Source organism: Chenopodium quinoa, unplaced genomic scaffold (assembly GCF_001683475.1).
Source record: "Chenopodium quinoa cultivar QQ74 unplaced genomic scaffold, ASM168347v1, whole genome shotgun sequence".
Classification (NCBI taxonomy): Eukaryota; Viridiplantae; Streptophyta; class Magnoliopsida; order Caryophyllales; family Amaranthaceae; genus Chenopodium; species Chenopodium quinoa.
The window spans coordinates 724,717-796,484 of record NW_018743697.1 but is presented as its reverse complement, the minus strand read 5'-3'; the positions used below and the strand labels follow the sequence as shown (position 1 = coordinate 796,484).

The 71,768-nt window shown below is 37.3% G+C and overlaps 5 protein-coding genes, 1 long non-coding RNA gene and 1 pseudogene across 6 annotated transcripts in view; 4 read left to right on the top strand and 3 right to left on the bottom strand.

Annotated features, from left to right (window-relative positions):
• The window catches only part of LOC110684023 (protein BONZAI 1-like), a 10,870-nt gene extending 919 nt beyond the window's left edge, over positions 1-9,951 (bottom strand). Inside the window, exons 1-14 of the mRNA XM_021860414.1 lie at positions 9,629-9,951; positions 6,162-6,209; positions 5,246-5,394; positions 5,104-5,152; positions 3,629-3,685; positions 2,998-3,186; positions 2,772-2,906; positions 2,526-2,587; positions 2,344-2,446; positions 2,143-2,257; positions 1,634-1,710; positions 1,416-1,553; positions 1,166-1,330; positions 12-125 (exon numbers count right to left, since the gene is read on the bottom strand). Coding sequence (XP_021716106.1) covers positions 12-125; positions 1,166-1,330; positions 1,416-1,553; positions 1,634-1,710; positions 2,143-2,257; positions 2,344-2,446; positions 2,526-2,587; positions 2,772-2,906; positions 2,998-3,186; positions 3,629-3,685; positions 5,104-5,152; positions 5,246-5,394; positions 6,162-6,209; positions 9,629-9,781 — 1,554 coding nt within the window. The 5' untranslated portion in view covers positions 9,782-9,951. The remainder of the gene's footprint in view (positions 1-11; positions 126-1,165; positions 1,331-1,415; positions 1,554-1,633; positions 1,711-2,142; positions 2,258-2,343; positions 2,447-2,525; positions 2,588-2,771; positions 2,907-2,997; positions 3,187-3,628; positions 3,686-5,103; positions 5,153-5,245; positions 5,395-6,161; positions 6,210-9,628) is intronic.
• Positions 9,952-10,767: 816 nt separating this feature from the next.
• On the bottom strand, positions 10,768-17,028 carry LOC110684022 (VAMP-like protein YKT61). Its single transcript, XM_021860413.1, has 7 exons — positions 16,906-17,028; positions 16,335-16,589; positions 15,313-15,410; positions 13,365-13,469; positions 13,189-13,254; positions 12,409-12,495; positions 10,768-11,123 (listed from the first exon to the last, which is right to left on the bottom strand). The coding sequence occupies exons 2-7, from the start codon at positions 16,525-16,527 to the stop codon at positions 11,073-11,075; spliced, it is 600 nt and encodes a 199-aa protein (XP_021716105.1). The 5' UTR covers positions 16,528-16,589; positions 16,906-17,028; the 3' UTR covers positions 10,768-11,072.
• Positions 17,029-27,814: 10,786 nt separating this feature from the next.
• On the top strand, positions 27,815-30,137 carry LOC110684451. Its single transcript, XM_021860909.1, has 3 exons — positions 27,815-28,612; positions 28,773-29,579; positions 30,018-30,137. The coding sequence occupies exons 1-3, from the start codon at positions 27,815-27,817 to the stop codon at positions 30,135-30,137; spliced, it is 1,725 nt and encodes a 574-aa protein (XP_021716601.1).
• Positions 30,138-39,435: 9,298 nt separating this feature from the next.
• Positions 39,436-40,476, top strand: LOC110683945. Its single transcript, XM_021860340.1, has 2 exons — positions 39,436-39,727; positions 39,882-40,476. Exons 1-2 carry the CDS (start codon positions 39,604-39,606, stop codon positions 40,115-40,117), a joined length of 360 nt encoding a protein of 119 aa, XP_021716032.1. The 5' UTR covers positions 39,436-39,603; the 3' UTR covers positions 40,118-40,476.
• Positions 40,477-41,285: 809 nt separating this feature from the next.
• Positions 41,286-48,137, bottom strand: LOC110684021. Its single transcript, XR_002503721.1, has 2 exons — positions 47,552-48,137; positions 41,286-41,935 (listed from the first exon to the last, which is right to left on the bottom strand). It is a non-coding gene; the product is annotated as an uncharacterized LOC110684021 (long non-coding RNA).
• A 110-nt stretch (positions 48,138-48,247) lies between these two features.
• Positions 48,248-50,129, top strand: LOC110684450 (annotated as a pseudogene).
• A 2,508-nt stretch (positions 50,130-52,637) lies between these two features.
• LOC110684020 lies at positions 52,638-59,374 on the top strand. Its single transcript, XM_021860412.1, has 7 exons — positions 52,638-53,086; positions 54,299-54,770; positions 54,884-55,040; positions 55,746-55,790; positions 56,852-57,014; positions 57,129-57,499; positions 58,780-59,374. The coding sequence occupies exons 1-7, from the start codon at positions 52,811-52,813 to the stop codon at positions 59,093-59,095; spliced, it is 1,800 nt and encodes a 599-aa protein (XP_021716104.1). The 5' UTR covers positions 52,638-52,810; the 3' UTR covers positions 59,096-59,374.
• Positions 59,375-71,768: the final 12,394 nt, after the last annotated feature.

Sequence of the window (71,768 nt, the reverse complement as noted above, 5' to 3'; positions counted from 1 at the left end):
CATATACGTACCTCCATCTCTTTAAAGTCGGCTCCTCCAACCCCAACAATGAGTATTGACAATGGAAGATCAGATGCCTTTACAATAGCATCTTTTGTCTCCTGAAGATCTGTAATCACTCCATCCTGAAAACAAGTCAAATCAGATCTAGAATGCATATCAATCACCCACAATTTTACTCCAATAAAGAGCATGTGAGAGAATAACAAGTTTAAAGCAGTTTTCAAAGGGGGAAACACCTTTCAAGGCAACAGAAAAGGAGAAATACAAAGTGGAGTCAGAGAAGCTTACAGGAATATAAGCAACTATTCCAACACTAGAAGTTAGCTCATTAGCCTAAGTGAGCCTATCCTGTCTACTTAGAACTACAGAATGCATCCCCATGTTAACAAATTGCATAATCTCAATCATAAAGCACTTGAATTCAATACTTTTCGTCTGATTTTTCAGAGTTATCTTTAAGTTCCTTCAGCCTGATTAATAAAATTCTAAAAATCAGAAGCATTATTGAGAGATTTCTTTCAACAAAGTAGTGCGTCATAGTCATGAGGAATTTATATTTACAGATGAAGTTGTGAGCGATGACAAAAAAAGACGACGGTAAAAAACATTTGCTATAGGAAAGTCCATACATAACATTTCATTAAAAGGAAATGAACATACATTATCACTGCATTAATTCATCACAATATCACATCAACCAAATGAGCTGTTAGGATTGAAACAGAATTTATCTAGAGAATAGAGCACTGACACTTCATGAAGGATAGCCCTCAGAAATCCACCATCTAAATTTCCTATAAATTTTCATTATCTCACTCTTGCATCTTGAGTTCTCTCTTCTCCCAACTCTCATCCATCTAAATTTCTCATATTGCTCAACAAGGCCCTGTCAATCTCGACTTCCAACCACCTAGTTTACAAGGGTTTAAGGATGTCTGACATAATTGGACCATAAAAATAAGGACAACTAGTCATACTATTGAAGGAAATATCAGTCACAGCATCAAATGGTTTGGAAAAACATTCAGAGTTTCAGTTGACAAAATGACTTGATGGCACTCGGGCATCACTGGTCAAGGAGATCAAAACGCATGACTTACAAACCATGCACGAATCCTAATACCCATTACAGAAATACATTCTGCATTTAAATATATCTTACCGTGATTATTAGCAAAACATAATATTTTTGTTGTCCTTCAGCAAGTGCCTTACTGGCAATATCAGCCGCAACAGTAACAACACGACCAAAAAGGGTTGGTCCCGCAAGTGAAACATTGTATAGAGCACTTGTATATGCTGTCATTATTCCTTGAATCCCTTCAACCTGAAAACAGTAAAACATGTGAGGTTCAACAACCAAAGAAGGGAGTGAATCAGCTCCGAATGAGAAGTATTGTTGAATACCACACCTCACAGTAGTTTTTGCTTCCATTTAAGTTGAAGCAATGAGAGACTGGGCCATCAATTGGACGTGCTCCAAATCCCCAGGCAGGAAAGCGCTTGTCTGAATCATAAAATTGCAGTAATCCCCCAATCTCCAAAATTGCCTACAAAAAATAGCTCACTGTTATCTACATTAAGTGTATTCAGATCCCAATTAATCTTAAAAAAATTACCATTTTCTTACTTTCTGGTAAGCGTTTGGGCGACCTGATGGATCAATGTAATGTAGGGAATCAGGAAGACGTGGATTCCCATTTGAAGCTGATAAAAAAGATACCTGAGTCAGAACTTACCAATGTGCTTTCCATTCATAAAAAATCACTACTAAAGTTTCAACTCTCTGCCTTTCCACAAAAGCCTACATGTGCATGTAGGGAGGAGTGGTAGATTGATAGGACACAAGTTCAAATGAGCTTCCATCCAATTACCAGTTTGCAATAAGAGTAGCCCACTAGACTTATCTAATATTCTGTTGCCTCTCTTCTTGCAATTTGCAAGAGCTCTTTCTCACACACATGAATACATGATAAACACCAATAAAATGAAAAGGAGTGAAAGAAAATTTCCATAAAATCATCTCTGAAGGGAACTAGAGAAAACAAACCATGTCCCATAGTTCGTCAGAAAATATAAAGTATAATCTCCATAAGAATTCAAAAAGAAGCCTAGATCCTGGAGTGCCTACGAACTCACCTGTAAAATCAATGGCCACCATAAAATTCAACTCACATCCACCAGCCAGGTAATCAAGGAAAGTGTATTGGACACTCTCTGAGAACTTGTCCACAAAGAGTTGACTTTTCAAAACCTGGGCCAACACTGCCAAACTCATCATACAAAATAGAGGAATGCCAATGTAAAACTATAATTTCAATTATGTCACTATGTTAAAACCTTATTGTTATAGTCATGTCCAGTTGGAGCGGGTAGATATAGATTTGCACCACTCTGACTCATATGAATATTTTCCAAGTCAACTAGTGATTTATCGATTTTCCTGAATAATATATGGAGATAAAGTCAGCAAAATAACTTTAACATATTGACTGCTAATTGAGGATATGATGTCTCATTACCCAATCAAATCATGTTTCCCATTGCTGTTAAAGTTAAAGCACTCGATAGTTAAAGGACTGTCCTGCATCACAAAAGATGAGCAGTTTCACTTAAAGAGGCCAAGAATTGTTTGAATTTATAGCTTGATCTGCAGTATAATATTTTGGCATGTTTCTGATAAAGCTTGCACCATCACAGATTCGGGAAAAATAAAATTAACAAATTAATAGAATAATGACGGAGATCAATATTTTCACTCTTCATACCTTACTTCCAACTTGCTGAATATTTAAGACCACGGGATTCCAAGCCGGATCCAAATTATCCTTGGCAACTTCCGTTTTGCAAATTGGAATAGGTATACCACCCTCTGCAATTTTAGATATCACTACGAAGGGATCCTGCAAAATAAATTTGGACAATGCATGCTTAAAAAGAATACCGTACAGCGCAGGATCGACAGTTAAAATTTGTAAATAACTAATCCCATACACTTTTAGAGAAGAGATCCTTATTTTCCAAATCTGAACACCTTAGTAGCATTTCGGTTGTGATCTTAGAGTTCATAGATTCTTCAGCATGAACTGTAAGCTTCCCATAGCTTCCTGAATGGGCTGCTTTCAAGTTTTCTTCACGATGCGCAAGGTCTAGAGTCAATAATCCATTTGATCTGGTCACTATCTGCATTCCCATAGCACAAGGATGGTAACAGCAAATTCAAGCATCAGATATGACAAGCAAGTGTACACATGCAATTGATGGTTTGTTGACTTTGTTTAGAAAAGATCATTAGTAAAAAAAGACATGAAGTTTATTTATAATCAGAAAATAATATAAGACAGATAGCATAAAATAGATATTATGAAAACTATCATTCAGTACGTAACAAAATACATCAGTCATTATTCAGCAATATTATAATTAAATTGGATGATGATGAAATTTTAGGATCTACATAAACATCTTATCATGGGGGTTACAGATTCTTTACAATCATGCCAACCCTCTCAACCACAAAAACACAAATATCTCTTAGAAGCAGGGTTAGATTTCAAAAGCAAAAATATAAGATATGACACCAAATTCTAAAGGGAAGATACTCTGTATGTGAATCCATGTATACCTCTGACAACGCACATGAAGCCTCGCCTAGAAATTGCTGCTCATCCAGTTTAAGCATCTGCGGGAGCAAAAAGGTCTTGTCATACAAAATGATGTCTTGAGTTTACAAAAGTAACCTTAGAAAAACTAGTATGGGTACTAACGTACTTCCTCCGTTTTATTATTACATGCAACACTTTGACTGGAACACTATTCATATTATTCACTTTGACTGGCTATGCTGATTTATAGTTCAGAAAAAATGTAGTCATGTGAGATCATGTTAGAAAACAGAGAAAGTAACTTTTACTATTCATGCAATATCCATCAGTACAATTGCAAAGCGTTAACAAGTTTGCATCAAAGTTCCACTAGAAATTGAGAGTGTAAGAATTAGCCATGAAAATACATCCCCAACTTCAAGATTAGGCCATGAAATTCCTATTTCCATGTGTATCCTTAGATATCAGGTGTTTATTCATACAGCATTATATCAGGTTTTCATAGGAGTCAAATTCCACATTCAGGGAATAATACTTTGTATGGTTCATAAGTGTAAGTCCCAGTAGCAATAGAATGCAAGATAAAATTAAGCTTTTTGCTACTCAGCTAGCTACTTCTCAGTCTTTCCTCACTCATCAGTCCTCAAATATGGTAGTCTTTCGTTCCAATAACTTGGAAAGAGGTCATACTCTCTCCCTATACAAAACTTTTTGCTGAAAACTTGGCCACAAATATAGGCCCCAACAATGAAATTGTTCTGTATTCATGAGAATAAAAAAAACCTACATTTTTGGAAAGATACCTGAAGGACTATATTAAACCGAATATAACAAAGACACCTGAAGGGTTCTCATAATGTTTTCGAACAAGATTATAGGAAAACGGAAAAAACAAAGAAACAAGATGACCAGAACTAATATTTTCATTCAATGAGAAGTCCTAATATTAATTTTCCACGTGTGTTCTGGGAAGCCTAAACAGACAAGGGGTGCCAAATTGGACATTGATTTTCGTCATTTTTTTAATTGTATTTCTTTTGGAAAGAAAATGATTTTATCAATTTACAAGCTCGAATAGGAATAAATAGAGTTTCCAACAAACAATTTTACCAATATAAAATTGAGTATGGAGCATTACCCATTTCAGAAATGTTGATAAGAGCAAAAATCTAAAGGCTCTAAATCTCAAATATGTATTCCTACATATAGCAAGATGTATGAAGTAAGAACCACATTCACAACTCATATAAGACAACAAGATGAAACCAGTGAAGGCTAAGTTAACATCTAATCTTTTTTTCTCAAGTAAATAAATACATATAGTATGCAATTTGCCTTCAAATCCTCATTTTTCAAGGACTATGCAAACCTTAATCATATTAAAAGTCCCTAAATGTAACCAAGAATTTCACAATAACAGCAATCATTATAAAAACAATAAAGAAATACATTGAAATTTTAAAACTGCTGAGAAGACTAGGAGCCTTCCATGTACCTGTACATCTACATTGTGGAACTGAGTATCAACGTCAAAAACACGAAACCTGAAAACATAAATTTTAGGCATCATAATCAGGCAAAACAAGTAAAATTTTAAAATACACACCAGAAGGTCAGGAGAGAACATGGGAGCTTACACTAGTGTCTGCACAATTTCAAAATGATATGTTACATTGACCTTTGTAATCCATGTAGGATCTAGTGAATTTAATACAACTTCTGTCCGTCCAAGTTCTTCAAGCCTACCATTTCTTCCTCTTATATAAATTACTGCCATTGGATCACTCTACAAGCAGAAATGAAACATAAGCAAAAAAAAAAAAAAAAAAAAAAAAAACACACACACACACAAATGCTTGGGCAACAAACAAGCTCCAGTCAAGATGGCCATATATGCAATATTCCCATAGAAATGCAAAGAGTAGTAAGAAGATACGCAGTTAGATTAGCGAATTCCATATTTGAACATTCACTCTTTTTCTACCAATCTCAAAAGTTTTACCTGCTGATTTGAGTAAGGAGCATTTTTGTATGTTCTACACCCATAATATACTAAGAGCACATTTAAAAAACAGATGCTTCATGCTTAAATGATGCATAATCATAACCAAAACTCAGACAGTCTTTCTACCAATCAAAGTGCTTTTACTTGCTAACTTGAATTCCTTGCTGAGCATACTTGTGAATTACACCTTGATAAAAGACCAAGAACAAATTTAAAAAGCAAACGTTTCATGCTTGAGTTTTGAATAATCTTTGCAATGTTGCTGATTTAACATAGAGGCATAAAAACATATACAAGTAGAAATTATATGCTCACAAAGTAATTTTAGTTTAAATACTAATGCAAAGCATGAAAAACAATGAGACTTGTACTCTATGGAATGTAAAGAGGTAAAAATTGGAAGTCTGCAACTTTGAATGGAAATAGTTTCAATCATTTTGGACAATTTAATACCAGCAGTTAACAATGTCAGATTTAAACAAAAATTAAACAGGCCAAACAATAGCAATTGCGGATTAGCATAACACATAAAATTTGGATATACAAACCTTTGAAAGCACATCCCGATCCCGTAAGCTTGAAGCTGACAGTGACAGCTGCACAATAGCACCAGAGAAAGAGTTAGCAATTACTAGCAAGACCTAATCATCAGGTACCACTATGCCTAGAACCTATACTACTGCAGGATTGGTTGTAGCCATTTTATGTGACAAAACTATAAAATGTTGCTATTCAAACATAAATTTGATGTACACCCTCTGTAATTCTCACAAAAGAGAATCTGAACAGAGGATGGACATCAGTTGGGCCCCAGGTTAAACCCAAAACTGGTTGTGGGAGGGTCATTGGATTTTGGGAGGGGGGGGGGGGGGGTGGGGTGTATCCAGCCTGTTTAGTTCTTTGGCCTAAGAAAGGCACAAGCAATGCTGAGCCACAGTGTAGGGCTCCCTTTGCGGACGAAAGACGTGAGTATAATATTAATTTTGCCACAGAAACTAACATGAAAATTACACAAGTACAATAAATCCAGGTAGCTCTGCTGGTTGGAGGAAATAAATCAACAGAATAGTCATGTTGTATACCATAATCCCCTCTTCATTACAAGCTACTGGACTGCATTTGATTTTTACAGTTACAGTTAATTTTGACCATTAATATCTATTATGCACTTGTTTTATTACATATTATAAAAAATCTTGACCGTTAATTTAATGAAAGTATTTTATGCAATTTGCTAAATTAACACGAACTTTCATAGCATCTGTACACATTGCCACCTATTAAACATCCTGAAACAAATTACAAATACCTTCACAACCATTGTCTAAAGCACGATCAGTTTTAGTCAGAATAGCTGATGCCTTATGAATCTTAGATTAGAAATACTATTTCCTCCGCCCATATTAACAGGTAAATCTACCAAACACGTGTCCCCATATAAATGATATACTACCTACATTTCTTAATGATTTAACACTTTCAGTATTCGTCCGTTACAAAAAGTTCTTATCACTTATGTTTTTGGCAAACAATTTTTACCATCTTACCCCTTAACCCACAATATTTACACCTTCCCACTCACAATGTAGTACTTTATTTATCTTTTCTTCCACTCACCCATGGTATTAAATATTGCCCACCTCACCATATCGCGACCACATTGTAAAGGATTTGAGCTTATCACAGCTGATATATTAGGTTGCAACAACAGTAGCATACCACCAGCATAGTCCGCATAAATGGTTCCATGATCGCAACCACATCCAAGATTTAAAACCATGCACCCACCCCAGCTTTATACACTCTCATTCTTCCTTTATCCACCCTTTTCTAACACACACTTATCACATTAACAATCTCTCCTACTGTATTGATTTGTGTGTATAACAAGGGCTAAGATCATTTATTAAACGGAGTTAGTAATTTTAATAAGTTTTTCTTCAATATTTTCTCTAGAATTGGGTCCATACCAAGTTACCCACCACCCATTTTCTATCTCTACTTTTCCTCTCAACTTAGAATTGTATCATTTGCTTGTGTATACAAATTAATGATGGGCGGAGTATCAAATTTCCAAAATAAGGTCCAACAACAACAAAGCCTTAGTCCCAAAATGATTTGGAGTCTGCTAACATGAATCGTCGTAAATAATCATATGATATAATAAAAAGGACAAAAAAGGGTCCAATACACAAAAAATCATTTGGAAAAGAAAAAAAGAACCCTAAAAGCCCAATTTACCTTATATAAAATGATCTGTTATGATTGTTGACTAAGAATCCCTTAAGGACTTCTTTTGGTTTGTTCACTGACATATGATTTGTACACCAAGAATCAATTTTCAGAGACTAAGGTCATTTGCTTGGATCATTTGGAATGGGTTAGGATGGAGTTAGAATCCATTCCATCTAGTTTTTTGTTTGGTTGAGGATTTTAGTAATGGAATCTCATACCCAAAGAATACTAATTCCCCCCATATCCATGGAATCACATACCCACTCCTCCCCCTAAGATTCACAATCCATTCTATTAATGAAGGATAGAGTCCATTCCAACAATAAAACCAAACTACTTTGGGCTAGTATGGGTTTTTGAATCCATACCTCTCTAGTATGAGATTCCATACCAATCCATTCCAACTTGATGAACCAAACACCCCCAAGGTAGTTAAATGATAAATAATGCCTCTAGAAACAACATTATAAACTATTTAACTTTTGGTCTCATGACTTGTACATCATAGGATCAAATCAATTCCTCTAGGAGCTCTTTGGGGTGGGGATCCCCTTATCCTCTCCCCCCCCCCCCACTTTGCCATTGATGCAAATAGGTGGCCCTTTCTTAAATTCTTCCATCCATAAAATAGTCGTCATATGCATTAGACATTCAAAGTTGGGTTGGATTGCCTTATGGGAGGAACCAATTTAGCAGGGTCATTCTCCTTACCTTAAAAGGATAAAAGAAATAAAAATGATTTTAGCATTAAATTTGTCCTGTGCTGGAAGAAAGAATATAATCAAACAGACAATGGTTGTGGTTATTGACAAATACAGACCACTGATGGCGCCTTGTGCATTGATAATGTCTCTAGAAACTACAACTGAGCAGATATGCAATGACGAATAGAAGTAGTTTCATAAATGCTGCAAACAACCTTACCACAAGTCCTACTCACAATGTTCCACTGAAATCAACCATGAGTTCTAACATTGACGCTCTCAGAGCAAAATTTATTTTTTGTCTTTTAGAGTACCACTACCAAAAATAGGCTACAAGACTTGGTTTAATGATGACCAGGTTTTCACTTACTTTGACAGTTGTACTCATCATCTTCCCTATCCATTCTACAGAAAAAACACAATCAGAAACCATTCCATCTCCTCAAACTCCTCTATATGACCGGCATTATTCCATCCAAGGTGCCTTTCTAGAATGTAACCCATAAACACTCTCATTAACTAATTGCTACTGTCCTAGCTCGTCGAGTTAGTACAAAATTGATACTCATTGACCAACAAAACAAAAGGCTATATATCCATCATAATGCAGCCAGCACCCCTGTCAGCAAACACATCTAATTTCTCTACTTATTCCAATAAAATGAAAACTCATCATTCTCCCTTTCCCTCCAAAGCACACAAGAACCGAATCTTATTCTTCGCGACAAACTCCTTAAATTGACAAGAATTTCACAAACAAACTCGCTCCAAAGAATGCAATACTTAATCACTGCTCAAATTAAACAATCCCCTTGTACCACCCAAAGCCAAGATAGTATTACAACCTCCAACAATCACATTACAAATCAAAATTAAACTTCAATTTTAGCAATTGCTGAATATCACAACAAGAACAAGATTGCACATAGAATTCCAAAACTGGAAGAATAAAGGTAAGCAACTAATCTTACTAATAATAGAAATAGTGTACAAATTACAGAATTCCCACATAAAAAAAAGTACAGTCAAACTCCAAAAACGGTTAAAAAAAACAGTCAAAGGAGAGAGAAAGAAACCTCGATCTGAGAGAATAGACCATGGTAACCATGAGACTTAAGGAAGAAACTAACGGCGTCGTTTGGACCGTCGTTGTGATGCTTATACTGACCACCGCCACCGCCAACCGCCGTTCTACCGCCGGCGTCGCCGAAGCAGCAGCCATTACCCATTATCTTTACTACCCAAGAAATTATTATTGTGGAAAAAAATAAAAAGTTGGAGAAAAAAAAAAGGGAGAAATTAGGAAGGAGACATGAAAAGACAAGGAAGATGTGTAGGCAAGGAGAGGAGAGCAATCAAAGTGGGTCCCTTTGTTAGTCTGCTCTCTGACCAACGCCTCTCTCTCTCTCCCTTCTTATGTACTTCGTATTAAATCTCTTCATCTCCAAAAGTCCAAATAACTAAGGATTAGAGATGTATCTGGACGGGAATGGGTCTCGATTTGGCGGGTAGTGGGGCGGGGATGAGACTAAAAACCATACCCATTATGGGTGATAGGGCGAGGTGAATTTTAGATTGTACCCGTCCCACCCCACTTCGTACCTGCCCCATCTCCATCCAATACCCTTATTTATATATTTTTAAAAACAAAATTATATATACTTTTATAGTATTTTATAAAAAAAAATATGTAAAATAAAATAGTAAATATAACACTTTGTAATACACTTATATTATAAACAATGATTTTTTATAATTGTAATCTATATTAATTATGTAGGATTTTGTATTTAGAAAGCGGGGATTAGGTGGAGGTGGATATCCAAGTGGGGCACGGGGCAAGGATGATTTTGGAACTGTACCACCGGGGCGAAGATGGGGATGAATTTTAAACCCATTGCGGGGATGGGGATGAAAATATTAGGTGGGGATAGGGATAGAACAGCCAACATCCGCTTTGCCCCATTAACATCTAAGGATCCTGTCAAATAATAAAAATAAATAAATAAACTAAGGACATGTTTAGGACTTGTTTGTTTCATATGGGAATGTTAGGAGACGTTTAGTATGAATATTAGAAATGGAATGGAAAGAAAATGAATAAAGAGAAAGAAAGAAATTATTTAACAGTTGCAATACCTTTTCGTTTGTTTGGTTTAAACATGGACATAAATCACCTATTTTTGTTTGAGGATAAGGGTATTGTTACCTTAGCTTTTAGAGAGGTAAGTAGTAGATCACATATTAAAATCACAACTTCTTTACAAACAAACGATAAATCCATCTGGAATGTAGAGATGCACAAGCTGACATCTTTCAACTATATGTTACAAACTACAATAGTTTAATCCCATGAAAAAATGGGAGAAAATACAAAAGTAAATTTCACGAATTCCATTCCACATGATATAATAGGTGATTTGTATGAACAGATGAAAGTCCCCATTCTTCATCGTCTCCACATTTGTATGTTGAACAGTCTAGGGCAGCACTAGTTGCATAGAATCCCTCTATAAAAACTCATAATATTGTACAGCATGAGTTGGTCTTTTTTGCTTGCTTGTAGAACATCTGTGCCAAAAACAAAAATTTGTTACCGTAAGTTATCATCATGGCATTGTAGTTGCAACGTTGTAGTTGCAACGCATAAAAGATAAAGATTTTTCGCAACACTTGAGCTACAACATCACAACCTTGATGCCCAAAAAAAAGCTAAATAAATTCTTGTTTGTCATGCATATCACAATTTCAATTTAAACAATTAAACTGATTATCATCGAAACAAGATAACAGATAAAAATTCTATAGCCAATAACATTGAACTCATACTTGTTAAAACACAAACCCCAACTCCAGTTCTCATTCTTTAATTATTTATTTCCAACGCTTCATTCTCCCATTCCTAAAGTCCAAAAGAAGGTGATTTCACATCTAGCATGGTTTAGACCCCTTTTGGTTTGATGTAAAACATTTTCAATGAAAAATTAGTTTCGTGAAAAACATATTTGCGAGGAAAACCGCAATTGCAAGTTAGTTTTCCCTTGTTTGGTTCCAACCCCCCCCCCCCCAATCTCTCCTTTTCTATCTATGTACTCCTATGTACTTCATAATTATTTTTCAGTGTTAATTTCAGATCCTTTCTGGACTTTTCCTCTTAGAGCTTGTTTTGAGTAAAATCTCTAAAGAGAAATCCAAGAGTTCTGCTTTTTGCAGGTACTTGTATGTATCTTTATTGCATCCAAATATCTAAATCTCAGTACAAATCATGAGAGCTCTGATGGAATGTACAATGCCAAAAAAAGCTGCAGACAATTATTCCGCACATCACATTCTAACACACACACACACACACATGAAATAAATAAATAAACAATCTTATCAAAATTGAGTTATTGAGTTAAAACCTTAGCTTGCACATTGACGCAAGACAAAACATTTAACCTTACTTGATAAAGAGATTAAATGATCCTAGAATAACAAAATGAACAGTTTTTCTTGGAAAATTTCCTATGTTCATCTGTGAAAAGATAAATTACAAAATTATAGGAATTTATCTTTGAGGCTTGGTGGTTATAAAAAATAACAGTTATTTTCTCCGATAAAATTGCCACCAAGGTACAATGTGGATTGGCAATGGGACACCTATGCAATAGATCAAGAGACAGTCCTCCCACATCTTGCAGTGAAAAATAAAGGCCTAAAATGTAGGACAATATAAAGAGCAGCAAATTCTCAAACACATGCATATCTGGCAGAAGTACAAGGAACAAACACCACTTGCAAGAAATATATACATACAAGCAAACACCAAACTTAAAATCAGCTAAAAAGTTATGAGCAATGATCAAATAAACACCTGTGATGCAGCACTAAGATCTGAACTCTTTTCTACCAAGCTATCCAGCCTTTCACCACGCTCTAGGACACTATCAATTGTCTTATGCTGCGGAAAATTGAAAAAAAAAAGGATTAATAAAAAAAATAACAATTTAAAATTATCAGACAATCAAATTGAAAGAAATAAAAGAGAGTACTAAGCAGACTCATTCCTGCAACAGTGCCATTACACCTACCAACAATATGCCCTTGTATGCATTTTGACCATAAAACACACTATATTTCTTATTAGGTTACCCAATCATCACATTGCAGAAAAAGGAACTGTCGGATGAGCAGTATTGCAGTTGCAAGTATATATATATATATACATATTAAAGTAATACATGTCAAAAAAAAAATATGTCAACAAAACTCTTAGCATTGGCATAGCTTTCTAGGATTACCAAATCTTTTCAGATAACTACACTCAAATGGTTCAAATTTAATATTACATAACCTAAAGCTGTAAAAGCTGCTGCTTTAATTAGTGAAAGCTGGGCAGAGACTGAAAAAGAGCTTTTGTACCTAAAAATGTATGTAACAAAACAAAAATGGCATAAATCAGAAGACAAGTACATGTAAAGGCATGTATATGTGAAGCAAGGCAAAGCAAACTTTTAAGAGTTGGTGCCAAGTAGATAATAAGGTTAATAGAATAGATTGATCGTAAGATACAAGCTGTCAAATATCAGTTTTAGCAAGCAAAGGACATATTAAAATAGGCTATGTTACTCAGATGACAGTGCAAATTTCATACAAGAATAATCTTAGTTTCATCCAGCTCCCTTTGAATCTTCAGTAGCTTATCAGCTTCAGCTGGGTCCTGTAGATTTAGTAAAAGAAACCATGATCAGTTCTGTCTCAAAAAGCATACACAATTAAAATACCTCAATCAACATAATGGTCTAATTAAAAATGCCAACACAGAAATACCTGGTACTTGGCCAAAGCCTCATTCAAATAAGGCCATGGTTGTGTGCTATCAGAAGTTACACCTTTCCATGAGTCACCAAATGCCTTTTGGTATTCATCTAACACCTATAAAGCATTAACATCAATAGCCATCCATGGATTGAAGTAATTCAATTGCTGCGGTTACTTTGTCAATTTGTTAAAAAAAGAAGGGGGGAAAAAAGCACAAAGCATGCATTAGAATATAATAGTGTCACTAACAATACCAGCTGAAAACTTGCAGATCAAATTATCTTAAACTAAAAGTAGATAACTTTAAATAGGCAATAAATAAAGTGGGATCCTTATTCCAACATCTACACGAAGGGGGAAAACTAAGGTGGGCTTTAGTTTAAACTACATTACAATGAAGAACAAGTTTTTAACTTAGTTCGTACGGCGTCTTAACTCACCAAAAGATTCGTATAAAATAAAACAAAATTATACATATTTCAAGGGGATATAATGCTACCTGATGAACCCCCACCCCCAACCCCACCCCCCATGAACCGAAAACCGAATTGCAAACCCATACCAAATCTAATACTAGTAAATTGTCTAGGAGGATACGATACTCAGAATAACAATTACAATATAGCATACAACATGAATTCTGAAAACTAGTTTACAAGAGTGATTGGGGGGTAAAGAAAGGATAAACATTATAAATGAAATGGGGAAAACAATAGAGAGCAAATAAGGAAGGAAGAAACTAGTAAGGACACACACACACACACACCCCACGCACACACACCCACACCCACACCCACCCAGACACGCACACACATACGCACGCACGCACGCACCCGCACCCGCACCCACACACACACACACACACACGCACGCAGAAGACAGTTTTGTGTGTGTGAGTGCGCGCGTGAAAAAGAAAAAAAGAAAACAGAGATTAACGTTGTGAGATAATCCAGAAGAAAGTCTCATGTGTGTGTGGGTGTGGGTGTGGGTATGCGTACGCGTGGGCATGTGTAAGCGTGTGTGTGTGTGTGTTATAGGATATACCACCAGCTAGCACTGTTGCAGATAAAGACCGACAAGTGCGGTCAGGAGACACAACCAGCTAGCACAGTTGCAGATAAAGATACTACCAGCTAGCACAGTTGCAAATAAAGACCGACAAGTGCGGTTAGGAGATACTACTAGCTACACAGTTGCAGATAAAACCGACAAGTGCGGTAAGGAATCATAAGAGAGGACAGCAGGAAACGTGAAGTAACAGTACACAGACACACACAAACATTTCAACAAAGCCTTACATTCTAAATTTTATCTCTAAAAGACAAAATAAAAGTTTTACCATTTGAACCCTTGATCTACAAATTAGTATTACTTCATAAGATTTTCAAGAATGGATGAAATTTGGTGCCACTTCTTCGTCCCTCTCTCCTCCCCCCCCCCCCCCCCCCCAAATCACTCTTCTGTCAATTGGGAAAGTATTAGAATAGTGGGCACATCACTAATTGAATATGCCTGATTCTCATGTCAACCAAGACCTATGGCCATCTTCATTTCAACAATCAAGAAACCAACAAGACCCCCAATCAAAATAGATCTTAATGCCAAAAAAAAGTCCACAAGGTTATATCCTTCCATTTCATCAATAGCTCATTCAAATTACAAGTCCAATTTATTTTCATCTTCACCTAATATAAAGCAACTGTTGGTTTGAAGACATGGTATGTGTCAACAGCCATGTTGCTACTCCAATGTTACACATGTTCCTGTGTCACCTACTCTGTTAGATCAATTTGACAGACAAAGTAGAGCCTAAAGACACAATTATCCACAATTATGTTCGAATTGTAAATTTAGCACCATTATGCACTAGTGTGAATATATATGCAGATGAGATACCAGCAGAGGCTTATAGTCTATGCCATAACAAAATCACTATACATGTGACAGGCCAAAGTACCTGAGTTAGCAGCGAAAATGCACTCCGGACTGGGTAGGGGTCATCCATAAAACCCAGTGCACAAAGGCCCCCTCTATTGTAAGCATGCACCTTGTATTCTGATCAAAAGAAGGGGGAAAGAAAACAAACAAACAAATGAGGCTCAGAACCAATATAAAAAAAAAAAAAAAAAAAAAAAAAACTCAATCTCACACACACAAAAGAAGAAAAAATTAAATAAAAGCTAATACTTAACATAAATCTGACAATCCCATTAAAGCTGAACAAGAAAAGGATGTGAATGTTCAACTATTAGCATAATCCTTCAATCACACTTTCTTTTTAGCTAAATCACTCGTCAACCAAAAACAGCAAAGTCAAGTAACGACACTTGTAGGACTCATTCATAGGACAACTGCCAACCGCTGGATTCACAAGCAAAGCGATATCAAACCCTAATAGCAATCCTGAACATAATTAAACATATACGTAGTATTTGACATTCCCATTATAGCTGAAACAAGGTAATCTCTGTATGAATGATCAATCATTCAACATATTTCATCAATCAAATTACTTTTAGCTAGAACACTAACCAACCAAAACAGCAAACACGAATTTTGGTACTCTTAAAGGTGTAACTTAGAGGGAAACATCCAATATATTTAAATCAAAACAGTTCGTAAGCAAAGCGGTATCGAACCCAAACCGCAATCCTGAACATAATCTAACACAATAATTATCAATGAGCAATTTGATTTCAGCATATCATTAGAACATTAGAGCAGATCCTAAAAAAACTAATGATCAAATAACTTTGCTGAACTAATCATTGAATTTCAATTCCAAATCCATTAGATCAAGGCACAAACATTTCAATCAACCCTAAAAATCGAATAATTCTAAACCCACCAAGCTCAACTATCCATAATTGCTCACAAAAACAGACAACCAACAAGATCAATTACAATAAAATCAATCAAAAAAACTGGATTTCAAAACTAAAATTGGAAACAATTATCATTAAAAGAAAAAATAGAAACCTTCATGTTGAACAGATTGACGTTGGCCAGGAAGGGTGCGTTTGGCAACAGTACGAGAGACGAAGACGATGAATTCACGAACGCTGGATCTTTGGAAGAATCCGAATGTACTCACATCCGATGCATTTGCTAAGATTATCGGGTTTTCTTCGCTAGACCCGCATTTCAGAACCACAATTGCCGTGATCTTCATCCTGAGTTCTTGGTTTTTTCTCCCTAGAGATAGTCGGTTTTCAGTTTTCTCTCTCTACAAAACTGAAATGATTCTTATTAGGTTGCATTTGGATACACTCAATTCATTGCAAATGAAAGATTTCAATTTCAGAATTTGAATTCTTAGAATTCAATTCCAAAATATTTGTTTGGGAAATAGTAGAATTTCAATTCCTGGATTTAAAATTCCATCTGATGTATGAAGAAGAATAAATTTTCTACAGATATGCAGAGTAATTAAACATTGAAAAAGTGAAATGATTTAATTAATCTGTGGATAATTTTTAATTGATCGAGCAAACAAAATTAAAAAAGAAAAATTAACAAACAAAATTGACTAATTTATAAATGTACTGACTTTTAGCTCTGAAATGCTTTAATATGATATTTTCCAAGTTCAATATGAAATGCTTCAGAAATAGTCACCATCAGCCAATAGGGGGGACAACACATCACAACAACAACCGGGGGGGGGGGGAAGCAATGCAGATATATAAGAGAATGATTGTCCGTGTATATTTATAAGAGAACAAACAAAGGAGGGATTTGAAGGTGCCTTTAAAATTCTGGTTTGGGTCTTATCCCAAATTTTCAGCTGCCATATATCTAAACTATGTAGCATATTGAAAGTTAGATAAGAACAGTGAATTTAAAAGTAAGAACTATTCATAATAACAAGAAGTTTTACTTATCCCGCAACTAAGTTACGCAATTGCCTATCAATAAATTAAGTTACGCAATTGACTACTAATATCTTATTGTAAAGCTACATCGTAGCTCACCACCTTCTAATGATACCTCTTAGGCAAAATAGAAAATATGCAAAAAGTGACATGTTAAATGTCAAAAGATTATATCAAAAACTAAGTTTGTTAAAAAAGCAATGCAGATATATAAGAGAATGATTGCCCGTGTATATTTATAAGAGAACAAACAAAGGAGGGATTTGAAGGTGCCTTTAAAATTCTGGTTTGGGTCTTATCCCAAATTTTCAGCTGCCATATATCTAAACTATGTAGCATATTGAAAGTTAGATAAGAACAGTGAATTTAAAAGTAAGAACTATTCATAATAACAAGAAGTTTTACTTATCCCGCAACTAAGTTACGCAATTGCCTATCAATAAATTAAGTTACGCAATTGACTACTATATATAAGAGAATGATTGTCCGTGTATATTTATAAGAGAACAAACAAAGTAGGGATTTGAAGGTGCCTTTAAAATTCTGGTTTGGGTCTTATCCCAAATTTTCAGCTGCCATATATCTAAACTATGTAGCATATTGAAAGTTAGATAAGAACAGTGAATTTAAAAGTAAGAACTATTCATAATAACAAGAAGTTTTACTTATCCCGCAACTAAGTTACGCAATTGCCTATCAATAAATTAAGTTACGCAATTGACTACTAATATCTTATTGTAAAGCTACATCGTAGCTCACCACCTTCTAATGATACCTCTTAGGCAAAATAGAAAATATGCAAAAAGTGACATGTTAAATGTCAAAAGATTATATCAAAAACTAAGTTTGTTAAAAAAGCAATGCAGATATATAAGAGAATGATTGCCCGTGTATATTTATAAGAGAACAAACAAAGGAGGGATTTGAAGGTGCCTTTAAAATTCTGGTTTGGGTCTTATCCCAAATTTTCAGCTGCCATATATCTAAACTATGTAGCATATTGAAAGTTAGATAAGAACAGTGAATTTAAAAGTAAGAACTATTCATAATAACAAGAAGTTTTACTTATCCCGCAACTAAGTTACGCAATTGCCTATCAATAAATTAAGTTACGCAATTGACTACTATATATAAGAGAATGATTGTCCGTGTATATTTATAAGAGAACAAACAAAGGAGGGATTTGAAGGTGCCTTTAAAATTCTGGTTTGGGTCTTATCCCAAATTTTCAGCTGCCATATATCTAAACTATGTAGCATATTGAAAGTTAGATAAGAACAGTGAATTTAAAAGTAAGAACTATTCATAATAACAAGAAGTTTTACTTATCCCGCAACTAAGTTACGCAATTGCCTATCAATAAATTAAGTTACGCAATTGACTACTAATATCTTATTGTAAAGCTACATCGTAGCTCACCACCTTCTAATGATACCTCTTAGGCAAAATAGAAAATATGCAAAAAGTGACATGTTAAATGTCAAAAGATTATATCAAAAACTAAGTTTGTTAAAAAAGCAATGCAGATATATAAGAGAATGATTGCCCGTGTATATTTATAAGAGAACAAACAAAGGAGGGATTTGAAGGTGCCTTTAAAATTCTGGTTTGGGTCTTATCCCAAATTTTCAGCTGCCATATATCTAAACTATGTAGCATATTGAAAGTTAGATAAGAACAGTGAATTTAAAAGTAAGAACTATTCATAATAACAAGAAGTTTTACTTATCCCGCAACTAAGTTACGCAATTGCCTATCAATAAATTAAGTTACGCAATTGACTACTATATATAAGAGAATGATTGCCCGTGTATATTTATAAGAGAACAAACAAAGGAGGGATTTGAAGGTGCCTTTAAAATTCTGGTTTGGGTCTTATCCCAAATTTTCAGCTGCCATATATCTAAACTATGTAGCATATTGAAAGTTAGATAAGAACAGTGAATTTAAAAGTAAGAACTATTCATAATAACAAGAAGTTTTACTTATCCCGCAACTAAGTTACGCAATTGCCTATCAATAAATTAAGTTACGCAATTGACTACTAATATCTTATTGTAAAGCTACATCGTAGCTCACCACCTTCTAATGATACCTCTTAGGCAAAATAGAAAATATGCAAAAAGTGACATGTTAAATGTCAAAAGATTATATCAAAAACTAAGTTTGTTAAAAAAGCAATGCAGATATATAAGAGAATGATTGCCCGTGTATATTTATAAGAGAACAAACAAAGGAGGGATTTGAAGGTGCCTTTAAAATTCTGGTTTGGGTCTTATCCCAAATTTTCAGCTGCCATATATCTAAACTATGTAGCATATTGAAAGTTAGATAAGAACAGTGAATTTAAAAGTAAGAACTATTCATAATAACAAGAAGTTTTACTTATCCCGCAACTAAGTTACGCAATTGCCTATCAATAAATTAAGTTACGCAATTGACTACTATATATAAGAGAATGATTGCCCGTGTATATTTATAAGAGAACAAACAAAGGAGGGATTTGAAGGTGCCTTTAAAATTCTGGTTTGGGTCTTATCCCAAATTTTCAGCTGCCATATATCTAAACTATGTAGCATATTGAAAGTTAGATAAGAACAGTGAATTTAAAAGTAAGAACTATTCATAATAACAAGAAGTTTTACTTATCCCGCAACTAAGTTACGCAATTGCCTATCAATAAATTAAGTTACGCAATTGACTACTAATATCTTATTGTAAAGCTACATCGTAGCTCACCACCTTCTAATGATACCTCTTAGGCAAAATAGAAAATATGCAAAAAGTGACATGTTAAATGTCAAAAGATTATATCAAAAACTAAGTTTGTTAAAAAAGCAATGCAGATATATAAGAGAATGATTGCCCGTGTATATTTATAAGAGAACAAACAAAGGAGGGATTTGAAGGTGCCTTTAAAATTCTGGTTTGGGTCTTATCCCAAATTTTCAGCTGCCATATATCTAAACTATGTAGCATATTGAAAGTTAGATAAGAACAGTGAATTTAAAAGTAAGAACTATTCATAATAACAAGAAGTTTTACTTATCCCGCAACTAAGTTACGCAATTGCCTATCAATAAATTAAGTTACGCAATTGACTACTAATATCTTATTGTAAAGCTACATCGTAGCTCACCACCTTCTAATGATACCTCTTAGGCAAAATAGAAAATATGCAAAAAGTGACATGTTAAATGTCAAAAGATTATATCAAAAACTAAGTTTGTTAAAAAAGCAATGCAGATATATAAGAGAATGATTGCCCGTGTATATTTATAAGAGAACAAACAAAGGAGGGATTTGAAGGTGCCTTTAAAATTCTGGTTGTGGTGCAGGCGTTATTTGCCAGTCCCCGGAAGGGGATAAGTTTGAATATGCACTACGGTTCAAGTTCCAGGCTTCAAATAACGAAGTAGAATATGAAGCCTTGTTAGCTGGCATGCGTATGTGTAAGGCAGCCGGGGCAAGGAAAGTTGACGCCTGCTCAGATTCTCAACTGATTGTTAGCCAATACCATGGTGACTACGAAGCCACCCATTCGGCTATGATCAAATATTTGCAGGCGGTCAGGGAAGAGGCTGCGTCACTTGATGAATTTCACTTGAGTCAAGTGCCACGGTCTGAAAATAATCAGGCGGATGCACTTTCCAAATTGGCATCATCCGCCTCCTGTGATGCGCCGAGGACGGTCTTTTGGGAAGTCATGGACAAAAGAAGCATAGAGCATGATCCCATTGGAATTTTGGACCGAAGCGCCACCTGGATGGATCCCATCCGGGCTTATCTGACAGACGACTCTTTGCCGGATGTCCCTTCAGAAGCAGCTGCGCTCAAGAAGCGAGCTCTGAGTTTTGTTATGCACCAAGGAGAACTTCTCCGGAAGGGACACTTATAGCCGTTTCTAAAGTGTGTAACCCCAGAAAGGGGAAAAGAAGTACTGGAAGATCTACATGCGGGCTTTTGTGCCTCGCATATAGGCAGCAGAGCCCTTGCTAAAAGAACCAGGCGGTAAGGATATTTTTGGCCTACTCTTGAGGCGGATGCCATGGACCTAGTAAAGAGGTGTGATAAGTGCCAATAGTTCGGTCGGTAGATTCATCGTCCGGCAACGGATCTCACAGCCATACGCAATCTGGTCCCGTTTGCAAAATGGGGGATGGATATATTGGGACCCTACACGCCTGCTTCAGGCGATCGACGCTACATCTTAGTAGCCGTAGACTACTTCACCAAATAGGTTGAAGCAGAGGCGGTCAAAGGCATAAAAACGAAGGACGTGATTTCCTTCATTTGGAGAAACATTATCACCCGGTTTGGGGTCCCCATGTCAATGGTATTCGACAATGGTCCTCAATTTGAGACGCCTGTGCTCAAGGGCTGGTTGGGGGATCAGGGCATCTCCCATTGCTTTGGGTCTGTAGGCAGACCCCAGGCAAACGGACAAGTTGAGGCCTTCAATAAGATCATCTCAGACAGTGTTAAGAAGAAAGTTGAAAAGACTGGTGGTCTATGGGCAGATGAACTGCCTCATGTTCTTTGGGCCATCTGAACAACTGATAAGGGGGCAACCGGTGAAACCCCGTTTCTTATGGCATACGGCTCTGAGGCTGTTCTCCCTATTGAGCACTATGAGCCAACTCTCCGGGTCATGTTATACGATGAGGAGGCCTATTGGGAGGCCATGCGTCTGGCCCTGGATGCTCTCCCAGAGCGCAGGGGCAACGCTGCCTTACGACAAGAGATCTACCGTCTGAGAATTACTAGAGCCTACAACAAGCGGGTACACAAGCGGCCCTTGAAAGTAGGGGACTTTGTACTCCGCAAAATGGAGGCATCTGGTAGGGAAAATGAGCAGGGCACGCTTACCCCAAATTGGGAGGGCCCCTACCGGATCTTTGAAGAGTTTAGAAATGGCACATACCGCCTGGAGACCCCAGACAGTAGAAGGTTGCCCCGAACTTGAAATGTAGACAACTTAAAAAAGTACTACTTCTAAGAGCTGTTAATCTCTTGTAATTACCGTATGATGAATGAGAATAGATTGCTTCATTACGTTTCTATATATCTCTGCCATGTCTTGTGCTTAACACAAGTCGCTTTAATCATTTAACTTTTCATATGACATGTCTTGGGTATTACCCAAGCGGCTTTTATCATTTAAATTTTCATGCGCCATGTCTTGGGCACTACCCAAGCGGCACATCCGGTGACACCCATACGGGTGAATTCACTGAAGAGAGCATCTCCCTTCTGGGTGGTAAATTGTTCTAGTGGTCAAAATTCAGGCGGATTTATTATCTGGAAACTAAGCCAATTATTTCCGCCTGAATGATCCATCGCATCAAAGAATAGCTGACTAGCACTCCCAAAAGTACAGCTGGCTTGTTCTTTGAAAAGTAAAACCGATAGAAGCTAGCCTCGAAAAAGGCAGTCGTTACTCCTAGTACATCTAATCTGCCGCCTGTCACTTCTGAAGAGGCAGGCGTAGGAAAACATGTTAATACTAACTAAATCCTAGAGTTTAGCATCAACAAAAAAAAAATGTAACCGGCAACCTAGTAGAACAAAATCTGCACGGTATTTAAAGACGCGTTCTCAGCCGGGCTGTATGTGTTTAAATTTCATCGGTCCCTAACCGGGGGCATACGGATAGCCGCCTGGCTAAGCTCAGCTCTACCAGTCAAACTATCCGGGGGGCAATATACCCAACCCCACTCCGTCTCTATTACGCACGGCAATAATACTTGGAAAAATTTCTAAGCAAATTTAAAGTGCAAGTAGGAAGAAATCATTCAATAAAGCCGGCACAGCCGGTAAGAAAATGTATATTAATATTCAAAATAAAAAACGATAGCAGAGTAAGCCGACTCATCCGGCGCGATTACAAGATAATGCATGGCACGCAGGCCGGGAGGTCGTTGCTATTCTATCTGCACGGTCACCCGGTCAGCTTGAGCCTGAGTCCCTTCCGGATGAGATGGATCGGTGGTGGGGATGGAGCTAGGAACAACTTCATCCTCGACTGCCTCCTCGTTACCAGCCGCTTCCTCCTGCATCCGCTTGAACTTCGCCTCAACCCACTGTTCATAGGGTTTAGGCCCCGACTGACCCTCTTCTTCAGCCAAAATGGCGAGATCTGCATATTTGTAGACGAGCTCCCAGATGTTGTAGTCTGTACCCAGATGGATAATGGAGAACGCCCTCTTCATCCTGTTTTCGCAGTCTTGCTCATTCTCCTCAATGAGCCGGCTCTATTCTGCTTCAAGGTTGGTCTGGAAGCTGACCTTTGCAGCAGCCGCCTATTTGATCAGGCGGTCATTCTCTTGCTGCAGACGGGTGCTGGTCTTCTCCGCCCGATCCAGCCGTTTGAGGGGCTCCTCATGCTCCTTGAGCTCCTTCTCGGCATTGTTCAGAGCCGCCTGAAGATTGTCCAATTTGGTCTTGGACTCATTGAGGGCCTTCTGGAGGGTCTTAACCTGGTCTGCTTGTCGCATGATTATAGATTTAGTTTCTAAGTCATGCATAATCATCGAATATTCAGCAACGTTATGTGCGTCATCCGCAGAACGTTTGGCTCTCCTTACTTCCTCTTGTTTGCAGATGTAGGCCTTTTTGAGCCCCTCCACGCGGAGCAGTGCCTGCAACAATACAACCGGCGTCAGTAGAAAAATGTGCATACTACAAATTAAATGCCGGGTGGGTACTCTTAAGCTTACATCAGCTAGCTCGACCATCACACGGTCGGCATTGAAGTTGTTCATTCCAGGAATCGCCTCCTTCCTGTCCAGGGGGACGGCTTTCAGCATGGCTCGGACATGCTGAAATGCATCCGGCCAGCGAGGGGAATAATCTGCACCAGAAAAAGACGATGAGAAAGCTGCATATGCTCCGCCTATAGATTGCCGGCTGATCGGAGAATCTCCCGGCTGAGACTGAGAATAAGACTTAACCCGCATGGGCAGGTGAAGCAGCGCGAGGCTGAAGGGATTTGTACCTTGTTGTTGGAAGCCTCTCTGGCCTACGGCAGAAGATGGACCGGTTGTGGTCCTTATTGGTGTGACCTCTTTAGAAGTCGTTTCAGCATTTGACCCGCCTGGGGTCTTTATTGTTTTACCGCTGGTAGTAGCCCGGGCGGTTGAAGTGGTCTTCTGCACCTTAAGTACAGGCTCCTCTATAGTCGGCCTTAGTCGAATCTGTTTTTGCAGGGAGCGAGGAGTTTTGCTCCCATCCTGAAATGAAGTCACAAACGGTCAGGTGAAGAAATAACCAAAACAATAGCACAGCAAACAAGCCAAGAAAAAGTCAGGCGGTCTAACCTTCTTAGCCGCCTGAGCGGCAAGTTTTTTCTCCAGATTCTCCTTTCGGATGTCTGAAGCCTTTCTAGCAGGCGTTTTTGTTGTTGGCAACATTTTCTTTGCTTCTTCTGGAAAACACAAATCAATTACGTCCGGTCAAGGTCAATACAAAAGCAAGCAAGCATTATAATCAAAGGAAAATAGACATTCGCTATTAAACATGCCGGATGAGGTTTAACCTACGTTTTTCTAACATGTTGCTGAGCCCGTAGGCGGACAAAAAGGCCTCGTCCTTTAAAAACTCATGTTTGGGCACCCAGTTTCTGGGCACCCTTATTACCTCTCCGGTTGAGAGGGTGGAAGGGACAAGCTCGAAAAATTGGGAGTCCAGGATTGCCTCCCTGTCCCTTTCTGGTACTGGGGGTAACCGGCATTTCTTCCCCAGAAGTTCAGGTTTCCGGTTGTATGTCCGGAACTCCCTATTTTCCTCATTGGTGGGAGCCTTGACCAAGTAGAAGCGGCTCTTCCAATCTGACCACTTAGACGGCTTGTCAAGCGTCATGAGATATTGTGGGTAGGTGGTCAGGGTGTACTAGGCTCTCCAGCCGCCTGGGCTCCTACTCAGGTAGTGCATGCGGGCAAACGCCTCCCATCCGGGGTTCAAATCCTGCATTTCGCAGGCGGCGATATACCCAAGAATATTCACCCAAGAGTTTGGGGTGAGTTGCCAGACGCCCAGGCCATACCTTCTTAGTAAGGCCTTTATTGTGTCGTGAAGGGGGAAGCGGAGCCCCGCCAATAATGCCGCCTCATAGCAGCCAAACCAGCCGTCTACATTGCGCTGGTCATCCTCCCAAGCAACCGTTCCCCCAGCAGACGGGACCACCATTCTATATCCTGTGCCTAGGGGCCGTTTGAGGACGAAGTCAGCCAGATTGTCCTGCATCATGGCCCTGTCCTTTGTGGAGACGGTGATCATCAATGGATCACCTTTGGCTTTCTAGGTGGGTCTCTCCTCCTCCTCGCTATCAATGGATGGTGTTAGATAGCTAAAGCTGCTCTCTGCAGGATCGAGAGCAGAGCCGGAGGTGGAGGAGGAGGCCTCCTGAGAGGAGTTTCTTCGTTCTACGGAGGCGGCTTCCTCACCGCCTCCCTGATCAAGACCTAGGATTCCGTCACTAGGTGTGCTGGGAGTACCTCCGGGAGACCCCACTGTTGTCTCAATAGGGGTCCTCTCATCAGGCGGCAACTCATTAGAGCCACCGCCACTGTAGTTGAGGTCCACAGCTGTCCTCTTGGTTCTGGCCATTGTGTCCTGCACAGACACGGAGACGGTCGGATTGGGAGATAAACAAGGCAAATCCTAGGGACTACAGTCGGTGTTTCCAGTTCTAGACTCAGCCGTACTAATAGACCGGTTGGTCTCATTATTATGTTCCGGATGAGGGTATAAAGGGTCCATCTAACTATGGGACAAATAAGCGAGAAAGTAAACAAAAGACTCAAGCGAAAATACATGGAATAGCTTGAAAGAATAGAGGCGGTACCTAGAAGAGAGAAGGAGAAAACCGCTTGATCGCTGAGAATTTTGTGGGGATTGCTTGCAAAGACACAGGCGTCTATTGAGCCGGTTGTGTTGTCTGAAGTGCAGATGCAAATTTCGTTCGTTATCAAAGCCCTCAGACGGTTCAAAGCCGGATGATCGTGCGGTGTTTAATCTCTCAAATACCGGCTGCTCTAGAAAAATCAGAAAATTCGCAAAGTTTGTAAATGAGGATTCGGGGAGGGGATTTGCCTATTTATAGGCCTCTCCTTAGAAGGCGAGGAGTCCCAACTCTTCACCTTCTTCTTTTCCCTCCTTTTCACCCAAACATCTAGAATCCAAGAGATTCAAAAAAAAAAAAGATTCTTCACTAGCGCCACGTGGCACAGCCACGTCAGCACCTGTGAGGGGCAATTGTTTAGGGTAAAATTACCCTAGCCACATGGCCCAATGGGCTGGCGACACGTGGCACATCGCCATTAGTCAACAGGGCTCCAATCCCCTGTTGACACGTGTCCTTGGTACCCTCCATTGGGAACTTGTCTGCCCTACTATAAATAGTGTGGCAAACCTCATTAATGGGGTCATTCATAAATAAAAACACTATTACCGAGCAATATTAATTGTAGAATTCTCCCAATCAGCGAGAAGCATTTTACCTATTCCGTACTCTTTTCCTCCTGTACGTATACTAACTTGATCGTCGGAGGCGAAGCTCCTACCAACCGGAGTCTTCGTGATCTTGCAGGTACAGACATCCGGCAGCTCAGTCTTGGAATCGTAACTCTCCTGCAGGACACATCAAAAAACCCCGAAACAAAATTGTTGATAATGTTGATGAAATTGTTGTTTTAATTTGATAAAGTAGCCTACATTGTTGTTTAATTACGAAAATTATGTTATGTAGAATATGTTGGTTGTATAGTGTGAATATGTTCGGTATGTACTTTGTTTTGGTTGTTATGTGAATTGGAATAATGTTGGTTAATTATGTTTATAGTGTGAATATTTTGGTTGTTATTGTGCGAATTGGTGGAGATTGCATGCAATTAAGATGTGTTTTTGGTTGTTGTATAGAATATGGCTGCACAAAACGCAGCTTTGTTATGCCGATGGGGGGGTGAATTTGTGTCTGATGGACCGAATGTCCAGTATAGTGGTGGAAATATGGAACCATTGCCACTTGGACCGGACATGACTTTCAACGATCTGATGAACGAGGTTCATAGCATTATTGGCTTAAACCCAATGAATGTACAACTTAACACTCAAATGAGGTTTGAGACTAATAATGCGGTTCAAGTGTTACCTTTTTCTAACGATAGACATTTGAAAGCTTTGAGGAGCGCTGTTTTAATGAAGGGTTATCCACATGAGATATATGTAGAAATAGTGTCTACGTGTACGCAACAAAGTACTCGACCAGATCAACAAGCTACCTATTTTTCCGGGTACACAGAGTCCTTCCGAATGCCCTCACAAGACATTCCATCAACTGAATATGGGATGGGGTCCTTCAGTAGACTGCTTCATGACGATCGGTTCCAGATGTCGTTGAGTTCACATATAGCTTCACCTGTATATGGTGGACCATCTACGACAATGTTTGGCCAATCTGGGCCTTCGACATCGAACACAGTTATATCTTCTCCCATACAACTCTAAAGTTATTCACCTACGCAGCATGATGATCATACATCACCGTCTCAACCATTGGTGAATCATCTTGAAAATCTACAACATATGGTGAATAACGAGTTGTCTCTGTATGATGCGCTCCGGAAAACAAATGACGAGGATGAGAGCGAAGAGGAGGAACATGGACTAGATAACATGGATGTTGATTCTGCAGACATGGAAGGTGGGGAGGCCATGGTTAGAACTCCTATTCCTTGGTTAAGTCAAGTAAATGAGAATTATGAGGTTGATCAATATTGGGCCGAATCAGGTAGTCATACAACATTTGTGATTGGGGGAGAGTTTGAGAAGGGTATGTTATTTGAATCTAAGAAACTGCTTCAGGAAATGGTGAAGAAGTATTCTATACAAAAGAACCAATTCTATACCACAGTGACCTCGAATGAGAAGGTCCTTCATCTGCGGTGCAAGAAGGATTGTGGTTGGTCGCTACGAGGTACTAAAAAAAGTGAGCACTCAGACGGCTTTACCATAGTCACATACAACGGCCCGCACCGGGAGACCTGTGTCACTGAAGTGTTGTCTACAGATCATGCACACTTGGATTCATCCATAATTTCCGATTTTGTGAAGTCTTTTGTGCAGAAAGATCCATGCTTGAAAGTTGAATTTATACAGGAACTCATATCCAAGCATTTTCAGTTCGATGTTAGTTATCGAAGAGCATGGTATGCTAGGGAGAAAGCCATAGCTGAAGTATTTGGATATTGGGAGAGTTCTTATGGCAGACTTCTGCACTTCATGGAAGCACTCAAACAGTCAAACCCGGGAACTGTTGTTGTATGGAAACACAAAGCTCTGGTAGACGGTGTTTATTACAGCAACATGGAAGTGTTTGAACGAGTATTTTGGGCCTTCGGCCCTTGTGTTGAAGGTTTTAAACATTGTATGTCTGTCATCTGTATCGATGGGACGCATTTGTACGGGAAATTTAAAGGAACATTGTTGGTTGCTACAAGTGTGGATGCAAACTTCCAAGTATTTCTGCTTGCATTTGCGTTAGTCGAAGGGGAAAACACTTCCCGCTGGTCTTGGTTTCTGGGCTGCATTCGGGTTCATGTCACTCAACGAAGATGGTCTCTGTGTTATATCTGATCGACATGCTGGGATCATTGCAGCAATGAATGACCCTAACGTTGGATTCACCGAGCCGCGAGCCTATCACAGGTTCTGTGTTCGGCACTTGGCTTCTAACTTGAAGACTCACGTGCGAAGAAACGACATTAGAGATATGTTCAAGGCTGCTGCGTACCAAAGGCAAGAAAGAAAACTGCAAGCTGATTTGAGTTTGATCGGTCAGGCATGTACCAAGGCCATACATATTGTCCAAGTGCCCTTGCCTATGTGGTCTTTGTTTCACGACACTGGTCGCAGATATGAGATATGTACTATGAACTTCTCAGAAACATTTAACAATGTGTTGAAGGGTGCTCGATTTCTACCTATCATGTCCCTTGTTGAGTTAACATTCCACAGATTGAATAAGTATTTCACTGATAGAAGGGAATTATCTGAGGCTAGATCTGAAGAGGGACTTGCATACCCCCCCAAAGTCACTTCCACGTTGGAGAAAAACATCGCAAAGGCTAGATATCACAAAGTGGAAGCGTATAACCGTCGACTACATATATATCAAGTTGAAACAAAGAGGGGATATAGAATTGGTATAAAAGGAGGCCATAGACATACTGTTAACTTTCAGTTAAGAACGTGTACATGCAATAAACCACGAATCTTCCACCTCCCATGTTCTCATGTTCTAGCAGTTTGTGCGAAGTATTCGATATTAGAGCGGCCATGGGTGGATCGGGTACTGCAATCAGAGGCCTACGCAAACACATACGCTCCCCAATTCTGGCCTATCCCTTGTGAGACGACATGAAGAGAGTATGGAGGCCCTAAACTCATTCCCGAAAACAGCATGGTACGAGGACAAGGTCGCCCTAAGTCAGGGCGCATACGCAATGAAATGGATGAGACCAACCGTTCCGCGAGCAAATGCAGCCTCTGTCACCAGCAGGGTCACAACAAGAGATCGTGTCCATCTAGATCGACCGGGCACTAAGATTTTTTTTTTTATCTAGAATGATGTAGTAGAATAGTACGGTGATTGTATTTTTGCATTTCAAATGATTGTAATAGTTGGAGTATTTTTACATTGAAGTATGAGATTTAAATTCTGTATTTTGTTATCGCTTGTCTGTAATTGTTACTTTTTAATTGTTGGATAATAACTGTTAATGAACAGATACCATGGACACCTGAGATAGCACACCCAGACCCACCGACACTTCTGTCCTTACACTACAGGACACACATCACAGCGTTGACATTTGGACTCAGTCGGTTGATCCGGCGGGCATACTGACATGCAGGCACTACACTGTCGCGTTCCTTGGGGATTGGGTTATCGATCCCCGCATTCTGCCTTTCGTGGAGTACGTTGGCATCATGGGTATACATCGGATGGCGTTCAGAGATGTCGACCCAGCGCTTGTTACTGCGCTTGTGGAGAGATGGAGGCAGGAGACGCACTCCTTCCATCTACCTGTTGGGGAGGCGACCGTGACGTGGCGATACTCACACGGCTTCCCATTCATGGGAGTCCGGTGTCTGGATCTGCGTTGGCCAATCCCCCCGGTTATGTAGCTCAGGTTCTCTGGGTTCATCCAGGCCCGGACGATATCAGGGGCGGCGGATTGAGGACCGGCTGGATACGCGACACTTTTCGTGTGTTGCCAGAGGGTGCTGATGAGGCCACTGTTGAGAGACATGCTCAAGCGTACCTTTTTCTGCTCATCTCGGGTGTGTTGTTCGGTGGCAAGAGTGGCAGCCATTTACAGATCATTTACTTGCAGCTGTTAGACCACGACTGGGATCATATTCGTGGCTACAGCTGGGGCAGTGCTTGTCTGGCGATGTTGTATCGCCATCTGTGTAGAGCATCCCGTCGGGGTTCTCGTGAGATCAGCGGTCCGTTATTTTTGCTTCAGGTAACCTACCTATCTGTTAACAATTTAATTCGGAAAGTTCTTACTTAGTTTACAATTAACCTAGTTTTGTGTGTTTCATGTCCAGTATTGGTCTTGGGAGCACATCCATGTAGGCAGGCCAGGTAAGCCTGCTATACATCGTCAGGGGCAGCAGGATCAGGACATGCAGTATGAGAGGTACATTCCTCCACCACTGCCTTCCGCTGACGAGGCGTACGGTTGCAGATGGGCGGTCCCCAGACTGACATATGCGCATGCGGCAAGGGGCCTTCCGTACTACCGAGACACTCTTGACCGACTCACCGAGTATTAGGTGATAACTTTAATTTATTTAGTAAACAGTTATTTATTATGTATACTCTTAAAATATTTAATATGCACTAACCTGTTTACTATATTACTTTGTATGTGTTATCGCAGATGACATGGGACTCGTATGAAGCTGATTTAGTTGTTGTCATGCCTCCACATCTGCTAGATCATCAGGCACAGTGGCGTTCTAGGGTCCCCCTGATCTGTTCTGAGGTTGTGGAGGGTCACCTACCGGATCGAGTCATGCGACAGTTTGGACTACGCCAGCCTGTCCCCCAGCAGTGTGACACTAGTGCCCGGCTGCACCGCATTGACCGCCGGGGAAAGAGCAACAGGAACTGGCGGATGGAGCATGCCCAGTACATTGACTTGTGGCATCGACGGTTAGAGTTCGTCGTCACTGGTGACCCCATCCACGGCGTTATGGATCCATACGATCCATACATGGAGTGGTACATGCGGATTACACGACGTTTCATCAACCCCAGCTACACGCCGCCATCCGCACATTACCATCCATCCTTTGAAGTGACCAGGGGATATGTAAGTGTATTTGATTTACTTATTTTTATCAATTTTTAATTTGTATATCATTCAACTAACTCATCCATAATTACTGCAGGCGTTGGATATGACGGCGATGGTTGACGCACTGTCGGACGTCCTTCCAGGCATACCTGAGCCGCCCAGAGCACAGGTCGAGCGGGTGCGAGATATGGGTATGGCTACCTTGTAGAGATATGGTCACGCATATCTTGTCCACCCCCAGGACGATCATGGCGGCCACTCTAGTCACTCACAGTTCGAGGCTAGCCAGAGTAGCTGTGGGGGTGATCCTACGTCATTCACGGGCGCAGAGGAGTACGTCATTCGCAATTCCGCGCCCCTACGTCATCCTGATGACCCATCGTCCAGCCAGCTGACTCCGCCAGTACGCCCGAACCCATTTACCACGGTCCGTCACTACAGCCGTCGTCTCAGGCCGAGAGGCAACATACAGGATAGAGAGCCGTTACACCAAATTGATGAGTTAGAATAGGATAGAATTATCTGATTTATTTGCTGTAATGACCTTCTCTAGTTTGTTGTACATAACACTTACATTACATTATTATTTTAATAATTGGGTTTTGAATGAATTTATGTCTTGTTTGAATTTCAAATTCCTTATTTGTCCACGTTTGACTCATTTCTTTCAAAATAAATTGTTATGGCCTGGTTTGTAAGTCGTTGGGTGCTTTGAAGTGGCTACGGAAGATTGAAATCGCCGGTGGAGGGTGTTGGTCGATGGGCGGTGGTGTGGTGGTGGTGTCGAGAGGCGTTGGAGGACGGTGTGGATGGTGAAGTGGTGATGGTGGAAGCCGATGGGGATGGGAGGTGGTGGTTGATTGTGGTGGTGGAGGAGGAGGGTGGTGGTGGAGGAGGAAGGTAGTGGTGGTGGATGTGGAGGAGGAGGGTGGTGGATGTGGAGGAGGAGAGTGGTGGAGGTGGTGGATGTGGAGGAGGAGGGTGGTGGAGGTGGTGGATGTGGAGGAGGAGGGTGGTGGTGGTGGTGGATGTGGAGGAGAGGGTGGTGGAGGTGGTGGATGGGGTGGAGGAGAGGGTGGTGGAGGTGGTGGATGGGGAGGAGGAGGTGGTGGATGTGGAGGAGGAGGGTGGTGGTGGTGGTGGTGGTGGATGTGGAGGGGGAGGGTGGTGGAGGTGGTGGATGTGGAGGGGGAGGGTGGTGGAGGTGGTGGATGTGGAGGGGGAGGGTGGTGGAGGTGGTGGATGTGGAGGAGGAGGGTGGTGGTGGTGGTGGATGTGGAAGGTGGCTGTTGGGGCTGCTGTTGCTGGCTTCAGCCAGCATAATAAAACGCTGACTGAGGCAGCGTTTTATACTAAGGAATAAAACGATGCCTCAGTCAGCGTTTTTTTTTCCTGTTATGCCTATACAAAAAACGCTGACTCAGTCAGTGTTTTTGTGTATTTCCATTTTTTTTTTAAAATTTGTATTTCACAAAATACGAAATTTTTAAAAAAAATAAATAAATAATAACAGGGGTAAAATGCTGACCGAGTCAGCGTTTTACCTCAGAAGTTCAGTTTCGTAAATAGTTTGGCCACGCGTCTAGACTGGTAAATTGCTTGCCAATTAAGCTTACTTTCGTAAAAATCCGATTTTATAATTCTAATCATTCATCAAAACATTAAAGACTAGACACTCACAATTTTTTACGTAACATAACGGCAATGCATCGACAATCTTTATTTAATCTTCAACTATTGTACTCTCGCCATGATATGCATCATCATGTTCTCCATTCTACAAATCATTGAAATAATGTAACCAACAACTCAAATAAATACAAAAACCAATCATCAGTATGCCTTAACTACATACTTAAACCAAAAAAAAAACAAACACACACACAAAGCTTGCATAAGAGTACATAACCTGATCTGATAAGTGTGTTCAAACAGAAGATGGATCACCAGTGTGGTCATTAACTTGCACGTCCTATGTAGTAGATGCAGTTGAGAATTCGAGGACCACAAAATTCATTCCAGGATTAGCTTCCTGAAGTTGCTTGACCAATGTTGCCTAAATGCTTTGCAGAAACACTTCAGGAGAATTTTGTAGTCAGATTTTGTGCCTTTTTTCTTTAAATCAGTCTTGGTAACACCTTTTCCATAGAGGCGTGCATAGTGTTGGGACCTCTTTCCTGAGATGCTAAAGCCTCCATTTGTTCCTAGTCATGAAAAAAATACAAAGATTACATATAACTTAGCTATTCACGAAAAACTAAACAAGGACATAATAATAAGCTAAACTCACAATATGATCTTTTGTTTTTCCGAAGCTTGTTTTGTACGTCCTCTTAGGATTTCTTGACCTTGATTCCTTGTAGACCTTTGCTTGAGAGGGTTCTTGCTTATTTGGGTCCTCTTGTTGCTATAAATTATAATTGTTTCAATATAATCTCTCAATAAATTGTTGGTTGCTTACTTACCTAAAATGATAGAGATAACAATCTAAGAGGAAATATAGTTAATGAAGGAGGTGCATAAATAATTACCAATTTATGACGCATCACGACGTATGATTTTCGACACATACTATGGATGTCCTCAAGTTGTTAACGATTATAAAACCTAACTCAATTCATGTAATGCAAGAAAAAATATACAATTAAGTAGGAAAAACTTAAACATTTTGCACATTCTGGCAGTGTCTTTGGACGATGTACCCTTCTTTCTTCATCATTAGTATATGCATAAAAATATTTTTGCTTTGTTCTACATTTATGTTTACGCCAAGCATAGTTCACACTTTCCAGGGTCCACTTTTTTCCTTCTTCAGGGATCAAGTATTTCAACTCGGCCACAAAATTATATGCTTAAGTAGGCACGACATAGATAAAGGATTAACATATTTAATTAGCTAAGGGATAAAAAAAAAATAGTTAACTGATAGACAAACCTGAACATAGTCCCATATCTTATCATGTGTGGGCAAACTTGGCCAATTAACATAATTAAGAGGGGCTAACTCAGAATTTCTAGCCACAGTTCCCAAAAATAGAGAAAATTCAGTAACTATTTCATCCGTGGGTCCAACTGGCTGCCCAAACTTATTCAGAATAAGGTAAGGCGATCCTCTCTTCCACGGGCATGTACATTTAGAAAAGTATGGAAAAAATTAAATTAAAGCCTCTGTTTGCAGAAAAAGATATAGTAATCAAATCAATATAAAAGAAATTGACTTTATCACTTTGTTTCTCAAGCACAAGCTATCTCTTTTATTATAATATAATTACATTAAGTGTTCTTTAATCTCATGCACCAACACCTCCCATGGCCTCATCCCCATTCACTTTTAAATAGTTTATACAAGTCAACAAATATAAATAGCAACATAGAAGTGTATACAATAATAATTAATATATATAGAATGATGGAAAAATCATGTCCTATCTATCATTTGAATTATTCATTTTAAATAGAATTACAAGATTGAAAGACATATACATGATATGAGTAATTAAACATTTTTATAAATTAAACTTTTCTACTATTTTCTTATTGGCTCTTAAAGTTGATTGATTTGTTTCCTATTCTTAATATCTTACTAAGGTTCTGTCTTTAATTGAAAGTTGTGTTGAAAAGATTATTTTCCACCCATTCGATTGTTCTTCCTTGCAAACGCATCAAAAGAAAGCACAACATTCAGGTTCGTATTACTTTATTTCTATCTTTATATATGAATTCTGCGAATGAAACATTGATTGAAAATGTACCAGAACTTAGAAGTGGATCATAAATACCAGCTTACAAATGAAACATTGATTGAAAATGTACCAGAACTTAAAGATGAAGAAAATGGAGTATTGGATAGTAGGATTGAAGAGGGACATGAAAATGTTTCTATACCAATGATTGAAAGCCCAAAGGAAGGTATGATTCAATTTATTTCTTTTCACAAAGTTATTGATATCTATTAAGGTACATTAACTCTAGTACTTACTACTTTGTCGTATATAGCTCCTGTAACCAAGAAGCATCGAGGGCCGACAAAATTGATAAATCTCCTTGAGTATTTATAATTCCCTCAAATTCTAATCTAAAAATAAATAAAGAAAAGGAATAAGAAAATACAAATTACACAAGTTGTCAAACCATTGGACAATAGAAGATGATGTGGCACGAAGATGCTCGATGAAGACGGCCAACCGACCCAAGAACCAAGCCTTAACAAGCAGCCATGATGGTGCATGTATGTTGGCACGTTGGACTTCAATAAGGCATCGCTGCATATATGAGATATCGCTCGGTGCTTGCTTGAAGGAGTGCAGGGGCGAGCTATAGCTCGCTGGCGAGTGAGCTCCGGGCTTCTGTTGCTTTCGGCATATGCGAGCTAGCTCGCGAGTTCTCGCTCACTCGCTACTGGGCATAGCATCAACTTCACAGGCTTGTAACTTTTGATTCATAAGTTGTATATAGGTGTGTGACCTACCGTTAGAAAGCTCTTAAGTATAGTTTCCAATGCAACTTGAATCACTTCAATCCTATCTGGAACTCAAGTTATGATCAAAAGAGTGGACAAAGGTCAGTTTTGACATATCGTTCATCATCGTTTAACTTCATTTTCAACTCAAATTCAATTCGGAAAGGCACATAGTGACCCTTGTGAATTCTATGTTCATTATCCATGCACACAATAATCAAAATCAACATCCACGAACATGGAATCTTCGATTAATAAACTCAATTCATCGACTTCCATCCAAATATCATCTGAATCAACTCCAAACACTTCGAAAGCGTCCAAATGACTATAAAATCACCTAAAACATTAAGAAAAATACAAACGAAGTGTAATAGAGCACAAAACAGACAAATTATGCGTTTACGACCTATGAAGCGACAAAAAGTCCTAAAAAGCAACTATAAAACTAGCATAAATGTGGCTATAAATCGTGTATATATATATAAAGGAAGGCTCATATAAGAACCTTCCTCTATCTAAGAACTCACTTATATATAAAAACAAATAAGGGCCATTGATCAAATCAGATTCAACCGTCAACAATACACCTTAGTAATGGCATTTTCATAAATTTCGTAGCTGATATACATCTTTCTTCTTCCTCTTTCCGTATCATTTCTCTGTGTAATTTTCTCAAATTCCTCACATTCTCTCTCTAAAATTTCGACTCAGGGGCTTCACTTATATGAAGATCAAATCAGCGATATTCAATTACTCATCATTGTTGTAAGTTTTGCAATTTAATCACTTAATTCCTGCATTAGTCGAATTTTTTTTGTCATAATGTTGTTCAATTTTGCTCTTTTTTTTTCAATATTTTGTATCTTTTTTTGGCTTAATTTTTTTTATCATTTGTATACTTTTTCATGTTGGATTACGGTTTTGATTGTTCCAATTGGATGACATTTCAATACATTCTTTGTGTGTGTTATATTGTTTTGAGTTTTGTTTATTTTCCGAATTTTGTGTTTGCGATCGATTTTTCGATGATATTTTGCTGAATATTATGTGTTATATAAAGTAATTCAATCTAATGCTGTTTAATTTCGTAGAATTCTATTTGAATTTCCCTTTGAATCGATTATTGTAAAATCTAGGGTTTTTTTCCCTAAATTTATACGAAGTATTGAAGTAGTATAATTGTTCAAATTTAACTTGCTTGGTTATGTACTTATGTTTGATGAGGAGAAACAATTTAATTAGAACATAAGAATAAATATGGTAGATTTAGAAGAGATAATTAGAGGTTTAGAACATAAAATGAAGTACTTCCCTTGAGTGGAGATGGTGGGGAAGGATTATATGATACTAATGGCAATAAACAAAAATTTATCACACTAATCAACTTTTCCCCACTATCAAAAAGACCCATTGTTTTCCTCTTCGTTCAGAAAATTCCTCCGTTATATGAGTATATATAGTTTTGGATATTGGATAGGGTAGGCAATATGACATGTTCAAAAAAAGGTTGGAATTTCTAAGTAGTAAAAGTAATCACTAATTTGAGAAATGTTTACCTATGGACTTGTTTGACCTCCTCCAATCTTAATGAATTTGATTAGTTACTTCACTTGCTTATAATTTGGCCGAGCTCGAATGAGCATAAGATTAGTTTTGGTTGTTTGTAACCTAAGTTTGTCACACAACTAAAAAGAAAAGAAGAGAATACCTTCATATAAGCAGTTGTATATGTCAATTAATTTAGTTTTTATATTTTTATTTTTTTTATACATCCTACCTTTGCTAGAGGTGTTGTCTTCTCCACGGATGTGCGCACCTTAGTAATTTTATTGAGATGCATCGTTCTTTGGTTAGCAAGGACAGAACATTGGGGAAGTAAAAACAAGTATAAATATCTTGATATAGTCATCATGACATTATTTAACCTTAATTTACTCTTTAGTAATTTTTTTTTGTTTAAATGTTTTATATATACATTAACCTACTAGCTCAATAGGTAGAGCATTGTGCAAATGCACAAAGATGTGGGTTCAAATCCTACGTAGGTTTATTTGTGTAATGTGGAGGCGAGCATTGTACGATGAGAGTTCACTTGTAAAAAAGTTTCTATAGGTATTAATCATTTCAAGACAATTTTCTGCTCATATAACTTAGTGCTAATTTAATTTGTTTTATTGGATTTTTTTTTTTAAAAAACAAAAAAAAATGAAGTTTTTTTTAGTTATTTATAAAGATAACCTATGTAGGAATTAAACCTACATCCTCTATACATTTGCATAGTGCTCTTCCAATTGAGCTAATAGGTTTTATCATATGTTCTAAATATTATTTGCATATGTTCTAAAATTTATTGCTTAAGCTCTAAATTTTTCAATCTAAGCTCTAATTATATGTATGTTCTAAATTATTTTCCGATGTTCTACATTTTATATGGTTATGTTCTAAAATTTTCTGTCCATGTTCTAAATATATATCCAATGTTCAAAATTTTTGTCTATATTCTAAATTTATTTCCTATGTTCTAAACCTATGTTTTAAATTTTTTCCTTATGCTCTAAATTTTATCCTATGTTCTAAATTTTTTCTACCTATTTTCTAAATTTTTTCTATGCTCTAAACTTTATCCTATGTTTAAATTTTTTCACCCTATATTCTAAATAACTTTCCTGTGTTCTAAGTTTTTATAAATGTTCTAAACTTATTTTCTATGCTCTAATTTTTTTTTTCCCAATATTCTAAATTTTTTTTATCTATGTTCTAAGGGGCCGTTTGGTTCACTGTAATGGGGATCGGAAATGGGAATGATTACCTTTGTAAGTGTTTGTTTTGCATTTTTTGTCATTCTCATTCTCCATTTTTATTTTTGGGTTTACCCAAAATTGTTCTAAGCTCATTTCCCACCCCCCTACCTTTTCCATTCCCTTTCCCCAACCACTAAGTCCACCACCATACCCACATCAGCTAAATGCACCTCACCGAAATTCGTTGCACCTCGCCAGTTGCTCGCCGGGCCTCCCTCGACCCTCACCGCCCTTCGCCGCCCATCCTCCCACCGAAAATCCTCCGCCCACCCACGCATAACCCTTAAAAAACCCTCCCCTCCACCGAAACAACCGGCCACACCTCACGGACGTTCGTCGCCCCTCCTCCGACCTTCGTCGCCCCTCCCCTCACCCTGAAAATGTCTCCCCTCCCCAGAAAACCCCCCTTCACCCACACATAACCCTAAAAAATTCTCCCCCTCCCCTTAGAACAACCGGCCGCCCCTCCCCCCACCCTCAAAACCTTGCGAACGGGGGTTTCGAGGGTGGGGGAAGGGGCAACTGAGTGCTTTGACGATGGGGGAGGGGTAGCTGAGTGCTTCAACGAAGTGGTTTAGAGGTGGTCAGGGATGAGTGGTAGGGATGTGGAAGGGCGGCTAGGGGAGGCGGTGGGGTGGTTGGATGATTGGGGTCTTCAGGGCCGGAGAAAGAGGGAAAGAGAAGTGAAGAAGTGGTGGACCGGTGGTTGTGGGTAACACCCCGCTTCATGTGGCATTGATGAATGGAGGCAAAAGTATTCAAGTTGCTGCTTACTTGACTGAGGTTGGTCCTGAAGTGGCTGCCTACACTAACAATCTCAAACAAACTCCACTTCATCTCGCCGTTATGTATGACGCTAAAGGTGCGTACTTCCGATTTTAAAAAATTGAGAGGATGATAAGCAATTATGTGGTAGAAGATATAGACCGGAATACATTTCTCTTAATTAATTATGAATTTTATTTCTAATTTAGTGTTTAGTTTTTATTTTTAATCAGAAAACATATATGTTACAGGTACTGAAATGTCAGCGATACATATGATAAACTCGCTTAATAACCAAGGGGCAGCATTGTCTACCAAAAGTTTTAGTTTCGTACAAGAAAAGGAAGACATCTCACTATCCTTGGTAAAGTCGTTATTACAGACAAATAGTGAGGTATGTTGTTTATGTGATGCAGATGGGATGACCCCTCTACTTAAAGCTGCAGTTCGCTCTAATTTACTTGTTGTTAATGCCATAATCAATTGAGGTATGTGATCCAAAGGGCAAAAATGTGTTACATTACATAAGATTTCCGACTTTCTTAGATGCAAGGAGATTTTTGGAAAAGCCAGAAATTCCTGTGTTGCTCGTCAATAAGCAGGATCATGACGGGAACACACCAATGCATATAGCTATGATGAACCATGATTTCAGAATGGTGAAAGCTATGGTTGAACATAATGCTAATTTTTCCATAGAAAATAAGGAGGGTGTTTCTGCACAAACTCTTTTTGATCACTTTGTCATCAACAACAATCTGGATGTTTCAGCCGAAGCTCAAATTGAGTCAAAACTGAACAAGTTCCGTGACCTAGTGGTATGCAAAAATTTATATTTCTTACAGTTTTTTTTTACTCTATTTACGAACACCAATTTGATGAGATTTTGTGATTTAATATAAACATAGTCATTTGGGACGTTGTATAATTAAATTATCTTAATATATAATTTCTTGATATCAACTTTTTGATAATTAGAGATATTAATTATAAAAACATATCAACTTTTTTGAGGGAAATTAAAACATATCTACTTTATTATAATATAATTACATTAAGTGTTCTTTAATCTCATGCACCAACACCTCCCATGGCCTCATCCCCATTCACTTTTAAATAGTTTATACAAGTCAACAAATATAAATAGCAACATAGAAGTGTATACAATAATAATTAATATATATAGAATGATGGAAAAATCATGTCCTATCTATCATTTGAATTATTCATTTTAAATAGAATTACAAGATTGAAAGACATATACATGATATGAGTAATTAAACATTTTTATAAATTAAACTTTTCTACTATTTTCTTATTGGCTCTTAAAGTTGATTGATTTGTTTCCTATTCTTAATATCTTACTAAGGTTCTGTCTTTAATTGAAAGTTGTGTTGAAAAGATTATTTTCCACCCATTCGATTGTTCTTCCTTGCAAACGCATCAAAAGAAAGCACAACATTCAGGTTCGTATTACTTTATTTCTATCTTTATATATGAATTCTGCGAATGAAACATTGATTGAAAATGTACCAGAACTTAGAAGTGGATCATAAATACCAGCTTACAAATGAAACATTGATTGAAAATGTACCAGAACTTAAAGATGAAGAAAATGGAGTATTGGATAGTAGGATTGAAGAGGGACATGAAAATGTTTCTATACCAATGATTGAAAGCCCAAAGGAAGGTATGATTCAATTTATTTCTTTTCACAAAGTTATTGATATCTATTAAGGTACATTAACTCTAGTACTTACTACTTTGTCGTATATAGCTCCTGTAACCAAGAAGCATCGAGGGCCGACAAAATTGATAAATCTCCTTGAGTATTTATAATTCCCTCAAATTCTAATCTAAAAATAAATAAAGAAAAGGAATAAGAAAATACAAATTACACAAGTTGTCAAACCATTGGACAATAGAAGATGATGTGGCACGAAGATGCTCGATGAAGACGGCCAACCGACCCAAGAACCAAGCCTTAACAAGCAGCCATGATGGTGCATGTATGTTGGCACGTTGGACTTCAATAAGGCATCGCTGCATATATGAGATATCGCTCGGTGCTTGCTTGAAGGAGTGCAGGGGCGAGCTATAGCTCGCTGGCGAGTGAGCTCCGGGCTTCTGTTGCTTTCGGCATATGCGAGCTAGCTCGCGAGTTCTCGCTCACTCGCTACTGGGCATAGCATCAACTTCACAGGCTTGTAACTTTTGATTCATAAGTTGTATATAGGTGTGTGACCTACCGTTAGAAAGCTCTTAAGTATAGTTTCCAATGCAACTTGAATCACTTCAATCCTATCTGGAACTCAAGTTATGATCAAAAGAGTGGACAAAGGTCAGTTTTGACATATCGTTCATCATCGTTTAACTTCATTTTCAACTCAAATTCAATTCGGAAAGGCACATAGTGACCCTTGTGAATTCTATGTTCATTATCCATGCACACAATAATCAAAATCAACATCCACGAACATGGAATCTTCGATTAATAAACTCAATTCATCGACTTCCATCCAAATATCATCTGAATCAACTCCAAACACTTCGAAAGCGTCCAAATGACTATAAAATCACCTAAAACATTAAGAAAAATACAAACGAAGTGTAATAGAGCACAAAACAGACAAATTATGCGTTTACGACCTATGAAGCGACAAAAAGTCCTAAAAAGCAACTATAAAACTAGCATAAATGTGGCTATAAATCGTGTATATATATATAAAGGAAGGCTCATATAAGAACCTTCCTCTATCTAAGAACTCACTTATATATAAAAACAAATAAGGGCCATTGATCAAATCAGATTCAACCGTCAACAATACACCTTAGTAATGGCATTTTCATAAATTTCGTAGCTGATATACATCTTTCTTCTTCCTCTTTCCGTATCATTTCTCTGTGTAATTTTCTCAAATTCCTCACATTCTCTCTCTAAAATTTCGACTCAGGGGCTTCACTTATATGAAGATCAAATCAGCGATATTCAATTACTCATCATTGTTGTAAGTTTTGCAATTTAATCACTTAATTCCTGCATTAGTCGAATTTTTTTTGTCATAATGTTGTTCAATTTTGCTCTTTTTTTTTCAATATTTTGTATCTTTTTTTGGCTTAATTTTTTTTATCATTTGTATACTTTTTCATGTTGGATTACGGTTTTGATTGTTCCAATTGGATGACATTTCAATACATTCTTTGTGTGTGTTATATTGTTTTGAGTTTTGTTTATTTTCCGAATTTTGTGTTTGCGATCGATTTTTCGATGATATTTTGCTGAATATTATGTGTTATATAAAGTAATTCAATCTAATGCTGTTTAATTTCGTAGAATTCTATTTGAATTTCCCTTTGAATCGATTATTGTAAAATCTAGGGTTTTTTTCCCTAAATTTATACGAAGTATTGAAGTAGTATAATTGTTCAAATTTAACTTGCTTGGTTATGTACTTATGTTTGATGAGGAGAAACAATTTAATTAGAACATAAGAATAAATATGGTAGATTTAGAAGAGATAATTAGAGGTTTAGAACATAAAATGAAGTACTTCCCTTGAGTGGAGATGGTGGGGAAGGATTATATGATACTAATGGCAATAAACAAAAATTTATCACACTAATCAACTTTTCCCCACTATCAAAAAGACCCATTGTTTTCCTCTTCGTTCAGAAAATTCCTCCGTTATATGAGTATATATAGTTTTGGATATTGGATAGGGTAGGCAATATGACATGTTCAAAAAAAGGTTGGAATTTCTAAGTAGTAAAAGTAATCACTAATTTGAGAAATGTTTACCTATGGACTTGTTTGACCTCCTCCAATCTTAATGAATTTGATTAGTTACTTCACTTGCTTATAATTTGGCCGAGCTCGAATGAGCATAAGATTAGTTTTGGTTGTTTGTAACCTAAGTTTGTCACACAACTAAAAAGAAAAGAAGAGAATACCTTCATATAAGCAGTTGTATATGTCAATTAATTTAGTTTTTATATTTTTATTTTTTTTATACATCCTACCTTTGCTAGAGGTGTTGTCTTCTCCACGGATGTGCGCACCTTAGTAATTTTATTGAGATGCATCGTTCTTTGGTTAGCAAGGACAGAACATTGGGGAAGTAAAAACAAGTATAAATATCTTGATATAGTCATCATGACATTATTTAACCTTAATTTACTCTTTAGTAATTTTTTTTTGTTTAAATGTTTTATATATACATTAACCTACTAGCTCAATAGGTAGAGCATTGTGCAAATGCACAAAGATGTGGGTTCAAATCCTACGTAGGTTTATTTGTGTAATGTGGAGGCGAGCATTGTACGATGAGAGTTCACTTGTAAAAAAGTTTCTATAGGTATTAATCATTTCAAGACAATTTTCTGCTCATATAACTTAGTGCTAATTTAATTTGTTTTATTGGATTTTTTTTTTTAAAAAACAAAAAAAAATGAAGTTTTTTTTAGTTATTTATAAAGATAACCTATGTAGGAATTAAACCTACATCCTCTATACATTTGCATAGTGCTCTTCCAATTGAGCTAATAGGTTTTATCATATGTTCTAAATATTATTTGCATATGTTCTAAAATTTATTGCTTAAGCTCTAAATTTTTCAATCTAAGCTCTAATTATATGTATGTTCTAAATTATTTTCCGATGTTCTACATTTTATATGGTTATGTTCTAAAATTTTCTGTCCATGTTCTAAATATATATCCAATGTTCAAAATTTTTGTCTATATTCTAAATTTATTTCCTATGTTCTAAACCTATGTTTTAAATTTTTTCCTTATGCTCTAAATTTTATCCTATGTTCTAAATTTTTTCTACCTATTTTCTAAATTTTTTCTATGCTCTAAACTTTATCCTATGTTTAAATTTTTTCACCCTATATTCTAAATAACTTTCCTGTGTTCTAAGTTTTTATAAATGTTCTAAACTTATTTTCTATGCTCTAATTTTTTTTTTCCCAATATTCTAAATTTTTTTTATCTATGTTCTAAGGGGCCGTTTGGTTCACTGTAATGGGGATCGGAAATGGGAATGATTACCTTTGTAAGTGTTTGTTTTGCATTTTTTGTCATTCTCATTCTCCATTTTTATTTTTGGGTTTACCCAAAATTGTTCTAAGCTCATTTCCCACCCCCCTACCTTTTCCATTCCCTTTCCCCAACCACTAAGTCCACCACCATACCCACATCAGCTAAATGCACCTCACCGAAATTCGTTGCACCTCGCCAGTTGCTCGCCGGGCCTCCCTCGACCCTCACCGCCCTTCGCCGCCCATCCTCCCACCGAAAATCCTCCGCCCACCCACGCATAACCCTTAAAAAACCCTCCCCTCCACCGAAACAACCGGCCACACCTCACGGACGTTCGTCGCCCCTCCTCCGACCTTCGTCGCCCCTCCCCTCACCCTGAAAATGTCTCCCCTCCCCAGAAAACCCCCCTTCACCCACACATAACCCTAAAAAATTCTCCCCCTCCCCTTAGAACAACCGGCCGCCCCTCCCCCCACCCTCAAAACCTTGCGAACGGGGGTTTCGAGGGTGGGGGAAGGGGCAACTGAGTGCTTTGACGATGGGGGAGGGGTAGCTGAGTGCTTCAACGAAGTGGTTTAGAGGTGGTCAGGGATGAGTGGTAGGGATGTGGAAGGGCGGCTAGGGGAGGCGGTGGGGTGGTTGGATGATTGGGGTCTTCAGGGCCGGAGAAAGAGGGAAAGAGAAGTGAAGAAGTGGTGGACCGGTGGTTGTGTGGTGTAGTATTTTTTTTTTTTTTTTTTTTGTAAGTTGTTCCCTTAAGTTATGTAAAACAAACAACTTTGTAAAACAGAGGGAGTTGCTTTCAATTCCTCTCCTTTCCCTTTCTTGAAGTCATTCCCTTTCCCTTAGGTGAACCAAACGACCCTAAATTACTTTTCTAGTCTATATTCTACATTTTTTTTCCTATGTTCTAAAAACCTGTGTTCTAATTTTTTTTTTCTTCTAATGTTCTAGATAGTTTTCCTACGTTCTAAACTTTTTCACCCTATGTTCTAAATTTTTCTATATATGCTCTAAATTTTTTTCATATGTTCCAATTTTTTTCCTATGATCTAATTTTTTTTCCCAATGTTCTAATTTCCTATGTTCTAAATTTTTACTATGTTGCAAATCATTTTCTTATGTTCCAAATTTTCCTATGTTCTAAAGTTGTTTGTATATTCTACACCTATGTTCCAAATTTTAATCTGTTTATGTTCTAATTTTTTTTCCCTATATTCTAAGCTTATGTCTACTTTTTTTTTAATTTCCTGCTTATGTTTAAATTTTTTTCCTATGTTCTAAATCTTATCTTTCTTATTGCTAGTACATTTTATAAATTGTCATTGACACAATCATAACCTTTGTTTAGAACTAAGTTGCTGTAATACTTTCCTCCAAAATATACTCATTTAGCTTCTTATTCAAGAATGCTTGCAAAAGTGATGCTTTAAGCTTCAAGTACAAGACATTTAAGTAGCAACCAGACAAATAGCTATCAAAAAGAACCAAAAATTTTAGAAAATGGTTAAACTAGAGTTAGGCCATACTTAACTGACTTGAATCAACAAAAACAACAGGAAGCAAAAGTGCAATAAATGAAAACTTAAACTCACTTCAGCATGCAACACACACAACCTTACACAATAGGCAACCCAAACAGCCCCAACACCCACCAAATTCACACCACCATAGCAGCCGCAAAACAACAGCAGTACCCACACAACGACACTAACAACAACAAAAAAATCGTACATAAATCACCCAAAAAACCGCACATTAATCGCCCAAAAAAACCGCACATAAATCGCACAACAGCACTTCAACGCTAACCACTAACCATAAATCAAACTATATAAGAATCCAATAGAACCATTCTTCTTAAACCATGCTCTTACTATCACATTCCAAATTTCAACATAAAAAGGGAAGAGGGTTGCATCTATTCTGCCAATAAAACAGGAAAATACTACAATAACATTAAGAGCTTGCAGCTTTGTCTTCAAACTCTTCATCTGCTTGCTCCAAAACCCACTATCCCTCCCTAGTCTACTTCACCTCAATCTATAAAACAACAAATTATAATACAAGTTTAAAGCCCAAATTCCAATAATAACAGACAAATCCTATTATAAGGCATTTGGCTGCACCTTTCCTCTCATGCATGTGAGGGAAGAGTCTACAGCATGCCAACACTACAAATTCCAGACACCATGAAAACCCGAATGGTCTTACTAAGCTAAGTAGTCAATAATTAATCACCTCCTTCATCTATATAGTACATGGGGTTGCCTTCAAAAACTTAAGTGGGCTAAGTCTTCATGACGCTAAAAATCAATAATCACAGCCCAAAAATCCACCTATTTATCAAGGATATACCTAAAGCACTTCCTATAAGTCGAAAATTCGAGAATTCTTGAGTTCCATTCAACATATCTACATATCCTCGGTTCACAAAGGGGCATAATTTACCAGCTCATGAGAAAATCAACTAAAATTGAAAAACCTAACCAACTAAGAACTGAATTGCAACATCAATAGAACATAATTTACAAGTCAAACTCAATGAAAACGCAAAACCTAACCTAAAACAATCTGACATGCAATAACAGTACTTCAAAACCACCATATATACTCACATGAGCAAAATAAAATCCAAAAAAATTCTACCAGCTTATAATTCTCTGCAATTTTGCTAAATAATGAACAAATCGAAAATAAAAAACGAAGAAATCTAAAAAATATTATCCTCTTAAAATCGAATAGAAAATCGCCAAAAATCACAAAAATATTGACAAAATCAGTGAAATCTAGGGTTTACATTTGCGAAAAATCAACTGAAATCGAACAATGTATATAAGGAAACAATGATTTCTACCGAAATTGAAAGAATATGTACCTGAAATTGAAAATTGCGAAATCTAGGGTTTATTGCAAAAATTTGTACTTTTCTTGAAAAATTTGACTTGTTTACGATCCTTGTTGAATTTATGCAAAAAAATGAAGGAAAAAAGTTAAAAATCCTTCAAATTGCAGCTTCTATGGAGATTTTTGGGAGTTTGTGGAGAGAGAAAGTTAAAGTTGCGTTTTTTTTTTTTTTTTTTTCTTGAGGAAAGATAGTTTTTGTTTTGTTTTAATCTGACCGCTCATCCCAATTTAATCCAACCGTTGAGATTTGTTCTTATATAAGATCGGATTTTTATACAGAGGATGGTTCTTACACTAGTAGAAAAAGTTAAATGAGCATCGCACAATGCGTACTGATTTTTAAAAATCGGTGCGAAAAAAATAGGCGGGATTGCGATTTCTATTGTCATCTCTTCCTCCCCCTCTCCGATAATTTGTTCAAGTTTGTGTTTTTGATTAATTTATGTTTTGTGATTTCATGAATTGGGTTGATTTGTTTTTGATTGATCGATGTCGAATACTGGAATTCGGGTTTCTGTTGTTGATGGGTCGATGCTGGATTTGTGGCAATTTCATCGATTTACTGCTACCTACGGTTCTAAAATCGCACAACCTATCTCTCTAATCGAAATGTTTGGGGTAGTCTAACCACTATTTCGAACAACAGGTATTTGATTAGTTTTAACTGATGTCTGATTTATTGTATGCGAATTAGTAAATTGTTAGGGTTCTTCAATTTATTATGGGTTTTAAATTTAATAAATTTCTCCTCTATAATATGTTACTTTCTATCTCTTCCTCTGTAATCTGCTACTTTCAATTCTTTCCTGATAATTAGGAACTCAGAGGAGATCCCACGGGGCCAGACCACAGCCGACTACGTTGTTGAGTCCGCCGGTGTCTTCACCGACAAGGATAAGGCTGTTGCTCACTTGAAGGTGTGTATATTATACCTCCTTTTTTTGGAGTTTGTATTTTAATTAGATTGTTTTATGTCTTATTACAAATGTTTCTATACTTTGTGGGTAGAACTTGCTTTAGCAACTGATTGAATGGTTTTGTTTAGAAAATTGTGTCAAGTTGTTTGTTTGACTTGCACCTATGGGTTACTAGACTTGTGGGCATACTTGATTTTTGTGTGAAACTTGCTGCGTTCTTCCTGATACTTGCTGATTTGCTTAGTCGACCTTGTAATATTGCAATTGTTGTATTAAAAATTAATGGAATGTGGCCCTGTTGTAAGTTGTTATTTGTGAACCAGTCAAAAATGGTTGTAATTACGAAAATTTTGCTTGTCGATTTGTTGTATTGGTACTTGAAAATTGTTTTTTTCTATGATCCAGATGCCTTTTTCCTGTGTTTTGTAGTCGATAGAGTGTTTTAATTCTTTTGTAATCCTATAATGTCACCTTGGACTATTATATTTTGTCATTAATTTTAATGTATGCCTTTTACATTTGTGTATTTTTCCTGAGATAGCAATCAATAAAGTGTGATCATAAAAAGTCTGTTGGTTGTTTCTTTTTTACAAAAATGCTTCATTGATTCATACTTTCATTTTTATTACTCTAGTTATTTAAACTACTTCGAATCATTGTGATCAAACCGTTGTTAATTATTTCTGCTGCCTACAAGTGATTTCCTATTTGATTATAGGGTGGAGCCAAGAAGGTTTTTATCTCTGCTCCTAGCAAGGATGCTCCCATGTTTGTTGTTGGTGTTAATGAGCATGAATACAAGTCAGAGCTCAACACTGTTTCCAACGCCAGTTGTACCACTAACTATCTTGTTCCCTTGACTAAGGTTTGCCCTTGTCTTATTTTGGTGCATCACTCCAATCATAGGATTCAAGATTGTATTATGTAGAGGTCTTACACCCTATCTTGTTATATGGTTCAGGTGATCAACGACAAGTTCGGCATTGTTGAGGGTCTTATGACAACTATTCACTCCATCACTGGTGAGTCTTGTGATGAGTAATGGTTTCATTTGAATATTTTGCATATTTTTTCTTAACCTAATTGATATTTCATTTTTGTATTTGTTGTTCAGCCACCCAAAAGACCATTGACGGTCCATCAGCTGAGGACTAGAGAGGTGGAAGGGATGCTTCCTTCAACATCATTCCCAGCAGCACCAGAGCAGCTAAGGTATTTTTTGTCCAAACAATTTGCACTGAATCTATTATACAATATATTATTGTAGAGGGTATTGTTTCTTTGAATGTTGCTACTTTCTATCTCTTCCACTATGCCTTTCTCCAAAATTTGTTTATTTATTGTCTTGCTTGTTTTTGGGGTTTTTCTTGGTGTTCTTTACTTGTGTGAGAGTATGAATCTTGCTTGTTTATTTCAAGCTTCATTTTGTTCGTACACTAGTTGGCGTTTAGTATTTATCCTATAAGTTGTAATTGGATATTTTCTTTTTTAACTTGCTACTCAATAAGATTAAATTTTAATTTTCTGCAGGAAGGAATCTTATGGTTTCAAAATTTGACTGAAGCACCAAATGGTCCTTTTGGGCCTATCTTACCTCTAATTATAGCTGGTTTGCATTTTTGTAATATCTAGGTACCAGAAATTTTCTTCCTTCATTCTCAGTTTCTCACTAGTTAAAAATGGTGACTCTTGACTTTTAACAAACATATTTAAGTTATTAACATCCTCATTAGAATTTACATCTGAAAATATGTATGGTTGTGTCCCCATTACTTCAACTGCACAATTCATGACTCCCCACCATTGATATTGATCTCCAGAAGAGAATAAAATTATGAAATATTTATCGAAAATACATTTGAAATTACATTACTCTCCAGAAGAAAAAAAAGTTTGTTGATTATGATTCTCTTAAAGGATGAAATTTGTTGCACATAAAATTACATTTAAGTTGGTTAAGAATTTAACGCCCCTATATTTGAGATATTTTACCAACTTAGGGGGAGAAGATTAAAAGTTGGCAAAATTTTGAATTATTATTTGATCCTCATAATTGTTAATTAATCTAAGAGATTTATATGCCATCTTTTATCTATATATATTATCAAGACATGTTGTGCATAATTCTATGATTTGATTTGTATTCAGTTATGACCCCATTCAGAGACATAGAAGATACATTTTGGTCATAGTGAAATTATGTGCATACATTGAGATAAATCTTGCCAATATTTATTACTTGAATTTCTACGTACACCTAAAGTGTAGATCATATGATCGGTTGCAATATAAAGATATATTACATGGCAAGATAGTGCAGTTGATATACCTTATAAGTAAAAGATTGAGATATCTGAATTATATAAGATGGCCAAAAATATGAGCAAAGTATGATGGCGGAAGATGCATTCAGATATCATTGTTGATATAGCATTTAAATGTTACATGAAAGAATTTTATGATATCGGTATACAATGGAACCGATAAATATGCATATGCATTAAGTAATGGACTTGTGAAGAGGGGATCTATACTATATGTCCATTTTGATGTCAACCTAATTGTGATTATGAAAACTTAAAGAGCTCATGGACCTAAAGTCCAACAAAATATGGATCCTAAAATCCACATTGTACGATGTTTTGCATTTTTTGAGTCTTATATTCATGTCCATGTATAGGAAGTAGATATGCATCATTCGTCATATACATATATCATCCATATTCTATCATTGTATGATATTGCTTTATTCACATATCTTTCTTTTCATATTGCATTTTAAATTATTATCATTGCTTCCAAATCATGGCTTTGATATATAAATGAATATGCCTGTTATGCCAAGCATTGTAAGAATAATTTGCATGTTTTATGAAAACTTATAAGAGGAGATTCAATTTCCAATTGAATAAAAGTTTTAGAAACATATAATGTTGTAATAGCATGTTATGAATCATGAATGAAATTAAGGAGAGCTAAGAACTTAGACATTGTTTATTTATATGTTTATCTTTAAAAAATTTACTTTTGAATATTGCAACATTGATGAGATATTATCCAATATTCTAAAAAATTATTTTGGACTTAATTGATGACATCTCAACCCGGAGTTTGAGCATGTGAGAGTTGTAGTGTTTTATTATTTGTATTATTAAGTGAACTCTCAAATAAAATATAAAATGTATAAGGAATTGCAATTATGAAATACTTATTCGTGTGAATAATTTTGTTCTGGTCTAGAAGAACCAGAAGCCTTGCATTGAAATGATTCATGTTACCGACAATTCTTATTTGACAATAATGGTATCTATATGTGTTTGCAAGTGTTTGATAAAATATTGATAAATTTCAGTTATATATTATGACCTATAGAAGAAGGTACAAGCAAATCAAATATATATGGATATATAAGAACCATAATCTTTATACGAGGAAATTAAAAGTGGTTTTCTAAAACGAGGTTACTATAAAGATATATGTATTTGGAATATTGCCAAAATATTGGTACATCAGAAAGAGATCTATACATCATTACATTCTATGTGTATTATCCTCATAACTCAGATGACAAGAAGATAATTTAACAATTCAAGTGAAGTTTTGAAGACTCAAGTTAAATTTTGAAAAATCAATTATCAATGAAGATTTTGCTGCTACATAGGAGAAGTTGCTTGTGTCAGTATTGGACCCATTGCATTGAAGTTCTAAAGTGATGTAAAAATCAGGGAGAAAAATTACGCGCTACATTCTTTTTCCCTTAACCATGGTCTTGTCCCATTGTGTTTTCCTGGTAAGGTTTTTAACGAGGTAGCATCTCAAACGTATTATGAAGAATGATGTACTCTTTTTCCTTCACTACGTTTTTATCCCACAAGGTTTTTCCTAATAAGGTTTTAACGAGACACAATCTTCAATAATGGACATCCCATGGAGAGTGTTATGAAATAGAGTTATGTATGTCCATTATATCTTTGTAACTCCCTAGCTTTATTACTTCCTTTGTAACCCCCCTTATGCCTTTACTTCCTTTGTAACCCCCCTTATGCCTTTACTTCCTTTGTAACCCCCTTATGTTTTTACTACCTTAATCCTTCACATAATGACGTCTTTATGGCCTAATGAAGAATGGACATAGACAATAAAAATAACTTTATAGATTTTTTTTTACTCTTCCTCCAATTTCATGTATTTTATAACAAAATGAATAAATGTTACCTACACCCAAAAATGGACCGCCTTATATTTGAGTTTTCGGTTCAATTTTGTGACAGCAGCAACCGCAACCACCAAGGAAGAGAAGAAGAGAGAGAAAGATGAGCGAAATGAACGGCAGAGGAATACTAAAGAAACCCAAGAGAGAGATTGATTCAGATGCTGAAGATGATAACAGAAATTTAACCATTAATAACTATAGTATTACCAAAGATAATAATGAAGTTGTTAATGATGATGATGTTGATGACGATGATGATGGAAGTGCTAGTACTAGCAGATATGATGAACAAGAAGAAGCCCTTGTTGCTCTTATTGAACATCGTACCAAAGAAGTTGAACATCTTAATACTCGCATCGCTTATTACCGAACTCAGGTTTCTTCAATTTCCATTTTTTGTTTAATTGTTTTAATTTACTGCATTGTTTTGTATGAGAATTTATTGGGTTTTAGGATTTGTAATTCTTGTATTATATTTGATGTTTGGGATGGGGTTCATGAATTTTATGATGATTTGGGTTGTTGAATTTTGGGTTTTTTTTGTTCTTTATTAAAATGGGTATGCTATGTATGAATTAGGGTTGATTTAAATGAGTATGATTGTGTTTAAGTTTGTAAGAGGGAGGAATTTGGAAATATTTTGTCTGAAATTTATAATTGGAAAAGAGAACAGTTTTCATTTTACAATGCTAAATGTTGTTGTTCTTTTGCTTTTGTTCTTATGAAAGTTGTATCTTGTAAAAAGTTTCTTGGGCAGGGACCAATCGGCGACGAAAAGAAAGGAGGGGAGAAAAAGGAAGTGAAAAGATAGGGAAGAAATTATTGTTCTTGTTGTTAAACGTACTTAGGTTTAGTGATTAGGAAGAAGGGGAATTTACTTTCTATTTTTAAGGGTTTGGATAGTTCAATAGTTAGGAAATGAATTGAACTCTTGTTAGCTTTCTTAATTTTTTTGAATTCCGGTTAATTTTGTGCAGAAATGAAATGAGACCATAAAAAAGGAGCTTTGATATCAAATTATTTTCCCTTTTTACTTGCTCTTTTCTTTCTCCCAATTCTTTATAATCAGAAAAGAACTGTTAGAACTACAAACTTTATTTTCACGTCTTTAAAATAAAGAAATACTCCATACTAACAATTATCATATTGGGAAATGATATAGAATATAGAGTTTAAGCTTGAAACAAAAAGGGAATTTTGTAGATGAGGAATATGGAACCTAAAGTAGATAGGCAATAGATTTTATTGCATATATCAGCAAAGGTGCTGAATGAGGCCTATGGATGTTGAAGATGAAAAGTTGTCAAGAGTTCTTGAAGGGAATTTTTTTATCTGTGCTTTATCTAGACTAGAGTGAGAAGCTTGGAACTAGAAGCATTTCAATGACTTATTATTTTTTTCCTGATAGAATTTATTTGGGTGGCCAATTACACGTTTTAGAAGCTATAACTTCTGACAAAATATACTGAAAATTTACCTTTGTTCTCTTTTTATCGGGTTGGGGTATATTTTGCTGATGATAACTTAGGATTTCGTTCAAAAAATCTCGAAGGAACCACTGCCTAATTTTTTTATAAAAATTCTGCAGCTTAAACAAGCACAACAGAGATTAGATGATTCACAAAATAAGTTGGTTCATGTTCGGCGCAAAATAAGTGACATTAAGTGGAATATTCCGCTTGGTCTTAAAAAGGAGCATAGATCTAATCCAGTGAATGGAGGTTCCTCCCAGCGTCAGTTGCAATCCAAACCACAACTTTTGATTCCAGGTGCTAACCAAAAATCTTCCCGGCCAATGACTGTGGCTGAAACTGGTCCAAAAGCTTCACCCAGTCGTCATGATAGTCCTGTGAAGGCAAGAGGAGATAGATCTCATGGTCCAAAAGCATCACCCAGTCGCCATGATAGTCCTGTGAAGGCAAGAGGAGATAAATCTCATGGTCCAAAAGCTTCACCCAGTCGTCATGATAGTCCTGTGAAGGCAAGAGGAGATAGATCTCATGGAACTCCTAGATCAGAAGATGCAAAGTCCCAGGTTGTAGGGGCAAAGAGGAAGCTTGGTAAGATATACCTGCCTACATCATGGAATTATTGGTTATAGTAATAGTTTTTAGCTTCTCGGGTTCCCATGCTGATTGGAATATGCTTTTTCCTCACACAATGGTGTTTACAGAATGCAAAGAACATATTGAATTAACATCCAAAGTACGCAGCTCTTCTTCGCCAACTATGATTCAGAGCTATGCAAGTACTCATATCTCAAGTCAGCATAAAAGGAAGCTCAGAAGTCTGACTATATGTCCTGTGATTGATAAGCTCTTCATTACCAGGTAGCGATCTAACTTGGTTTGCTTTTATGGTTCTCGAATTGCCTTTTTTACTTTTTTCGAAATTTTTAAATATATTCTGGGCGTCAGTTTTATTCTGTTGTGACAATTGAATCTCTAGTTTGCAAGTTCATGTGCTTAAGAGATTTGGAAATTGTAACAATTATTAGTGATACTGGCACTTGAAGATTTTTCATTGATCCTACCATAGTTTATTACTTCACAATACCGTGTTTGTAAGGGTCGCTTGAAGTTTTTTCATTAATCCTACGATAGTTTATCCCTTCACAAGTACCTTATTTGTAAGGTTTATCGTTAAGAAAGAGTAGAACATTTTAGTCAAAACTATGAAGTTCACATCTCATCCTTCTGATTAAATGATAGTACAAAATAAGCCTGTGTGAACAGGTATCTATCATTCTATCCATTTAGAAAAGCTGTCATGGCTGTTAACACTCCTGTTCAGAAGGACTGAGATAGATTGACTCACATTTGTGATTGATTCTGTATTTATTTTTGGTGTATCAGCATTAGATATTAGCCCATCAGCATTGGCAATAAGTTTGTGTCAATGTGCTAACTACTAATGGTGGCTCTAAACATGTTGTTTCCTATGATGGAAGTAATATTATCTGCATTTTCTTAAATGATTTTTTACCAAGTCACAAGCTGCTAAAGATTTCATTTTGTGTTGTTGATATGATCCAGTGCACTTGATGGAATGGTGAATTTATGGCAGATCCAGGCTAAAGGGTATGACTCTCTTATCTGATATTAAGATTGTTCCATGTATTGTAGTTATTGTTGATTTCTGACTGGGATCTTGAGTGAAATAATCTGTTCTCACGAGAGCAATTCAGATGGGGAATATTCAATGAAAAAAAAAGCATCAGAAGTTCTGTACATTGGTGCATATATAGAAATATGTTCAATTTTTAAATGCTTTTTTCCCCATCCTGCCTCCTAGTCAAGTTGTGATTCTTATCCTTAATGTGACTTGTGTCAAGTTCTTTCAATATTGTTAATGTTGTAAAGGTAGCTCTGATGTGTCTTCAGGAGTGGATGGGAGGATGAAATGTGCTTGATGAAACATAAAACTTGTCCTTTCTTTCCTTTCCATACCTTTCCTTTTTCCTTTCCTTTTACTTTTATTAACAAAATAATTAGTTTTAGGAAACCATTGTACATGTGAATGCAAGGGGCATCTCTCTATCTCTTATCTTTGAATCACAAATGTGTGTAATTATTTATTATGGAGTTCGATGAGGCATAAGTGAGCTTATACAGTTGCTCACTTGCTCTAGTGAAGTAGGACTTCTCCATGGAAGCTAACTTGGTGTTAAAGTGTTGATATCTTGATCAGTTTTTTTTTTTTTTTTTTAAAAAAAAAAAAAAACATTCAAAGTTTGTATAGTTGCTAGGGTGAAACATGTTATGTGGAAGGATAACCATCTTTTTTATCTAGATTTTAAGAGTTTGGCTAACTTGTAATGTTTATTTGCGTTTTTATGCCTAAGAATGTCAGTATGTAAACTCTACTTCACCCAGCTCTTGTAATTATGATTACTTATTGATATGATATGATATGTAGATATATATTTCTGTAATGCTGTTTGAACAGACTTGTAAATGAACACAAACTCTGTCAGCATTATTCCAATCTGCAATCAAGAATGGAGATATAAGGGGATTGAGTGTAGCTCAAAAAACTCAGTGAAAGTGCTAGCATTACTCTGCTTTATCAGTTCCTTCTTCGAAGCTTACTAGTTTTAGGCGCTGATTGGTATTTGCTTGTTTTTCGTACTATAATCTAGATCAGGTGCAACTCTTTTGAGCTCCACAGAATGTCTATCTCCAAAACAGAGGAGATGGCCTGAAGATATAGCTTGGCATCCGGAAGGGAATAGGCTAGTTGCTGTATATAGTGCTGATGGTGGGGATAACCAGATATCAGTGCTGAATTTAAACAAAAGCCAGGTACTGGACTACATCCGTGTCTCACCCTCTTGTTATATTATTGTACCATAGATTGTTAATATGTCTGTAAAATAAGGAGATTTGAGAGATGTCTAACTTTTATGACTTTGACAGAGAGCTCGTGTATCTTTCCTGGAGGAGAAGCCGCACATCAAGGGTATCATCAATAGTGTTGCATTCATGCCTTGGGATGATACTTGTTTTATGACAGGTGGTAGTGATCATGCTGTCATATCTTGGAATGAGAAAGATGGTGGTGATGTATGGAAACCAAAGACATTGCATAGGAATCTGCATTCATCTGCAGTCATGGGAGTTGCTGGGATGCGCCACAAGCAAATGGTAGTGTCTGCTGGTGCAGATAAGAGAATAATTGGATATGATGTGCTTGCTGGAAGGGCGGATTACAAACATCAAATAGATAGCAAATGCATGAGTGTGCTTCCTAATCCATGTGACTACCACCTTTTCATGGTTCAGACAGGGTAAATGGCATCCTTAATTATGCAATGATATTCTTCTAAATTGTGTGCTTTTGGCCTCTATATTCTTCTATATTGAGGTGCTGCTTAGTATACAGTTTTGAATTCGAGGGGAAGTTAAAAAATTTTGCAAGAGGATATGAGAATATGTGAAGTGGGTAGGAGGTAGTGATGTGCTTCACACTTTTACTTTTCCTTGCCTGCATTAGGAATCCATATTGTGTGAATCAGCCAATGTTGTGATACCTGGACAAGCTGGTGGTTGCAGGCCAATTACCTGAACTATCACCTCATAAAAGTGGCAATGAAAAGCTAATAGAGCAGTGAGGTATTTGAACTATGAGTACTGTTTGTTTTTGGAATTGATAGATGATTTCATTATTTAATAGACTTTAGGCATCTACAATTATCATTAAATTCAACCACACATGTATCTATCATGTCAAAATCAACATCATTTCCAGTAAAACTAATATTTGACACTTTACACGCTCTTTGTCTTCTCTTTTTCCCATGATGCAGCCTTCTTCTAGGGGCTCCAACCATCTTGGGGACTAGGGTTTGGTTTTAGGGAGGAGAGAAAGAAAGGTAGTGGTGGTATATTTAATCTATAGCATATCTGACTTATAAAATATTAACACTATCATGAATTTCACATTTGAACTATCATGCAAACAACTCTGCATATTGTATCATTGCGCCGGCTCCAAGTTGCATCTTTTTTGCATTCTGTCTAGAACCAGGCTTCTACTACTCTTTTTATTGGAATTTATTCTTAAACGGGTTTGTGGTTGAACTGATGGAAGCAGTTGGTTTTGTCTCTTTTCCCTTTCAAAGCTAGATCTTGTTGGTTCCAATATTAGGTGGTGTACGCTTCTGAGAGTTCTGTCAATATATTTTATTTTAATTGAAAGTAACTATAAGAAGACCACTGATCAGAATATTCTGTTATTCAAGCTTCTAAGCTTCTTATGCATTGTTGTAATCTGAACTGTGCATCAACCATATGAAAATTCAGTGTTTTAAATTTATATTCTGGTTGAGATTAAATGGTATTTTGTCTTGATCATGATTCATGAAGCTTGAAAGTTTCTTTTATTTTGAACTTGTGGAAAACTTTTGGAAATTAGAGTAGAATTTAGCACTGTTATTATGTTATAGGAGGTTGAAATCTTTATTGTTACGCAGAATGCTAGTAATCTGGTGATCCCAAAACTTGAAGCTGCCCTTGTCCCAAAATCATGAGTATGTGTCTTGCTTATGAGTTATGCATTATGTTTCAGGACCCCAGAAAGGCAACTTCGACTGTTTGATATTAGGCTGAGGAACTCAGAACTTCATGCATTTGGGTGGAAGCAAGAAAGCAGTGAGTCTCAGTCAGCTTTAATTAATCAGGCATGGTCTCCTGATGGTCTGTACCTCACTTCGGGTTCAGCAGACCCAATGATCCACGTATTTGATATCAGATACAACTCTCACAAGCCTTCTCAATCTGTGAAAGCCCATCATAAACGGGTTTTTAAGGCTGATTGGCACCCCACGATGCCACTTCTTGTCTCTATATCCTCTGACTTGAACATTGGACTTCACAAGATTTGATGAAAGTCAAGGCGTGTTTTTCTTCTGCTCCAAATTTTTTGATCTTCTTATTTCCCCCTATGTTTTGTCTTGAGGGACACCTCACTTCTTTTGGATTACAGAAAGGAATTGTATGCTATTGTTTTAGGAAGTAGGACAATGCTTAGGGATGCTGCACTAATGCTACAGTGCTGCAGATTTCCTGGGGTGGTTGATAGACAGATCTGCCTTTGTTATATAAACATGATTTTTGACCTATAAGATTAGATTAGCAGTCCAACTGTTTTCCGATTTTCTTTATAGTATATTGGTGTCTGCTTATATGTAAGCTCTCTGTTCTAAAGCTTTCGATAATGGTGTTCGTGTTTGGTTGAATGCTGCTGAAATACAGATCGAAAAAGTTGGGGATTTCTGTTCTACCTGACTGTTTGGTTCGACATTAACTCACTCATGTCTGATTCTGCACCATATACTACAGTATCACAAAATCAGCAATCCCAAACCTGAATATTTTTCAATTGAACTAGAACTGCTGTACAGTATATCTGATTCAACCCATTCTTAAAATTACCCAATACGAAAGACATACTGTTCTGTCCGTAAATAATTATCATGTCAACACAATCCTTTTCTTCGTATGATATAAGGATTTACATGTATCATCTCGACACTCCACCAAAATTCAGCAGTAATGTACAAGTATTGGTAAAGCTATTAATTTTTCTTAAGGTAACTACTAAATCTAGACAACAAAAAGCGTCATGACTCAATTCCGAACAAAAGGAGTATACTTCAAGTTAGAGTGCGTTTAAATGTGTTTGACATTGTATATGTGCTTGAATTTCTGGATAGAGTCGGGTGTGAGGTGACTTGCATAGCTAACCCGAAAAAACCCATTCGTTTTGAACTGTAATCGATCCGAGAAATTCAAAACCCAAACCCGATCTGTAACCGAACTGAACTCTACTCGAATCCGAATTTGACCCGATTTGAACTTAACCTGGCATCGATTTGACCCGACTTGAACTCGACCCGAAATTGATTTGACCCGACTTGAACTCAAACCAAACCGGTTTGACCCAACTTGAACTCAATCCGACCGAAATTGACCCGACAAATACTCGATTCAATCCGAATTGTTTTTTATCCGAACTGATATTAACCCAACCAAATTTTAACCCGACCTGATTATGACTTGACATGATTTCAAACCAATCATAATTTTAAACCCAACCTATTATTTACCCTTTTTTTTTTACTTAAACATATATTAATGACGTGATATGGTAAAATGACACGTGAATGACATGATATCAACCTAATAACAAGATAAATAAAAAAAAATAAAAACTCAATAATTACTCTAGTTTTTAAAATGTACTTATTTGAATATTAAATTTGGTCAAACCAACCAAAAATCAGCCAAACATGAAAAGTATCTAAATCAAAATTGACCGAATACTGAATCAATCTTAGTATTCAAATCGAACTTAGCAGAACCGAAATCAACCGAACTGGAACCAACCCGATACAAAGTCATCAACCCGAAATTAACCTGGTCATATCTGTTTTGAACCCGCTCCGAATTTATCCGAACCGAATATGAACCGATATGAAGTTGACCCGACTCAAACCCGATCTGAAATCGACAGATCTTGACCTGATTTTGATCCGACCCGAAAGTGACTCGATCCGACACGAGGCGGGTTAAAAGGATAGTTTTGAACCGAATATACCCGATTTGAACATACCAAATAAATCTGATCCAAACTCCATCTGATTATCTAAATTGAAACCTCTAGCTGCATGTTAATGGATTGATGGGCCTATCCGATTATCTAAATTGAAACCTCTAGCTGCATGTTAAATGGATTGATGGGCCTAAAATGTCTTACGTGCATTCACCACCAACACCAAAGCAATTCCATCCCATCACTAGTGGGCAATACCACTATATACTCGTTGACTGGCTCACCTGTGTTGATTTTTGTTTTATACATACCGAGCCTATAAGTATATACACACGCGCCTTTCATCGATTACAAGTTTTCTTGCTTTTTGATATGTTAAATTAAAGTTTTGAGAGAAGACATACCTAATTTTTTTTGTATGTACTTTCTTTCAAAAAAATACTAATAAATTATGTACATCAAACTAGCTATATAATACCTGGATTGCTTAATTAAAAAAGGAGAATACAGAGGTTTAGAATAATTGTTTATATTACTTTCAAAGACAAGTATAGCCTCATTTTCGGTCACAAGTCACGACTTATGCAGCTTGTGTCCCTTCTTTTCTAGTCACAATAATATGTTGGATCTTGGGTTATGGCTAGTTAATTTTGTTTATTTCATGATTTGTATTAAACTGTGAGGCTTAATTTGGGTTTTAGATTTTGATCAAAGTTTAAAACTGACTTTTTTTTTTTTTTTTTTTTTTTTTTTTGGGGTAAGTAAGCAATTTATTAACTATGACAAAAAGTTGTAATTAAAGTCTCAATGTTTGACTTGGGAAATTGCAAGTCGGCGGGTCCAGATGGGTTTACTGCAGAAATCTTCAAGATGCACTGGAACATTGTAGGGGACTAGGTAATCTCTATCCAAAGCTTCTTTCGCACTGGGTTTCTTCTGAAAGAAAGGAATCAATCATTACTTGTTATGATTCCAAAAATAGCCACACCGACAGAGGTGGGTCATCTTCATCCGATAAGCTTATGTAATAACATTTACAAGTGCTCTTCGTAGTGCTTAGTTGCAAGAATTTGTTAGTATCTCCCTTTGCTAATCTCCGACTCTTAGCATGCTTTTGTCGACAGACAATATTTTATTGAGTTATGAGTTGATGGAAAAGATTAACTCTTTAAAAACTGGCACCAAATCAAAATTGATATGACTAAGGAATATGATAGAATTAATTGGAGTTTTTTTAATTAAGAGTCCTTAGAGCTTATGGGTTTCCAGATCGATGGCTTCAAATGATTCAATAATGTATCTCAACAGTGTGCTATAAATCTCTTATTAAAGGGATTACCTCAGAAACCTTTAAACCCCATTGCGGTATACGCCAAGGTGATCCTCTTTCACCATATCTTTTCCTGTTATGTATGGATATTTTCTCCCGAATGCTATATTTGAGTCAGGATTTGAGTTTATTTCAAGGTATTAAGGTTTCTAGAACTAGTCCAATTATTTCACATTATTCTTCGCTGATGATGCTCTTATTTTCTTCAAGCCTTGTAGTACTTCATGTACTAATATTGTAGGTATCATTCAACGATTATCCAAAATCTCTGGTCAGGAGCTCAACCTTTCAAAGTCCCTTATCAAGTTTAGCTCTAACTTTACCACTGTGGCTTAAGAAGAATTTAAATCTATTTTTCGAATGTTAAGATGTTTGACCATCATCTTGGTACTCCTATCGATTTCATAGGAAAGAATAAAGTTCACTTCCAATTTACAATCGACAAAATACTGGAGGGTGCTCAACTCAGTTCGCCTTTCTCAGTCGCAAAGGTTATTTTTTATTAACTCCATTTTGGTTGCTATAGCTTCTCATGTCCTTTCTTGTTTTGATTTACCAGCTTCGGTGGCTGGGAAAATTGATTCTTTACTCCTAAAATTTTCTGGTCCAATTCGGAAAATAAAGGAATGCACTGGGTTAACAAATGTAAAATGCATTTGCCTCGAGGCATGGGAGGCTAAGGAATTCGATGTATCTCCACTCTATATAAGGCATTACTCATGAAACAGGTCTGGAGAATTGTTTCAAACCCCCAATTACTCGTGTCCAAGGTTTTTAGTGCTAGAACTCAAATTCTCTTTAACCACCCTCAAGTTCCTCATCGTTTCACTGGTAGGAACTCCTACGGCCTTCGTGGATTAATTTGGGTGATACACTATTACTAGCTGGGTGTAGTTGGAAGGTGGGCAATGGATGTTCCATCCCCGCTGGTATCTCTAATTGGGTCAATGGAGAGATTCCTGAATTCAAACCGGGAATTCCTTTGCAAACTTCTACGGCATGGACTGTTAGTTACTTTATCAATCAACATACTCAATCATGGGATGCTCACAAAGTTTCACAGTGTTTCCAATCTCAGGTGGCTTCTTCAATTCTTGTATTAGAAACACCAAACGTCACTAAATCTGAATTTCGTTATTGGAGTCGGACTACGTCGGGTCGATATTCAGTTAACACTTGGCATGCATTTTTACAAGAGCCGCTGGACCAGCACAATTTGTCTCATACCAACCCCTTTTAGAAAATCCTTTGGTCCCTTGACATACGACCGAAGTGGAAACTATTCTTATGGAAATTGTTAAATAAAGGGTTAGCAGTTAAAAGTGAGCTTTATCATTGAGGGGTTCAGATTCCAAGTTTATTTTGCGATCTTTGTTCCACACAAGTTGAGCATTTTAATCATCTATTTCAACATTGTGATATTGCAAGGGAAGCCTGCTGGGGTGGAAGCCTTGGCATCCATTCAGAATTACATGGACACCTCTCTCTCCCTTAGATTGGATCCAAGATAATATCCAACTTTTTATTAGTCAAGATGGGATTAAGAGTCCCCATATTAGTATATTCATTGGCACTCTTTGGAGCCTTTGGTTATGTAGGAATAATAGGGTGTTTAGGACAGACTTGCCTTTTAATAAGCCCATTACTTTATAGGTTTTGGATATACTCTAGACACATACTATCTTTATTGAAGAAGATATTGTCATTGACAACCTCTATTCTTCTCCAAACAAGAGTGGTTTGCCTCCGCCTGGTTTTCATGCAGCTCAACTGGGGATACAACAATTAGGGTCTTGTCTAGTTCAAGTGCAAATTGATGGGTCATGGTTCAAAGAGTCTCTCAATGCGGGAATGGGTTGGTGTCTTAATAATGAAGATCCTATAGATGATTGGATTATTGGCGGTAGCAATTTTGGGGTTTGTACTTCGGCTTTGCACGCTGAAGCTCTAGCTTTCTTCTATGGATTATAGTGGGCTTTACACTCCAACATTAGGTCCGCTATGGTATTTACAGATTCTCATAATTTAGTTTCTCTTCTTCGTGGTGATGGTCATGGAAACATCAGTTACATGAGGCTCATCCAACAAATTCAGTTGCTTGGATCGAAGTTTTGGCACTGTAATGTGCACAAGGCAGATAAACAACGTGTTCACAGGGCTCACAATATTGCAGGAGAAGCGGCAATTCATTATATTTGCTTTTCTAGTACTATATAATTTGTCTTAATCCTTTGTCGAAAAAAAAGACAAAAAGTTGTACAAGGACAAAGGGGCATACCCCTGAAAACTAGGACACAAATTGTCCTAAGCACAACAAAACACCCCCAACTATATCAACTAAACTGATATTTTAAGCCTATGAAACCATTTAGGTTGCGTTTGGATATGCGAAATTCATTTCAAATAATAAAATTCAAATTCCGGAATCGAAATTCTAAATTTCAAATTCAAATCATTTGTTTGGGAAACATGGTAATTTCAAATCTAGGATTTCAAATTCTAATAATTGTTCGGGAAACAAGAAAATTTCAAATTCTAGTTGTTGTTTGGGAAACAATGGAATTCCAAATCCCAAATTTCTATACCTAACAAGTTCTAACTTAACTCTAATTATTGTTAAACCTATAGTATTACTACTCGTCAATACACAACAATATCCAATCTAACTTTTGATCATCAGGTAAATTTTTTAGCATGTCAAATTCATCGAGGGTGCCATTTACAAATCTCTTGACCTCCCTCAAAACTTGGTGTCAGGATATTCCAAGTACATTAGACACATCCTTGTAGATTTCTTGACTAGTTGGCCTTGGAGGGTCTTTTGATTTACTCACGTACTCCTTATGAGACTTGGCAAAGTTACTCACAATATCCGCAAGACGATCCCTTTTCAACCTTTTGTTTGATTCTCCGGAAGCCGTTTCTGATGTGCTTCTGTAGGGAATTTTTCAAACTCAACCTTGAGCCCCATTGTGATCATGCTTTTAGGCATGGTGGCGTCCATAGGGAAGGAAGCTAGAGATAAAAGAGTCGCCAACAAGTTTTAGGAACTTGTAAACCGTTCACAGGTGTGAAGGTTACACCCCATTCACGATCACGGAGATTGCTAACTCCGTAGTGGTTTGGAACCATGACTGGATATTCGGGGATAATGGTACGAATCCAACCTAAAAGAGATTGAACCTGCCCTAAATCGGACTCTACTTAATTCTTATGGTATTCATGTGTGCTTTCTGATCAACATACACACATCAAGTTAGCCCTAAACCTATTTAATCTATGTTGGTTGATTATTAATGCACAAATAAATCTAATATTGGTGATCACTTGAATTAAAATCATATTATCCTAAATCAAATTATTAATGATCTTATTAGGCGTGATTTCAAGTACAAATTCCCTTTAAACCTGCAAGAAGAGGCGTGATGAAGCAATAACAATAAATCATGAATAATCAAGCAACATATAATAAACACAACAATCATCATCATAATATCATTAAAACATTATTAGCAAGATCCTAGGCATGATACTAAACGGATTAATAACAAATCCTAGCTTGTCACTAATAAAAATCATAATAAAAGTATTATCCTAAATATGATACTATCAACATGATATTAGAAATATCAATTAACATCCTAAACATGATACTAGGAATCAAAATCAACACCCTAACATGATTTCTATATCAAAAGAAATAATTAAGTAATCGAATTACTCACTTTGATACCTCATAACTCTTTCTATCAAAACAATACACGCGTTAGTAAAATTCAAGAAAGATTAAATCAAATAAGAACTAAAATATAGATTTGGGACCAAACCCTCAGAACTATCAACCTTTCATGTCGAGGTCGAAGGCAACTTCGAGCTTGGCTTGGAGTATTCAAAGCTCGTGATGGAGGTATGGTGTTTGATTAGGGAAAAGTATCAATGATTTATTAGGACGTGTTGGGATGTGTTTAGGCTAAGGCTAGAAAAAGAAGAAAGAAGAGAAAGAGAAAAGCTTAAGCTTAGAGAGAGGATTAGATGATGATTGTTGGTGGTCAAGCTTGTTAATGATTGAAAATGGGGTGATACGACCTCTATTTATAATAAAAAAGAGGGTCAAAGGATCAAAAAAAGAGTCAGAATTCAAATCAAAGTAAAACAAGTTCCATCGCGGCGCGACAGGCTTATCGTGGCGCGACGAAGCTGTAGCTCAGCGATGGTTTTTGAAAGACTGAATCTGTACGGAATTCTATTCCCAATTAGATTGGGTTAACCAAATATATGTACGTATTCTATTTTGATTGAGATTAGGACCATCGAAAACAGATGTTTATCCGATGTAAAATTCTTAAATATTTATTTTTTTAAAGATATGATAATTTAGAACCTTCTAGAGGATTCTAGAAAACAACCTTCTAGAGGATTCTAGAAGCTTGTAATAAATCTTAATTGGTTTAAGAATGATTTTAAGGTTAATGGACCCTCCACATGGTCATTAGGTCGCAGGTAAGGCTTGGTTCAGGCTCAGTTCAATATTTGTGCCATAACTTCTTCGTTATAAATTAGATTTGGGCTTATAATATATCGTTGGAAAGCTCTTTTCAAGCCCCATCCAAATATCCAATAATTGGACTAGGATTATGGACCAAAGTATGCGGTTTGGACGTTTTATAAAAGACAACATGAAATGAATGAGTTTAAGGACATGAAATGAATGATTTTAAGGACACGAAATGAATGATTTTAGATTAAAACATTTAAAGGCTAGAAATGGTCAAGGCTAAAGGGAATTCACGAGACTCTTCAACTCTTTCACCCAATTCGATAATCAAAGACGTGAAAGGTACTCATCACTGGGTTTGGTTTTTCGGGAGACACAATCAGGTGTCTACAGAAGCCCCGACTTTGACTGAGTTTGGAGAAACGCAAGTTTCGAAAACAAAAGTCAAATTAGATCGATAGGGACAGAGAATGATTCAGGACATTCTGCGATCCTAAATCATCCGTTTTAACGCTGGTACCTACAGAAAAGCGTTAGTTCCTCAGATAAAAGAGTTAAGAAACGCGTATCTTGCGCCGCTGGATTCACGCCTTTGGGTAACATCAATTTTGCCGAATCAAACTCCAAATTATCAAGGAGTGCTATCGAAGATCGTTGTGCTTCGCATCTTCTCAAATCAAAGTGACAACTTCCAAATTATCAGGGAGTTCCGTCGAAGATCATAGTGCTTCGCCGTCTTCAAATCAAAGTGACAACCTCCAAATTATCAGGGAGAGTCATCGAAGATCGCAGTGCTTCGCGATCTGCAAATCAAAGGGGACAACCTCTAAATTATCAGAGAGAATCTTCGAAAATCGCAGTGCTTCACGATCTGCAAATCATGGGACAACCTCCAAATTATCAGGGAATGTTGTCAAAGATCGCAGTGCGTTGCTGTCTTCAAATCTTCTCGCCTTCACTCTTGGAAGTGGCATCCTCTCCAACTTTGGAAAATCTGCCGTAAAAACCCTATCTCTTAAGGTTTTACTGAGCTTTAAATTGATTTTTGTAGAAATCTTCCATCTTAGGAATTCTTTATGATCACTACTCAATCAATGTACTCCACCAATGTTTAGGCGGACTCAACCAATGCTTAGGTGTATCTAAATGTGCCTAACCAATGCTTAGGTGGACTCAACCAATGCTTAGGTGTATCGAAATGTGCCCAACCAATGCTTAGGCCGACTCAACCAATGCTTAGGTGTATTGAAATGTGCTCAACCAATGCTTAGGTGTATTGAATATGCTTAGCCAATGCTTAGGCGTTCTTGAACATGCTTAGCCAATGTTTAGGCGCTATTAAATGTGTTTAGCCAATGCTTAGGCATTACCAAAGGTGCTTAGCCAATGCTTAGGCGTACTTAATCAATAAATCGATCGTCATCAGGCCGATCATTAATCAAACATGATCGTCATTGGGCCGATCATCAATTAAATCCAGATCTTTGGTAAATTGGTCATCACGAGGCTTAAGGAAGAACAGTTTTCTCATCATGAGACTTTGGAAAGGATCAATTGCTCATCACGAGGCTCGAGTAAATAATTGTCGTCCAGCAAATCGATCTGCAGGAATTCAAGTCCAACGTGCCATGTTAGGTTTCATCGTGTGGCGACAGTGCTATCACGCCACGTCAGGGTGTATCGCGCTGCGTTGTTTCTGTCGTGCTGCGTTGAAATCGAGGTTAGAGTTTTTTTGAACTAATTCTGATTGTTCGGCTTCGTTGCTATTGCTCACGCCTTTTTCCCATTTGTACTCAATCAAATTGCCTTGAATCTTTTGTAAAGATTACTCATCCGCCAGGGACTTGGTGTACCTGCATCTATATTTTAAACTATAGGACTTTGCTCATATTTATAGTTTTCTTGAGGTTGACCCAAGGCTTAGTGTTACTTGACTCATTGTGATTGGTTTGTTTGAGGTTGACTCAAGGCTTGGTGTACTCAACTCATTGTGTGACTCAATGTGATGTGACACGTATGTGCAGACTCAACTTGATGTGATGTGATATGACTCAATGTGTATGACTCCTGTGTACATTGTGTGGTGATTGCAAAAATTTTCCGTCATTTTTGTGGAGGTTACCGACTTTCTTCCGAAAAGAAAGACGTGAAAAGGAAAAAAGGTAGAAGGTAGGTGAAAATCAAAAGGGGTGAAGTTTTGAACTTCCTCAAGAGGAAAGAGGAGATGAAAAGAATGAATCGAGTAATGATGCATGTTGAATGAGCTTAATCAAGTGTATGCATTAATTGTTGTATCTCATGGTGCAAAGTTTGATTATTCGATAATGAAAGTATTTGGGTAACTTAGGCGCGGAGGCTAAGTACTTCATACTTTGTGATGCAATGATGATTATGATAATGAGTGATTCTAAGATGACAAGGCATGCTTCAAAGTTGTATCAAGATTTCATGACAAAGGGTTCCTAAGGGAAGGATTATTTGGCTATGTATTTGTGATGTGTGTGAGAGTGACACTAAGGTTAGGCTGCAAAGGCTAAGGGTGTGGAAAAAATATTTTAGGAAGAGCCAAATGATGGTGACTCTTAGGATGGGTAGGCTAATGAAGTAGGGATCAAGCCCCCAAGTCTAGCTCTAAATGGATAAGGATGAGCATTGGAGATCCCTTGATATGATCATGCATGAATGTGGATGTGAGATGAATGCATTTTTATTACGGCTGCATCCCAATGTGAGGTTGCCCACGTATCCGTTAGGAATCAGGCCAAACGTAGCTCTAGCCAAAACCAAGGTAGATGTGGGTTGAATAAATCACTCAACCCATGTGAGGTTGCCTACGTATCTGTTTGGCCTGATTTTCAAACTTTTGTACTTGGATTTTAAAAATTGCATAAGTTGCACACCGCCCCATCCTAAAATTAGGTAGATGTGGGTTGAATAAATAAAAGGTCTATCGTTAGACGAGACTCAAAGTGGTTTATCAAGAAAGGATTGTATATTTGAAAGGGTGAGGTGATAGGATATGGCTACAAGGGGTGCCTCAAATCATTGGTATACCTTGTTTTTAGTTCGGTATGGATTTATTTTAGGAAAAATTGCTGGGAATAATCCCACCTTTGGGGCGTCTGCGAAAAATAATCCCACCTTTGTGATATTTTTAAATAATCCCACCTTTATACCCAATCTGCTTCAACTGGTCCTGGGTGACCAGTAACCGGTTGAAGAAGTAATTTATTTTATTAAGTTTAATTTACATGTGTCACAATTTGATTTTTCCAAAATTAAATAAAAACAAATAATAAAAAAAAACCAACACCACCTAAGCCATACCACAGCCACCACCATCCCCACCACCATCCAGACCCAGACATCAGAATCACCACCCCACCCAGACCCAAAACCATCGCCACCCAGAAACCGACCAGGATCCACCCCAGCTAACCCAACCCCAAAACCACCTTTGAAAAATAAAAAACTTACCAAACCCAAAACCACCTTCGATAAATCGAAAACCCACTAAATCGGCCTGAATCAAGGCCGGGGAAAAGGGAGGGAGGCCGGTATTCGGACGGAGGAAGGGGAGAGCTTCTAGGACCGGAATAGAGTAAGGGGAAGGGAACCGGGATCAGGGCGTAGAAAGGGGTTTTCGAGGGCTGTGGGATGGTTGGTTTTCGAGGGTTTTCGTGACGGTGGAAGGAAGGTTGGTGGTTCGGGGGAGGCGGAGAAGGGGCGTCGGCGCTGGGGGAGTTGGTCTAGGCGGTCGGCGCTGTGGGACAGGGGACTTCGGCGGCAATGCCGGTGGGAACGGGTGGCGGGGAGGGTGGCTGGGCTTGGTGGGTGGTTTTTTCAATTATTCAATAATTTTTTTTTCTTAAAAAATTTAAACTTCTCATTATTTTTTTTTTGGTTTTTTTGTTTTTTACCAATCACAAGTCGACATGTGTCTGGTAACTTGTTTTGTTTTTTACCAATCACAAGTCGACATGTGTCTGGTAACTTGTTATAACAAGTTATATGATCGGTTGGGACCATTAGAAGCAGATTCGGTATAAAGGTGGGATTATTTAAAAATATCCCAAAGGTGGGATTATTTTCACAGACACCCCAAAGGTGGGATTATTCCCAACAATTTTTCCTTTTTTTTTTTTTTTTTGAAATGTAATGATCATATGCAAGGAAAGAAGTGCTCATTTTATTAAAATGGAAAGGGGTGGAAAAAAAAACTCATGAAATAAATCTAAAAAATGATGGAGGATGCCTATGCTAGACTTATTGGGGAAGGGAAATAAAAAATAAGAAAAGAAATCATGAAATCTTGTCATTGAAGTGCACCTCGTGCTTCGTGCTTATCATCACTCGACCTTCTTCTTGCTCAGAGGAACATGAAGGCAATTTGAATCAATGAGGTCTTGAATGAGATCCTTGAGGGTGAAGCGTTTCTCAGTAGTGTGACCTTTTCCTTGATGGTATTTGTAATAGGATCTTAGATCCCAATTAGGAGACCATTTCTCAGGCACTGGATCTTGGATTGGACCAATGGGATGAATGAAACCTTGGCCATGGAGATAGTTGAAAGCTTCATTATAAGTCATTCCTATTGGTGTGTATTCATAAATGGTCTATTTTGCCTGCAGCTTAGGAGCATTGAGTTTTTCCATTAGTCTTTGAAGAGAAGAAGAAGAAGGAGGGTGGTCGTTCTTTTCATTTGTTTGGTCCTGACGATGAGAGTTTTGTTCAATGACTGATATCCGATTCGCTAGGCCTTCCACCATACTATAGGACTTTAGATACTATAAGCGGAATGGCATGAATCATATTCATAAGCATCTAATAACCAAGATCATTGCATAACACATAAAGAACACATAATTGTACCTTTGAAGCGTGATTCCACGAGTGATCGAGCAAGAAAAATAAAGAGAATAAGAACCCTAAATGTGATTCCTCTACTTGGTCCACGAGCACAAATTGAACCTCCACTAATGCTAGTTAGTTGTGATTGAACCCTTCAATCAACCTTCTACGGAGAGGAAAGGAGATAAACGAGCCACGAACCACCACCACCACCATCGTGCGTCCACTGTGCGGTGGTGTCCGTACCTTACGAACAAGGGGGGAGGAAGAGAGAGAGGTGTGTGAGAAAGAGAGGAGTAGGAGTTGGTTGCTTGCTTCACAATTCAC

Bases quoted from the DNA above. Each gene is read 5' to 3' on its own strand.
- LOC110684022 (XM_021860413.1), bottom strand. From the start codon at position 16,527: ATGAAGATCACGGCAATTGTGGTTCTGAAATGCGGGTCTAGCGAAGAA. The intron at 15,411-16,334 runs GTTTCTATTTTT...TCTTTTGATCAG, and splicing joins TCAATCTGTTCAACATGAAG to AATACAAGGTGCATGCTTAC. The intron at 13,255-13,364 runs GTATTTCTGTGT...CTAAATCTACAG, and splicing joins AGGCTTTGGCCAAGTACCAG to GACCCAGCTGAAGCTGATAA.
- LOC110684451 (XM_021860909.1), top strand. From the start codon at position 27,815: ATGGTGAATAACGAGTTGTCTCTGTATGATGCGCTCCGGAAAACAAAT. The intron at 28,613-28,772 runs GTATTTTGGGCC...CATTTGCGTTAG, and splicing joins ACATGGAAGTGTTTGAACGA to TCGAAGGGGAAAACACTTCC. The intron at 29,580-30,017 runs GTACTGCAATCA...GTTAATGAACAG, and splicing joins AGCGGCCATGGGTGGATCGG to ATACCATGGACACCTGAGAT.
- LOC110683945 (XM_021860340.1), top strand. From the start codon at position 39,604: ATGAATGGAGGCAAAAGTATTCAAGTTGCTGCTTACTTGACTGAGGTT. The intron at 39,728-39,881 runs GTGCGTACTTCC...TATATGTTACAG, and splicing joins CGTTATGTATGACGCTAAAG to GTACTGAAATGTCAGCGATA.
- LOC110684020 (XM_021860412.1), top strand. From the start codon at position 52,811: ATGAGCGAAATGAACGGCAGAGGAATACTAAAGAAACCCAAGAGAGAG. The intron at 54,771-54,883 runs GTAAGATATACC...TGGTGTTTACAG, and splicing joins AGGGGCAAAGAGGAAGCTTG to AATGCAAAGAACATATTGAA. The intron at 55,041-55,745 runs GTAGCGATCTAA...GATATGATCCAG, and splicing joins GATAAGCTCTTCATTACCAG to TGCACTTGATGGAATGGTGA.